Here is a 72089-nt window from a genome sequence, read left to right as displayed (position 1 = left end):
CTTTTCACATATTGCTCTTTGCTTAGTTACTTTGTCGTTGCCACTGTTACAATTACTACAAAACTACTACCGTTACTTTTGCCACTGTTACCGTTACTTCCATACTACTTTGCTACTAAATACTTTGCTGCAGATACTAAGTTATCCAGGTGTGGTTGAATTGACAACTCAACTGCTAATACTTGAGAATATTCTTTGGCTCCCCTTGTGTCGAATCAATAAATTTGGGTTGAATACTCTACCCTCGAAAACTGTTGTGATCCCCTATACTTGTGGGTTATCACCTCCTCTGTTTGATGGCCCATGGAGATGCTTCCTTCTGGCCTAGCACGGTTACGAACATATTTCTTTAAGACTCCCATGAACCTCTCAAAGGGGAACATATTGTGTAGAAATACAGGACCCGGAATGGCAATCTCGTGGACTAGATGAACTAGGACGTGTGTCATGATATTGAAGAAGGATGGTGGGAACACCAACTCGAAACTGACAAGACATTGCACCAAATCATTCCATAAGCTTGGTAGGATTTCTGGATCGATTACCTTCTCAAAGATTGCAATGAGGAATGCACATAGCTTCACAATGGCTAATCGAACGTTTTTCGGTAGAAGCCCCCTCAATGGAATTGGAAGCAATTGTGTCATAATCACGTGGCAGTCATGAGACTTTAGGTTCTGGAACTTTTTCTCTGGGATATTTATTATTTCCTTTATATTGGACTAGAAGCCAGACGGGTCCTTCATACTGAGCAGGCATCAAAAGAAGATTTCCTTGTCTTCTTTGGTAACAGCATAGCTGGCAGGACCTTGATACTACTTTGGATGTATGTCGTCTTTTTCGTGCACACGTTGCTGGTCCTCCCGTGCCTCCGGTGTATATTTTATCTTCCCATACATGCCCAAGAAGCCTAGCAGGTTCACACAAAGATTCTTCCTCACGTGCATCATGTCAATTGCAGAGTGGAGCTCTAGGTGTTTCCAATATGGTAGGTCCCAAAATATAGATTTCTTCTTCCACATGGGTGTGCGTCATTCAGAGCAGATTGTCCGCCAAGACCCTTTCCAAAGATTACTTGTAAATCCTTGACCATATCATGTATGTCATCACCAGTACGGTGAACTAGCTTCTTCCGGTGATCTGCCCCACCTTTGAAATGCTTGCCTTTCTTTCTTAAGGCATGCTTGGTCGGAAGATATCGATGATGTCCCAAGTACACATTCTTCTAGCATTTGTGCAAATATATACTGTCACTCTCATTTATATAGTATGTGCATGCGTGGTATCCCTTGCTTGACTGTCCTGAAAGGTTACTAAGAGCAGGCCAATCATTGATGGTGATAGCAACGCATGTAGGTCAAATTCCCATTGTTTGTGCTCATCCCAGACATGTACACCTTTTCCATTCCATAGTTGTAAAAGTTCTTCAACTAATGGCCTTAGGTACACATCAGTGTTGTTGTTGGGTTGCTTAGGGCCTTGGATGAGCACTGGCATCATAATGAACTTCCGCTTCATGCACAACCAAGGAGGAAGGTTATAGATACATAGAGTCACGGGCCAGGTGCTATGATTGCTGCTCTGCTCCCCAAAAGGATTAATGCCATCTGCACTTAAACCAAACCATACGTTCATTGTGTCACCTACAAAGTCCCCCACTTTCTCTCAATTTTTCTCCACTGTGACCCATCAACGGTTGCTCTCAACTTCCTGTCTTTCTTACGGTCTTCCTTGTGCCATCACATCAACTTGGCATGCTCTTTGTTTCTGAACAAATGTTTCAATCGTGGTATTATAGGAGCATACCGCATCACCTTGGTAGGAACCCTCTTCCTAGGGTGCTCGCCCTCAACATCACCAGGGTCATCCCACTTGATCTTAACCCACAATGCACCGCATACCGGGCATGCATTCAAATTCTTGTACTCCTCACTTCAGTAGAGGATGCAATCATTAGGGCATGCATGTATCTTCTGCACCTCTAATCCTAGAGGTAAGAAAACCTTCTTTGCTTTATATGTACTTTCAGGCAATTTGTTATCCTTTGGAAGCTTCTTCTTCATTATTTTTAGTAGCTTCCCAAATCCCTTGTCAGATAAACCATTCCCTGCCTTCCATTGCAGCAATCCAGTGTGGTACCGAGCTTTGTGTTGCCATCTTTGCATTTTGGGTACAACCCTTTTTTGTGATCCTCTAACATGCGATCAAACTTCAACTTTTCCCTTTTACTTTCACATTCTCTCTGTGCATCAACAATGACCCGGCGAGGATCATCATCGGGCACATCGTCTGGTGCCTCTTGATCTTCAGCTTTCCCCATTGCAATATCACGGTATTCTGGAAACATAGGATAGTTGTCATCATCCTCTTATTCTTTCTTGTTTTCCATCATAACCCCTCTTTCTCCGTGTTTAGTCCAAACATTATAGTGTGGCATGAAACCCTTCTCAAGCAGGTGGATGTGAAGGGTTTTCAAGGAAGTGTGATTGTCGGCATTCTGGGAACGGGTGTCCCCAGACGCGCCTACCTGCGGCCTGCGGCGTGGCTCAAGGGGTGGCCCAGTATGACCCATGCATCTTCATCAACTGAAGCTCAAGACCCTTGCGAGGGGCCAAGCCTCATGGGGAGGACGATGCAAGGCTTCCTCAGGAACGGCCTCACCAGGCAGGCTCGCGGGGAGGCGGAGAGATCAAGGCAGGGGTACCTCGCGAGGTGCCCATGACGCAAGCCATGACGATCGAGACTAGGCGGGCGCCAGGCGGGCATCGGCCTGTGCAGTGTCCTTGTTTCCTCTTTGGTGCAAAGGGGACAAGCGCGGGCGCGGAGTACTGTTGATCAAGCAAAGGTTACCATTTTGGTGCAACGAGACCAAGACCAGTAGAGCGGCAGGATGGAGGTCACCGTGGAGCCCAAGACGGCGTCATCGCCAGGGCCTTTGGCAGTCGAAGACCAACTTTAGTCAGGATAACTTGTACTAGATGTTCCCCTTCAAAATGGTCATTGTTGGCGCCCTTCTCGCTCAATATTTGGGAAGAGGACCAGGGCCTCTATATATAGAGATAGCCACCACAGTAGAAGGCATCTGGATCTCACCTAGAGCCAACAAGGACGGAGCAATTCCTCTCCAAGCACACCACCACAAGAACATCCCTCCCGAGGCTGTTCTTCCTCTGTACTATTCATCATCAGCCCCAGAGGCAATCCACCACACCACACACTAGATTAGGGTATTACACCACAACGGTGGCCCGATTCAGTATAAACCTTGTGTCCCTCGTGTTGTTCATCGTGTAGCTTAGATTCTCAGTGAGACGTTGGGACGTGGAACGCTAGGGGGAAGATCTTCGCACGCACCCCAGAGTTCGAACCTTAAGGGTTTTGCCGGAACCCGATATCCGACATTTGGCACCCCAGGTAGGGGTGCGCTGGAGCTCTCCCTTCCATCAACCCGCTCTCCATCGACAACCTGCTTCGCCCTCATGGCGGACAACACGCCGCCCACTCCGGCTGCCGACGCCAGCACTAGGGCCAGGAGGCTGCGAGCCTTGGCCGCCGCCTTGCGACAGGTGCTGTGGCCGAACAAGTTCAAGCCAGAGATGCCACCACGCTACAACGGTGCGACGGATCCACTAGCTTTCCTGCTGGCGTATGAGGAGTCCGTCCTCAAGGCCAGGGGCGACGATAGGGTCATGGCTAACTGGCTACCCATGGCCCTCACCGGCATTCCGTGCATGTGGGTGCTCCACCTGCCAACGGCTTCGGTGGCCTCCTGGGAGGAGCTACGCAGCCTCTTCCTCACCCATTATGCTGCACCGGCGCCCCCGATCATCGCAGCTCTCCTGGGCGGCTCGCAAGCGCCACCCTCGAGCCGCCACATCAAGCCGTTCGTCTGCTAGATCGGCGCCTCCCTCATGCACCGTGAAGCCCCTCCGGGTTGGGTGGCACCCAAGGCCGACTTGACCTTCAGCTTGGACGATTACCCCGCCAACACCGCCTGCTCGGGTGCGCTCCCGATGCTGTGCACTCCCACCATCTGCCAGTTGGCTGTCACCAGGACCCTCATCGATGGCGGTGCCAGCCTCAACATGCTCTCGGTGAAGGCCTTCAGCCTCCTCCACGTGCCCCTGGAGCGACTCCGACCCAGCAAGTCCTTCTCGGGCGTCGGAGGCAGTTCCACCAGCTCCTTGGGGCAGATCCGCCTCCCGGTGACCTTTGGCACCCACGACAACTTCCGCACGGAGCTGGTCGACTTCGACATCGCCCCCATCGGCCTCCCATACAACGCCATCCTCGGCTACCCTGCCTTGGCCCAGTTCATGGCAGCGACTCACCCGGCCTACAACCTCATGAAGATGCCCGGGAGCAGTGACGTCCTCACTGTGGCTGGAGATACAAAGGATGCTCTGCAGACGCTCAAGCTCGCCGTCAAGGCGGCCTTAGTGGTGCAGCCCACCGGTGCTAACGCCCTCAATGCCAAGAGGGTTGTGCCAACCAAGAAGAAGCAGTTGTTCACCCAAGACAAGGCAGAGACTAAGCAGGTACCAGTCGATGAGGAGGATCCTCTGGCGCCACCTTCACCATAGGCACCAATCTCAACCCCGAGCAAGAGGAGGTTCTATTGAAATTCTTGCGCGCGAACAAGGAGGTGTTTGCGTGGGAGCCCAAGCAGCTAGCGGGGGTCCCAAGGCAGGTGATCGAGCACCACCTGAATGTGTGCCCCAATGTGCGCCCCGTGAAGGAAAAAGCAAGGCGGCAGTCCACCGAGAAGCAGGCCTTCATCGTCCAAGAAACCCACAAGCTAGAAGCTACAGGAGTCATTCGCGAGGTTCGCTATCCGGAATGGCCGACCAACCCTGTTGTTGTGCTGAAGAAGGGAGGAAAGGAGCGCATGTGCGTCGACTTCACCAACCTCAACAAGGCCTGCCCCCAAGATCCGCTCCTGCTCCCCCGCATCGACCAAATCGTCGACTCCACCACTGAGTGCGACCTGTTGTGCTTCCTAGATGCCTTCTCGGGCTATCACCAGATCAAGATGGCAGTAGAAGATATGGAGAAAACGGCTTTCCTGACCCCGTGCGGGGTGTACTGCTACACCTGCATGCCGTTTGGATTGTGCAACGCAGGCGCAACCTTTCAGCGACTGATGCATATCGCCTTGGGCCGGCAGCTCGAGAGAAACGTTGAAGCCTACGTCGATGACATCGTGGTGAAATCTCGGGAGGCCCAGACCCTGATACAGGAGCTGGAAGAAACCTTCGCGAGCCTTCGTGAAGTGGACCTGCGGCTCAACCCGGAGAAGTGCGTGTTCGGTGTTCCTTCTCGCAAGCTTCTGGGCTTCCTCGTGTCCCACAAAGGTATCGAGGCTAACCCAAAGAAGGTCAAGGCAATCGAAGACATGAGTCCGCCGCAAACCCTCAGGGAAATGCAGAAGCTCAACGGGCGAGTAACCGCGTTAGGACACTTCATCTCCAAGCTGGGGGAACGAGCCCTGCCCTTCTTCAAGCTTATGAAGAAGAAGGGTCTGTTCGAATGGACTCAAGAGGCTGATGAAGCGTTCCAAGATCTCAAGAAGTACCTGACCAGCCCTCCGGTGATGGTGGCTCCATGCCCTCAGGAGCCCTTGGTGCTCTACCTCGCCGCCACACCCTACTCCGCCAGCGCAGCTCTGGTGGCAGTTCGGGAGGAGCGCCGGGTGAAGGCCGCATCTGCCACAACCCTGACCGCGGCAGCTCAAGGCCAGGAAGGCCTCGCGAGGGCCACGACCTCGGCTGATGGGGATCAGCCTCAACAGGAAGGCGCCTCCGGGGCTAAGGGGACTTCACCAAGCAGTCAGGAGCCGGGGGCTCAAATTCCTCAGGAGGCGCTCGACTTTCCGGAGGGTGCGGGCTCCGTCGACACGCCCACTCTCGTCGAGCATCCCGTGTATTTCATCAGCACGGTGCTGTGGAATGCAAGGGCACGGTACCCCATGCCCCAAAAGCTGTTGCTCGTGCTATTTATGGCCTCTCGGAAGCTGCAGCACTACTTCAAGGTCACCCCATCAAGGTTGTCTCATCCTACCCATTGGAGAGGGTGCTTAGGAGTCCTAACTCCGCTGGAAGGGTCGCTGAATGGAACATCGAGCTGCAAGCATTTCAGTTAGAATTCAGCACGACCAGAGTCGTCAAAGGAGACGCACTTGCAGATTTTGTGGCAGAATGGACACAGGCACCAGGGCTCGAAGCAGGAGAAGATCGGTCGCTTTCCCCGGGAAGCGAGGCACCAGACGACTGGATTATGGACTTCGATGGAGCATTCTCGCGACATGGCGCAGGGGCAGGCGCAGTGCTTATATCCCCTACTCAGGACAAGCTCTAGTACGCCGTGCAGCTCTCTTTCTAGCAGGGCGAAAAGGTCTCCAACAACATGGCAGAATACGAGGGCCTCATAGCAGGATTAAAGGCAGCGGCCGCACTGGGGGTGAAGCTCCTCATCATCAATGGTGACTCACAGCTCCTCGTCAACTTCTCCAACAAAGTATACGGGCCCAAGGATGAGCACATGGAGGCGTATCTTGCAGAAGTGCGCAAGATGGAAAAGCAGTTTTTGGGGCTGGAGCTGCAGCATGTGCCTCGCGACACCAATCAGGAGGCTGATGACATCGCCAAGAGGGCATCAAGGCAGGTACCTCAGGAGCCTGGCGTTTTTGAGGAACGACTCTTCAAGCCCTCAGCAGCACCATCACTATCAAGCACAACGCAACCTCGGGAAGAGCTCCCTCAACCTCCTACCTTAGGAGCCCCGGACTGTGGCCTGACCTTAGGAGCGCGCTTGCTCCTGGCACTGGAGCCTCAGGAAGGATGCTGGACTGCGGATCTCAAGGATTACTTGATGTAAGGGACTCTACCAGAGAAAGAAGAGGACGCGGAACGCATGGCCCAGCAGGCCGCGACCTACTGCATCCAAGATGGGGAGCTCTAACGGAAGCGGCCCAACGGTGTTTCCCTGCGTTGCATCTCTAGGGAACAGGGGAAGGAGTTGCTGGCAGACATTCACGGTGGAGACTGTGGGCACCACTCGTCATCACGGACCCTCGTCGGCAAGGCGTTTCGCAGAAGGTTCTATTGGCCTACATCACTCAACGACACAATCGAGCTGGTGAAGGCTTGCGATGCCTGTCAATTCCATGCCAAGCAGATTCATCAGCCAGCTCAGGGCATGCAGACCATTCCACTCTCGTGGTCGTTCGCGGTTTGGGGGCTGGACATTTTGGGCCCGTTTCCCCGGGCGTGAAAGTGCAACTATCCCTAGGTGGTTTTGGTAATTCCTAACAACATATATCTCATTGAGCTAATGCTACTTCAAGATAAATATTTCAGGAAAGCTCAATGATTGGCATGGCATGGATGAGAAAAGTGGATCCCTCAAAATACTAAGGACAAAAGGATTGGCTCAAGCTCAAAGCACAAGACTCTACATTTTCTATTTTAGTGATCCAAGATCACATTGAGTCTATTGGAAAAGCCAATACTATCAAGGAGGGATGAGGTGTTGCTTAATGGATTTCTTGCTCAAAATGCTTAGTGATATGCTCCAAAACCCTCAAGTAATTTCTCATATCCACATATGACCTAAACCAAAAGTCTAACTCGGCCCCACCGATTCTTCCTATCCGGCGCCATCGAGTTCAAATGTCATAGCCACTGCCACAAACCCTAGGCAAATCGGTCTCACCGATAGGGATCTCGGTCTCATCGAGATGAGGTTGTAATCTCTCTGTTTCCATTCGTAACGTTTCGGTCTTACCGAGACGAGCGAATCGGTCCCACCGAGATTACAATGCAAACTCTTTGTTTCCTTTTTGTAATGTTTTGGTCTTACCGAGATGAGCGAATCGGTCCCATCGAGTTTGCCTGACCAACCCTCTGTGTGTCCATTACCAAAATCGGTCTCACCGAGTTTGTGTAATCGGTCCCACCGAGATTACGTTATGCCCTAAACCTAATCATATCGGTCCTACCGAGTTGCATGTCAGTCCCACCGAAAATCCTAACGGTCACATTATTTGCTAAATCGGTCTCACCAAGTTTTTCAATTCGGTCCCACCGAGATTGGTAAGTTGTGTGTAACGGTTAGATTTTGTGTGGAGGCTATATATACCCCTTCACCCACTCTTCATTCATAGAGAGATCCATCATAACATGCCTACACTTCCAACATTCATTTTCTGAGAGAGAACCACGTACACTTGTGTTGAGACAAAGATATTCCATTCCTACCATATGAATCTTGATCTCTAGCCTTCCCCAAGTTGCTTTCCACTCAAATCTTCTTTCCACCAAATCCAAATCCAAATCCTGTGAGAGAGAGTCGAGTGTTTGGGAGACTATCATTTGAAGCACAAGAGCAAGGAGTTCATCATTGACACACCATTTGTTACTTCTTGGAGAGTGGTGTCTCCTAGATTGGCTAGGTGTCACTTGGGAGCCTCCGACAAGATTGTGGAGTTGAACCAAGGAGTTTTTAAGGGCAAGGAGATCGCCTACTTCATGAAGATCTACCCCTAGTGAGGCAAGTCCTTCATGGGCGACGGCCATGGTGGGATAGACAAGGTTGCTTCTTCGTGGACCCTTCGTGGGTGGAGCCCTCCATGGACTCGCGCAGCCGTTACCCTTCGTGGGTTGAAGTCTCCATCAACGTGGATGTACGATAGCACCACCTATCAGAACCACGACAAAAACATCTGTGTCTCCTATTGCGTTTGTACTCTCCAAACCCTTCCCTTTACATTCTTGCAAATTGCATGCTATACTTTCCACTGCTCATATACTCTTTGCATGCTTGCTTGAATTGTGTTAAGAATGCTTGAACCGTGCTAAGTTGCTAAAATCTGCCAAGAACTAAAATTGGGAAAAGGATAGATTTTTATTTGGTTAAGTAGTCTAATCACCCCCCCCTCTAGACATACTTTCGATCCTACAAGTGGTATCAGAGCTTCGGTCTCCATTTGCTTTGATCTCCATAGCTTTTGGTGGTCATAGCCTTGGTTTCACAACCTAGGAGAGTATGGCATCTAGCGAGGGAAATTACCACCGTAGAGGTCCTTACTTTGATGGTACTAATTTTGCCATTTGGAAGCATAAGATGAAAATGCATATTCTTGGACATAACCACGCCGTTTGGGCTATTGTGTGTATTGGCTTGCAAGGTGAATTCTTTGATGGGAGAGAACCGAACTGTGAAGCTACCGCGCAAGAGTTGAAGATGCTGCAATACAACGCTCAAGCTTTTGATATCCTCTTCAACGGATTGTGCCCTGAAGAATTCAACAAAATCAGTCGTCTTGAGAATGCAAAGGAAATTTGGGATACTTTGATTGATATGCATGAAGGTAACGACTCCGTCAAGGAATCCAAGTTGGATGTGCTTCAAAGTCAACTTGACAAGTTCAAAATGAAGGATGGTGAAGGTGTCGCTGAAATGTACACTAGGTTTGCTCTTATCACAAATGAGATTGCCGGCTTAGGAAGTGAAGAGATGACTGACAAATTCATCATGAAGAAGATCCTAAGAGCTTTGGACGGAAAATATGATACCGTGTGCACATTGATCCAAATGATGCCAAATTACAAAGATCTCAAGCCAACGAAAGTCATTGGAAGAATTGTTGCTCATGAGATGTCACTCAAGGATAAGGAGGAGCTCCACAGCAAGTCAAGTGGTGCTTACAAAGCCTCATGTGAAGCTCCCACATCATCAAGTGAGAAACAAACCTTCAATGAAGAATTGAGCCTAATGGTGAAGAACTTCAACAAGTTCTACAAGAGTAGAAGCAAGGAAAGAAGTTCCAAGTCAAGGTCCTACAATGAAAAAAGATCTTCTAGTCATGAGCGTCATTTCTACAATTGTGGAAGACCCGGACACTATTCCAATGAGTGTATGGCACCCTACAAAAGAAGAGAAGATTCCGCAAAAAGAAGAAGTAGAAGAGAAGAATCACCATCAAGAGAGAGAAGGAGTAGAGATGATCGTTATGAACGAAGAACATCCCGGAGAGGCAAGGATTCAGAAAGGAAGGACAAGTCATCAAGCTGCAAAAAAAACGAAGACATCAAGCTCATGTTGGTGAATGGGTATCCGGCTCCGACTCCGACAATCACTCCGAGAGAAGCTATCACTCCGACTCCGAATATACTCAAGACAAAGGTGTTGCCGGTCTAGCACTTGTGTCAACCAACTCCTACGACATATTTGATTCACCAAATGAAGGACTTGGAAGATGCATCATGGCTAAAGGCCCAAAGGTATCACACCCCGAGTATGTTGATTTCAATAGTGATGAAGATGACTTGTTAGGTGATGATGATTTACATGTTGACAACTCTAGTGATGAATACTATGATGAAACGTCAATTAATCATGCTAATCAAGATAAAACGAATGACATCGATAAGGAGAAGATTGAGCACCTAACTAAAGAACTAAACACTCTTAAGTTAGCTCATGAAACTATCTTAGAAGATCATCGAGAACTTTCAAGGACTCATGAGAAGTTACGTTTTGAAAAGCTCAACCTTGAGCAAGAGCATGGGTTCTTAAAGGCAATCAATGATGATCTTCGTAAGAAAAGTTCTTCTTACATTGCCAAGCGTTTACTCTTATCCACTTACATGCCTCAAGTCAAGTCTAGTAACAAGAACAAGAAAGATTCTTCCTCTAGTAGTAACAATAATCATGCTAAATCCAATGTTGTTGCTTCTAGTAGTTCTCTTGATTCCACTAATGATTCTCTTAGCCAAGTTACACTTGAGCAAGAAAATAGCCTATTGAAGGGAATTATAGAGAAAGGTGTTTACAAGAGCCTTGCCGGGAGTAAGCAATTCGAGGAAATTGTACGCAAGCAAGGAAGACACCGGAAGAACCAAGGTGTTAGTTTTGAACGAAAGTTCAATGCCAATGGAGTTGAGTGGGAAGAAGATCAATACCCCAAGATGAAGTTTGTTCCTCAACAAGATAAGTATGATCCTACTTCTTTCAAAGGGACACAAGCTCAAGATGATCTTCCACCACAAGACCACAAGCAAAAAGGCAAGGACAAGCTTCAAGAGGAGATTGATGCATTTGAAGAAGCTCCTAAGGCCTTGGTCAAGTGGGTTCCCAAGACTACGTCAAGTTCTGTTGGGGAACGCAGTAATTTCAAAAAAAATCCTACGTACACGCAAGATCATGGTGATGGCATAGCAACGAGAGGGGAGAGTGTTGTCCACGTACCCTCGTAGACCGTAAGCGGAAGCGTTATGACAACGCGGTTGATGTAGTCGTACGTCTTCACGATCTGACCGATCCAAGTACCGAACGTACGGCACCTCCGAGTTCAGCACACATTCAGCTTGATGACGATCCCCGGGCTCCGATCCAGCAAAGCTTCGGGGATGAGTTCCGTCAGCACGACGGCGTGGTGACGATGATGATGCTCTACCGGCGCAGGGCTTCGCCTAAACTCCGCGACGATATGACCGAGGTGGAATATGGTGGAGGGGGGCACCGCACACGGCTAAGGAACGATCCGTAGATCAACTTGTGTGTCATGGGGTGTCCCCCTGCCCCCGTATATAAAGGAGGGAGGGGGGAGGTGCTGCCGGCCTAGGAGGGGGCGCGCCAAGGGGAGTCCTACTCCCACCGGGAGTAGGACTCCCTCCTTCCTTGTTGGAGTAGGAGAAGTGGAAAGAGGGGGAGAGGGAAAATGAAAAGGGGCCTGCCCCCCTTGTCCAATTCGGACCAGAGGGGGGGGCGCAGGCCTCTTTCCTTTTGGCCTCTCTCCTCTATTCCCGTATAGCCCAATAAAGCCCATATACTCCCCGGCGAATTCCCGTAACTCTCCGGTACTTCGAAAAATACCCGAATCACTCGGAACCTTTCCGAGCTCCAAATATAGTCGTCCAATATATCGATCTTTACGTCTCGACCATTTCGAGACTCCTCGTCATGTCCCTGATCTCATCCGGGACTCCGAACTCCTTCGGTACATCAAAACTCATAAACTCATAATATAACTGTCATCGTAACGTTAAGCATGCGGACCCTACGGGTTCGAGATCTATGTAGACATGACCTAGAACTATTATCGGTCAATAACTAATAGCGGAACCTGGATGCCCATATTGGTTCCTACATATTCTACGAAGATCTTTATCGGTCAAACCGCATAACAACATACGTTGTTCCCTTTGTCATCGGTATGTTACTTGCCCGAGATTTGATCGTCGGTATCCAATACCTAGTTCAATCTCGTTACCGGCAAGTCTCTTTACTCGTTACGTAATGCATCATCCCGCAACTAACTCATTAGTCACATTGCTTGCAAGGCTTATAGTGATGTGCATTACTGAGAGGGCCCAGAGATACCTCTCCGACAATCGGAGTGACAAAACCTAATCTCGAAATACGCCAACTCAACAAGTACCTTCGGAGACACCTGTAGTACTCCTTTATAATCACCTAGTTACGTTGTGATGTTTGGTAGTACCCAAAGTGTTCCTCCGGTAAACGGGAGTTGCATAATCTCATAGTTACAGGAACATGTATAAGTCATGAAGAAAGCAATAGCAACATACTAAACGATCAAGTGCTAGGCTAACGGAATGGGTCATGTCATTCACATTATTCTCCTAATGATGTGATCCCATTAATCAAATGACAACACATGTCTATGGTTAGGAAACATAACCATCTTTGATTAATGAGCTAGTCAAGTAGAGGCATACTAGTGACTATATGTTTGTCTATGTATTCACACATGTATCATGTTTCCGGTTAATACAATTCTAGCATGAATAATAAACATTTATCATGAAATAAGGAAATAAATAATAACTTTATTATTGCCTCTAGGGCATATTTCCTTCAGTCTCCCACTTGCACTAGAGTCAATAATCTAGTTCACATCGCTATGTGATTTAACACCAATATTCACATCTGCATGTGATTAATACCCATAGTTCACATCATCATGTGATCAACACCCAAAGGGTTTACTAGAGTCAATAATCTAGTTCACATCGCTATGTGATTAACACCCAAAAGAGTACTAAGGTATGATCATGTTTTGCTCGTGAGAGAAGCTTAGTCAACGGGTCTGTCATATTCAGAGCCGTATGTATTTCGCAAATATTCTATGTCCACAATGCTCTGCATGGAGCTACTCTAGCTAATTGCTCCCACTTTCAATATGTATCTAGATTGAGACTTATAGTCATCTGGATTGGTGTAAAAGCTTGCATCGTTGTAACTTTAACGACGGGCTCTTTTATCACCTCCATAATCGAGAAACATCTCCTTAGTCCTCACTAAGGATATTCTTGACCCATGTCCAGTGATCTACTTATTAGATCAAAATTGTATTCCTTTGCCAAACACAGAGCAAGGTATACAATAGGTCTGGTTCACAGCATAGCATACTTTATAGAACCTATGACTGAGGCATAGGGAATGACTTTTCATTCTCTTTCTATTTTCTGCAATGGTCGGGTCTTGAGTCTTACTCAACTTCACACCTTGTAACACAGGCAAGAACTCCTTCTTTGGCTGTTCCATTTTGAACTATTTCAAAAATTTATGAAGGTATGTACTCATTGAAAAATATCAAGCATGTTGATCTATCTATATAGATCTTGATGCTCAATGTGTAAGCAACTTCACCGAGGTCTTGCTTTGAAAAACTCTTATTCAAGTATCCTTTCATGCTATCCAGAATTTCCATATCATTTCCAATTAACAATATGTCATCCACATATAATATTAGAAATGCTACAGAGCTCCCACTCACTTTCTTGTAAATACAGGCTTTTTCAAAAAGTCTATATAAAACCATATGCTTTGATCAACTCATCAAAGCATATATTCCAACTCCGAGATGCTTGCACCAGTCCATAGATGGATCGCTAGAGCTTGCACAATTTGTTAGCACCTTTAGGATTGACAAAACCTTCTGGTTGCATCATATACAACTCTTCTTTAAGAAAACCATTAAGGAATGCAGTTTTGTTTATCCATTTGCCAGATTTCATAAAATGCGGCAATTGCTAACATGATTCAGACAGACTTAAGCATAGATACGAGTGAAAAACACTCATCGTAGTCAACACCTTGAACTTGTTGAAAACCTTTTGCGACAATTCTAGCTCTGTAGATAGTAACACTATCAGCGTCCGTCTTCCTCTTGAAGATCCATTTAATCTCAATGTCTCGCCGATCATTGGGCAAGTCAATCAAAGTCCATACTTTGTTTTCATACATGGATCTTATCTCAGATCTCATGGCCTCAAGCCATTTTGCGGAATCTGGGCTCACCATCGCTTCTTCATAGTTCGTAGGTTCGTCATGGTCTAGTAACATAACTTCCAGAACAGGATTACCGTACCACTCTGGTGCGGATCTTACTCTGTAAGACCTACGAGATTCTGTAGTAACTTAATCTGAAGTTTCATGATCATCATCATTAACTTCCTCACTAATTGGTGTAGTAGTCATAAGAACAGATTTCTGTGATGAACTACTCTCAAATGAGGGAGCAGGTACAGTTACCTCATCAAGTTCTACTTTCCTCCCACTCACTTCTTTCAAGAGAAACTCCTTCTCTAGAAAGGATCCATTCTTAGCAACGAATGTTTTGCCTTCGGATCTGTGATAGAAGGTGTACCCAACAGTTTTCTTTGGGTATTCTATGAAGACGCACTTCTCCGATTTGGGTTCGAGCTTATCAGGTTGAAAACCTTTTTCATATAAGCATCGCAACTCCAAACTTTAAGAAACGATAGCTTAGGTTTACTGCTAAACCATAGTTCATACGGTGTCGTCTCAACGGATCTAGATGGTGCCCTTTTTAAACGTGAATGCAGTTGTCTCTAATGCACAACCCCAAAACGATAGTGGTAAAACCGATAAGAGACATCATAGATCACACCATATCCAATAAAGTGCGGTTACGACGTTCGGACACACCATAACGTTGTGGTGTTCCAGGTGGCGTGAGCTGTGAAACTATTCCACATTGTTTTAATTGAAGACCAAACTCGTAACTCAAATATTCGTCTCCGCGATCAGATCGTAGAAACTTTATTTTCTTGTTACGATGATTTTTCCACTTCACTCTGAAATTCTTTGAACTTTTCAATTATTTCAGACTTATGTTTCATCAAGTAGATATACCCATATCTGCTCAAATCATTTTCTGAAGGTCAGAAGATAACGATGCTTGCCACGAGCATCAACACTCATTGGATCGCATACATCGGTATGTATTATTTCCAATAAGTCAGTAGCTCGTTCCATTGTTCCAGAGAACGGAGTTTTAGTCATCTTGCCCAATAGGCACGGTTCGCAAGCATCAAATGATTCATAACCAAGTGATTCCAAAAATGCATCTTTATGGAGTTTCTTCATGCGCTTTACACCGATATGACCCAAACGGCAGTGCCACAAATAAGTTGCACTATCATTATTAACTTTGCATCTTTTGGCATCAATATTATGAATATGTGTATCACTACGATCGAGATCCAATAAACTAATTTCATTGGGTGCATGACCATCGAAGGTTTTATTCATGTAAACAGAACAACAATTATTCTCTGACTTTAAATGAATAACCGTATTGCAATAAACATGATCAAATCATATTTATGCTCAACACAAACGCCAAATAACATTTATTTAGGTTTAACACTAATCCCGAAAGTATAGGGAGTGTGCGATGATGATCGTATCAATCTTGGAACCACTTCCAACACACATCGTCACTTCACCCTCAACTAGTTTCTGTTTATTCTGTAACTCATGTTTCGAGTTACTAATCTTAGCAACCGAACAAGTATCAAATACTCAGGGGCTACTATAAACACTAGCAAGGCACACATCAATAATCTGTATATCAAATATACCCTTGTTCACTTTGCCATCCTTCTTATCCACCAAATATTCAGGGTATTTTTGCTTCCAGTGACCATTTCCTTTGCAGTAGAAGCACTCAGTTTCAGGTTTTGGTCCAGCTTTGGGCTTCTTCGTGGGAGTGACAACTTGCTTGTCATTCTAGTTGAAGTTCCCTTCCTTTGCCCTTTACTTGAACTAGTGATCTTGTCAACCATCAACACTTGATGCTCTTTCTTGATTTCTACCTTCGTCGATTTCAACATCACGAAGAGCTCGGGAATCGTTTTCATCATCCCTTGCATACTATAGTTCATCACAAAGTTCTACTAACTTGGTGATGGTGACTAGAGAATTCTGTCAATCACTATCTTATCTGGAAGATTAACTTCCATTTGATTCAAGCGATTGTAGTACCCAGACAATCTGAGCACGTGCTCACTAGTTGAGCGATTCTCCTCCATCTTTTAGCCATAGAACTTGTTGGAGACTTCATATCTCTCAACTCGGGTATTTGCTTGAAATATTAACTTCAACTCTTGGAACATCTCATATGGTCCATGATGTTCAAAACGTCTTTGAAATCCCGATTCTAAGCCGTTAAGCATGGTGCACTAAACTATCAAGTAGTCATCATATTGAGCTAGCCAAACGTTCATAACGTCTGCATCTGCTCCTTCAATAGGTCTGTCACCTAGCGGTGCATTAAGGACATAATTCTTCTGTGCAGCAATGAGGATAAACCTCAGATCATGGATCCAATCCGCATCATTGCTACTAACTTCTTTTCAACTTAGTTTTTTCTCTAGGAACACATATAAAAACATAGGGAAGCAAAAACATAGGGAAGCAACAACGTGAGCTATTGATCTACAACATAATTTGCAAAATACTACCAGGACTAAGTTCATGATAAATTTAAGTTCAATTAATCATATTACTTAAGAACTCCCACTTAGACAGACATCTCTCTAGTCATCTAAGTGATCACGTGATCCAAATCAACTAAAAAATAACCGATCATCACGTGAGATGGAGTAGTTTTCAATGGTGAACATCACTATGTTGATCATATCAACTATATGATTCACACTTGACCTTTCGGTCTCCGTGCTCCGAGGCCATATCTGCATATGCTAGGCTCGTCAAGTTTAACCTGAGTATTCCGAGTGTGCAAAACTGGCTTGCACCCATTGTAGATGGACGTAGAGCTTATCACACCCGATCATCACGTGGTGTCTGGGCACGACGAACTTTGGCAACGGTGCATACTCAGGGAGAACACTTCTTGATAATTAGTGAGAGATCATCTTAAAATGCTACCGTCAATCAAAGCAAGATAAGATGCATATAGGATAAACATCACATACAATCAATATAAGTGATATGATATGGCCATATCATCTTGTGCCTGTGATCTCCATCTCCGAAGCACCGTCGTGATCACCATCGTCACCGACGCGACACCTTGATCTCCATCGTAGCATCGTTGTCGTTACGCCATCTATTGCTTCTACGACTATCGCTACCGCTTAGTGATAAAGTAAAGCAATTACAGGGCGTTTGCATTTCATACAATAAAGCGACAACCATATGGCTCCTGCCAGTTGCCGATAACTTCGGTTAGAAAACATGATCATCTCATACAATAAAATATAGCATCACGTCTTGACCATATCATATCACAACATGCCCTGCAAAAACAAGTTAGACGTCCTCTACTTTGTTGTTGCAAATTTTACGTGGCTGCTACGGGCTTAGCAAGAACCGTTCTTACCTACGCATCAAAACCACAATGATAGTTCGTCAAGTTAGTGTTGTTTTAACCTTCGCAAGGACCGGGCGTAGCCACACTCGATTCAGCTAAAGTGAGAGAGACAGACACCCGCCAGCCACCTTTAAGCACAAGTGCTCGCAACGGTGAAACTAGTCTCGCGTAAGCGTACGCGTAATGTCGGTCCGGGCCGCTTCATCTCACAATACCGCCGAACCAAAGTATGACATGCTGGTAAGCAGTATGACTTGTACCGCCCACAACTCACTTGTGTTCTACTCGTGCATATAACATCAACGCATAAAACCAGGCTCGGATGCCACTGTTGGGGAAAGCAGTAATTTCAAAAAATTTCCTACGTACACGCAAGATCATGGTGATGGCATAGCAACGAGAGGGGACAGTGTTGTCCACGTACCCTCGTAGACCGTAAGCGGAAGCGTTATGACGACGCGGTTGATGTAGTCGTACGTCTTCACGATCCGACCGATCCAGGTACCGAACGTACGGCACCTCCGAGTTCAGCACACGTTCAGCTCGATGACGATCCCCGGGCTCCGATCCAGCAAAGCTTCGGGGATGAGTTCCGTCAGCACGACGGCGTGGTGATGATGATGATGCTCTACCGGCGCAGGGCTTCGCCTAAACTCCGCGACGATATGACCGAGGTGGAAAATGGTGGAGGGGGGCACCGCACACAGCTAAGGAACGATCCGTAGATCAACTTGTGTGTCATGGGGTGCCCCCCTGCCCCCGTATATAAAGGAGGGAGGGGGGAGGTGCGGCAGGCCTAGGAGGGGGCGCGCCAAGGGGAGTCCTACTCCCACCGGGAGTAGGACTCCCTCCTTCCTTGTTGGAGTAGGAGAAATGGAAAGAGGGGGAGAGGGAAAAGGAAAAGGGGGCTGCCCCCCTTGTCCAATCCGGACCAGAGGGGGGGCGCAGGCCTCTTTCCTTTTGGCCTCTCTCCTCTATTCCCTAGCCCAATAAGGCCCATATACTCCCCGGCGAATTCCCGTAACTCTCCGGTACTCCGAAAAATACCCGAATCACTCGGAACCTTTCCGAACTCCGAATATAGTCGTCCAATATATCGATCTTTACGTCTCGACCATTTTGAGAATCCTCGTCATGTCCCTGATCTCATCCGGGACTCCGAACTCCTTCGGTACATCAAAACTCATAAACTCATAATATAACTGTCATCGTAATGTTAAGCGTGCGGACCCTACGGGTTCGAGAACTATGTAGACATGACCTAGAACTATTCTCGGTCAATAACCAGTAGCGGAACCTAGATGCCCATATTGGTTCCTACATATTCTATGAAGATCTTTATCGGTCAAACCGCATAACAACATACGTTGTTCCCTTTGTCATCGGTATGTTACTTGCCCGAGATTGATCATCAGTATCCAATACCTAGTTCAATCTCGTTACCGGCAAGTCTCTTTACTCGTTACGTAATGCATCATCCCGCAACTAACTCATTAGTCACATTGCTTGCAAGGCTTATAGTGATGTGCATTACCGAGAGGGCCCAGAGATACCTCTCCGACAATCGGAGTGACAAAACCTAATCTCGAAATACGCCAACTCAACAAGTACCTTCGGAGACACCTGTAGTACTCCTTTATAATCACCCAGTTATGTTGTGACATTTGGTAGTACCCAAAGTGTTCCTCCGGTAAACGGGAGTTGCATAATCTCATAGTTACAGGAACATGTATAAGTCATGAAGAAAGCAATAGCAACATACTAAACGATCAAGTGCTAGGCTAACGGAATGGGTCATGTCAATCACATTATTCTCCTAATGATGTGATCCCATTAATCAAATGACAACACATGTCTATGGTTAGGAAACATAACCATCTTTGATTAATGAGCTAGTCAAGTAGAGGCATACTAGTGACTATATGTTTGTCTATGTATTCACACATGTATCATGTTTCCGGTTAATACAATTCTAGCATGAATAATAAACATTTATCATGAAATAAGGGAATAAATAATAACTTTATTATTTCCTCTAGGGCATATTTCCTTCAAGTTCTACTTCATCGAGTACAACTACAACTCCAAGGATTCCCATCAAGATGATGTGGATCCCGAAGAAGAAGAACTAGAGAGATTTTGAGGGTGACTCCGCCAACGTACTTCACTCTTATCATTTTGGCAAGAACAAGTGCAATCAACTTCCACATCATGCACTAGTTCAAGGAGTCACAAACCCTCTTGTTTGTAAGACAAGGGAGAAGGTAACTTAATGCTTTCATGGACATCATCTTGTGTGTGTATCACTCTATGTGTATGGATATCCTTGTTTATTCCTTGTGGGACTAACCCATGTAGGTATTGAAAGTGCAACTCACTCCAATGAATTGCTCCAAGTGATCTACATCAACATTGAGCATCCACATCTTCAACACCTACATGAAGTCATCATCGACAAAACCCAAGGTTAGTTCATCCCTCTTAGGGGGGATCTCACATCTAGGGGGAGCTTTACTCTAAGAATTGAGCTAAAGCAACTCTAATGGTGTGAACACAACAATGCTTTATGTAAAAGTGGTAACCCCACTTGTGCTTAAACGATGAGTATGACCTATGATCAAATATTCACATTTGACTCCTAAGTCAATATACTCATATATAGATGACCTAGTCATCACCAATTGCTTGATAGATGCTAGAATGGTTGTGCATGCTTTGCCACATATTTCATTTGTCATTTTATTGTGTGAGCATGTTGGTTGCATATTTTACTCATTCGAGGACATCCACTTGTAGTTATGATTGTTTGGTTTATTTTCTTTTGCCAAGTGGATGGACAAGAATGCCTAAGAACCTTCTCTAGCTATCTATGCTTTTCTGGTCTCAAACTCTATTCATGCTACATCACAAAGTTTGATCAAGTCAGATTCGAGCCATTCTGTGTGAGGAGCACTCGGAGTCCCCGATTTGTCATAGATTTAAACTTCCAAAACCTCTTTGTGCATTTCGGTCTGACCGATCCATCCATCTCGGTCACACCGAGATCACTAAGTTTTCAATCTCGGTGCAACCGATTTGAACTTTTCGGTCACACCGAGTTGCAGTAACTGCTTGCAGTTATGCATCTCGGTGCCACCGAGTTGTTCCACTCGGTCACACCGACAGGGTCAGGCTATATATACCTCCGGGACAAAATTTGGAATTTTTTCTGAACCTCTTCGCCCGCGCACTACCTGCTCTGCCTCCTTGGGTCTCCGGATCGTCCTCCTCGTTGCCAGCGACCTCCCACCGCTGGTCTTCGTTGCCGTCAACGAGATTCAATTCCGCCATTGCTGCCGTAGCAAATCCATCACCGAACTAGGGTATGGATTTGAAACCTTGTGCTATTCCTCACTCCGATTCCTAGCACATTTCATTGCCATGTATCTTGCCAAGATTGAGATCTTCCTATCCAGTGAAAACACTCCATAGATTAGTTTTGGATTGAAAATTTAGGGTTAGGTTTCCGCCGAACTCATCTCGGACCGACCGAGTTGTAGAAATCGGTCCCACCGATTTGGCTCAGGCCAGTGCACATGTGATTCTCGATCTGACCGAGAATTACAAATCGGTATGACTAAGTTTAGGACTTTGTGAAACCCTAGCACTCTTGGTGCCACCGAACTGTGACCCGGTCTGACCGAGTTCACTAGTTTAGGTTCCAAAAGTTGCTTCGGTATCACCGAGTTTACAAATTGGTAACTCCAAAATGCTTTCTGTGGGAAACTAAAACTAAGTTTTTGACTCAATTCTTTTGCAAAAACCTCTGTACTTTGTGATGCTCATCTACTCTACCTCATATATATCTATTCACAAGTTCTGCTTTCAGAGTTTGCACCATGTCAGATTAGAGTGACAGTCAAACAAGTCTGAGGAGCAGGTTCAGATGAGTGAGGGCACTAGTCCCTCTAGCAGATATGATGATGGCAGCAGGAGCACACCCAGCAACTTGCCAAAGGAAGCCACCAGAACCAGAAAGAAAAAGACCTCAGATTTTGAGGATGAGGACTATGTGGCTGTTGAGGATGAGGCCACCTCAAAGAAGAAAGTTCTGAAGAAGGAATATGGCACAACTGCTACTAGTAAGCCAAAGATGCAGAAGAAGGCACCTGCAAGGAGAATTCCAACTTCCAAACCTAGGAAGGTTGCTACTGGTGAAACTATGAAGTTCACCATTGAGTCTGAAGATGAAGCTGCTGGCCAAGAAAAGAATAAGAAGACTGTCAGAACCACCACTTCCAAAGTACTTGGCAAGCCCTCTATGAGGAGAGACTCTGAAGATGAAGAGGAAGAGGTTGCTGCACCAACACCTAAATCTCAAAAGTTGATGGGAGATGCTATAAGGTTACGGGTTGCTCCATCTAAGCCCAAAGATGCTCCCAAAGCTGCTGCTCCAAAACTCAAGTCTGCACCCAAGAGGAACACCAGGAGTATTCCAGCTGCAGAGAAGAACAAGGCCCCAGTGCCTGAAGCTGCTGAAGAAGAAGATGAAGACTCACTTGTCTTAAGAAAGCAGAAGCCCAAGATCCCAGATCATAATGATGTTCACCCAGTTGCAGAAGACATGAAGCTAAGAAAGGATGCATGTCTGAGATAGTCGAGATTGACTGACCCCTATGCTGTCAGGAGAAGGACTGTTGTGGACTACAGGTTCCATACTAAGGAACAACAAGATTTCTATAAGACAGTGCTGCTTGACAAGAAGCCCATAGTTTGTGACATGAGATGGGTTGACTGGGAGTACATCAGGAAGAATGAAGATCACTATCCTAGAGTTTATGACAGTTTCAAGTCTTGTGGAGTAGTAGACTTTGTTGGGCAGAAGCTCACAAAGTGGAATGATGAGCTCATTATGCAGTTCTACTCCACAGCTCATTTCTACCCAGATGGGAGGATAGTCTGGATGTATGAGGGTACCAGGTACCATTCAACAGTTGAGGAATGGTCTGAATTGATCAATGCTCCAAAGGAGAATGAGGATGACTTGGATGTCTATGCCAAGAAGAAGAAAGATCACAACTCCATGGCTCATATGTACAAAGAGATCCCAGATGCTGCACTTGAGACACACAAGTTTGGATCTGTACACTATCTGTTGTCAAGACTGCCTACTATCAACTGGATTTGAAGGCATACTTTGCTGCCCAAGTCAGGTGAGCCTACTATCCCTTGATGCCCTGGCCGTCCCAGATGTCGACATGCGACCCTCCGAAGCGCTGCTATTGCCGCAACTCACTGCCGACATGCTCCCCGCCATCCCCTCGCCCCTCCGTCGTGTCCACGAGCTCCGCGCCGTCGCCTGCTACCTTTCCATTGAGCCACGCAACGCGGGAAGCCCTGGAGAGCTGCCATCACCGTCGTCTTCACCTCCGGCCGGCGGAGATCGCCTTCACTGCCCCGTCGACCTCAGCGCGTCCTCGAGCCCGCTAAGCTGCCCTTCTGAACCACCATGAGCTCCTGCACATTTTGCCCCTAACCCCGTGGCTTGCCGCTCGCCATAGCAGTCGTTTCATAGATGGTCGTAGCACCTCACCGCCGTTCATGTCGCCGTCGTCGTTCTAGCCACCACAGCTCGCAACCGCGCGCGTCACCGTGCTTGTGGTGACGCCAGGAGGCCGTAGAGGCCCTCTGCAGCTATTGCCGTGCACCGCAGCACCCTGCGCGTGCCTGGCCAAACTCCGGCCGCCACCTCGAGCTTGTTTCCGGCGAGCTCAAGCCACCTCTACCCCTCATGCTTGCTCCAACCGACGCAGACGAGCCCCGGCTCCTCGCACGTGGTCTCCGTTGCCGAATGGTTGCCGGAGGGCGTTTTCCGAGCCCCTCCGCCGTGTCCGGCCTTGCCTGCGGCTAAACGCCGGTGGGTTTAACCGGTTTGACCCACTAACTGACTCATCTAGAGTCACTGACATGTGGGCCCTGCCCCAACTAATTTGTAGTTAGGTTAGTGTTACTGTTAATTAACCTTGTTAATTAACTGTGACACTAATGTGTGGACCCCACACGTAAGGTTTGACCTGGTAAAATCCGTTGACCTGATGACGTAGGCATGACACAGTGCTGACACAGTTAATTCTTTTTCTGGTTTTAAAATAAAATCAGGAAAATCCATAAAATGTTATAAACTTCAAAAAATCATATAAATTCAACCGTAGCTCGGATTGACATAATTTATATATGAAAAATTATCAACAAAATTCAATCTATCCATATGTACTAGATTCATGCATGAAAAACCAACTTATAACTACTGTATATGTGAAAGCACATAAATGGGAGTGCGGCGAATCTGCACCCGGGTTCAGCTGCACCCCCGCTCACAGAAAATATCAAAACAAATACAAAAAAATCAAAAAAATCGAAAAAAAAAAATTGTGTGATAGATAATTAGATGAGTGATGTTCGTTGCAAAAATCAACTCGTTTGGACATTTGAGCAAGTCTGTGCAAAAAAGACAAAACCGGGGTCTCTAAAAAAGTTTACTGTTCATGAACTGTTTTGACCCGATTTGTCTTTTTTGCCGAGACCTACTCAAATGTCCAAATGAGTTGATTTTTGCAAAGGACCTCACGCATCTAATTATCTACCACAAAAAATGGAATTTTTTGAATTTTTCTAGTATTTGTTTTGAATTTTTTGCTGACCGGGAGCAGCTGAGCCCGGGCTCCAGGATGAATTATCGCATAAATGGCATTTATAAGAGCTTATTTTGGAGTTGCATTTGAATCCTTGGTTCAAATGGACTTCATGCTAATGAATACTAGTTGCATTAGCTAAAACAACATCATATCTACATGCCATGTTCATGCATCATATTGTTGCATATGCTTGTGTATTGATTGTCGACACCGTTCCTTCTCGATAGGTCCTGCTCCGGAGAGTGCTCCATAGTACCTGTCTGTGGAGCAGTGTCCCCCCCCCTCCGTTGATCTACCAGGCAAGCAAACCCCCTTGTTCATTCTCATACAATCCCACTCTCTCACTCCTGCTCTCTGTTATTGGATTAGGACAACAACGATTCAACTTCAACTTTATGCTGCGGTAGATGAAGCCATTCCTCTGCATGACCTGTCATTGCCACAGTAAATAGTTGAAAACCCACTAGCATGTGTAGGAGTTGATTGAAGCCATGTTGTGTTCCTACTATGCCATGCCTGCTATTGCTTGGAGTGTGTCAGGTCTGATTCATTGGGAATGAATTGGAGTGCAATGCTCTATGTTCTGATGCTGAGAGTTAAGTGTGTGAACACGATTTGGTAAAGGTAGCGGTGAGAGGCCATGTAGGAGTACATGGTGGGTTGTCTCACTGGAACCGTCCTTAAGCACTGAGTTCTGTGTATGTTGTCCAATGACTAGCTACTACCACACATTGGGCTCCGGGCACTCCAAGCCCTCTCGACTTATTAACCGACTTGATCTCTGTCCAGGAGTCGCAACTAGTTTCTGGTGTTTGTAGGCAGTGTTATTCTTCTACCAAGTGGCACCCGGCAGGGTGGGCTTGGAACAGACTAGGCACATGTGGCACGGTGTACTAAGTGGCACCCGGTTTGTGGGCTTGGGAACCCTGCTCACATCATTTGGGGTCGTGATGGAAACCTCGGCCGGACTCCCTTGCGGATAGAACCCAATAGGCGATAAACCTGGACTAGAGTCTTGTGTGGTTAGTCAGGTCATGGCCGACACCCCCTCCAGGCTTCCACTTGAAGGTTGCCAAGATACATGACGTGTACATGGCGGTAAGTGGCGAGAGCGTGTGTGAAGAAGTACACCCTGCAAGGTTAACATGAAATATTTGAATAGTCGGGCCGTAGATACGGACTTCTTGGATGCTTACGTGGTACATAGACAACTTGAAGTGGATACTCTAAAATGCTCTCAAGACAAGTGTGAGTGCTATGGATGGGCTTCTCGTAGGGTGACGGAGATGAATCCATAGTAGTGTATTGTGTGGTGATTAGTGGACTCGTGTGCGCTATATCACCTCAAAGAAGTTACTCGTAGTCGTAGAACAGGATAGCCACTGAGTCAAAACTGGCTTGCTGCAACTAAATGTCACATCCCTAGCTTCTGGTAATGCACTGGGCTAGACCTCATGTGAGCATCATGTTTAAATTCAAATGAAATTGAATTGAGGAATTTTCAAAGCCTCAGAAGACCTCTAAAAATAACCAACATTTAAATTTCATCAAATGAGTCCAAGAAAATGTTCCTGTTATTCCATGGAAATATTGGTGAGAGGTAAAATTTAAACCAATATTTTTGGAGTCACAGAGATATTTATTTTAGCCATTTGAATTAATCCAATAACTATTTGCTTTGGATTTATATTTAATATATATTAAATATGACTCCAAATAATTCTGGAAGTTTGTGAGTGGCTTGGTATATATTTTAGTAAGCCACATAATAAACTACAGAATTTATTAAAATGGTTTAGTATTTTACTAAACTAAAACAAAACAGAACAAAATAGAAAACAATAAATAAAAACAGAAATAGAAAAGAGAAACAAAATAGAAAAAAAGGGGAGAGAGGCTTACCTGGGCCACTTACCTGCCTGGCCCAGCTTCTCCCGCGGCCCAGCGCGGCCCAGCCCACCTCCTTCCCCCCCCTTGTCCTCTTCTTCCTCAGCCAGTAGGCAGAGGCGAGGCGTGGCGCGCGCCCGAAGAGCGCCGGCCACCTCCTGCTTCGCCGTGGCAGCCTCCCCGACTCCCTCGCGACGCCACGGAGACGCCCTCGCCCCCTGCACCTCCCCTCTCTCCCCCTGGACCCCATTCCCTCCTCTGTTTCCCTCTCGCGCACACCACCGAGCGGAACTCGCCGCCATCGTCGCCGTACCCATGGCCACCGGCCACCCCTAGCCTCACCGATGCCCCAGGAAGCTCCGCGGGTCCTCCCTCTACCTCCTCAACGAGCCACGAGGCCCCGGACGTGCCGCATCGCCGCCATCGACGTCGTCTTCTACCTCGGACCCGCCGGCCATCTTCGTCAAATTCGCCGGCTCCGGACCATCCCCGGCCTCGTCTCCGCCTCGAATGGATCCGCTGTGAGCCTCCGCTGCCTCTCCTGTGCTCGCCCCCTCCGTTCTCACCCCCTAGCCCCATCTCCCACCGCGGCCGAGAGCTTCTCGCCGCCGGCCATGGCGTGGCCGTGGCCACAGCCACCGCAGCTCGTTCCCGAGCCCACCATCGTGATCAGCACGATCGCATGAAACCGTAGACACCCACAACGCCTCCTCCCGTGCTCTGCAACGCCACCCCGAGATTGCCCGAGCTCCGGCAGCCGCAAAAGAGCTCGCCGCCGGCAGCTCCGGCCACCCCAGCTCCTCCCACTTGCACTACCAGACGCGCGCGACCCCCAGCTACGCGTAGGACCAATCCGCCATCCAAATGGTCGCCTGTGGGCGAAACCCGACGCGCTCCGCCGCCACTGACCTCGCCGGCGACGAGCCGTCGGCCTAACCCCGGTCTAGTTAACCACTAATGACCCAGCTAACCTCCCCAGAGCCACTGACGTATGGGCCCCACGCCTTAGTTAATATTTATTATTTTTCTTTTAAGTGTTAAACTAACCTCCACGGGCCCACAGGTCAGTTTGACCTGGCCACGTCACACGTTGACTGGCCCCACATGACAGAGTTGACTTGATGACGTGGCCTTTGACCCGGCCCCACCTGCCATTGACACTAACTAGCCCTGTGTCACTGACGTGTGGCCCCCACACGTCAGGTTTGACCAGCAGCAGCGTCTGTTGACCTGCTGACGTCATAGTGACGCAATGCTGACGCAATAAGTATTTTCTGGATTTAAAAAAAAAATCAGGAAATTCCAGAAAATGCCTAAAACTTCTAAAATTCATAGAAATTCAACCGTAACTCCAAATTAAATAATTTATATATGAAAAATTATCAGAAAAATTCAAGGAATCCATCTGTACCATTTTCATGCATGTTAGAACAACTTATCACTACTGTTTAGAGCAAATGAAGTGAATGACATTTAAATAACCACATATGGAGTTTGAATTTGAATCTTGGATTCAAACCAACTTCATTTAATCTGGTTTTAGGTGCATTAGCCCAAAACACATTCATATTGCCATGTCATAGCATGCATCATATTGTGCATTGCATTGATCGTGTCTTTTCTGTATTTGCCGGTAATTGTCCCCTCTCGATAGACGTGATACCGATGATGTGATCGATGACACCGATGAAGAGCTATGCTATCTTCAGAAGTGCCAGGCAAGCAAAACCCCCTTGTTCATTCCGATACAATCCCACTCTCTCGCTCCTGCTCTCTTTTACTGCATTAGGACAACAACGATTCAACTGTTACTTGCTGCGGTAGCTGAACCCCTTTATCCTTTGCATGACCTGTCATTGCCACAGTAAATAGATGAAACCCACTAGCATGAGTAGGAGTTGTTTGAGCCCTGATGTGCCTACTCAATTATGTTTGTTGTCATGCCTGCTACTGCTTAGAGTTGAGTCAGGTCTGATTCGTCGGGGATGAATCAGAGGCGTGTGAACATGTCCTACTGTGTGTGAGCTAAGTGCGTGAACACGATTTGGTAAAGGTAGCGGTGAGAGGCCATGTAGGAGTACATGGTGGGTTGTCTCATTGCAGCCGTCCTCAGGAACTGAGTTCTGTGTTTGTGATCCATGATTCAGCTACTACCACGCATTGGGCCCGAAACCAATGGACCCTCTCGGCTTCTTGATCACCCTTGTCCTCTGTCCAGGAGTTGCAAGTAGTTTCTGGTGTTTGTAGTATGCTGGAGGCCGTGCGCAGCGCTGACCGTAGGGGTGGGCTGTGATGCGGTAGGCACGTGGCCGGGTAAACCGGGCGCCCGTTTGGTGTCACGGAACCCTGTTCACATCGTTTGGGGCTGTGAGCGAAACTCCGGCCGGATCTCCTCATGGATGGAACCCGAATAGGCGATAAACCTGGACTAGAGACTTGAGTGTTTAGGCAGGCCGTGGCCGACACCCATGTTGGGCTTCCGCTTGAAGGTTGCCGAGTACATGTCGTGTAAACGGCGGTAAGTGGTGAGAGCGTGTGTGAAGAACTACACCCCTGCAGGGTTAATATGATCTATTCGAATAGCCGTGTCCGCGGAAAAGGACTTCTGGGTTGCTTATATCAGTTCATAGACAAGTGAAAGTGGATACTCTAAAATACGCAAGATAAGCGTGAGTGCTATGGATGGCGTTCTCGTAGGGGGACGGGAGCGGATCCATAGTGGTGTATTGATATGGTGAATATGTGGACTCGTGTGCGCCACCTCAAAAGAGTCGCTTGCAGTCGTAGTTTAGGATAGCCACCGAGTCAAAGCTGGCTTGCTGCAGTTAAACCCCACCATCCCCTTGTTGAAAATGATGCATATGTAGTTAGTTCTGATGTAAGTCTTGCTGGGTACATTTGTACTCACGTTTGCCTATTTTATGTTTTTGCAGAGAGACTTCGGTCTCACTAGTAGTTCCGCTTGGACTTCGACGTTTAGCTTGATACCTCAGCTACGATCTTGTGCCCTCGGCAGGATCTGATAGATAGTCAGGCTTCTCAGCCTTTTTCATTTATAGATGTCTGTACTCAGACATGATAGCTTCCGCTTGTGCTTTGACTTGTATGCTCTGATTGTTGGGTCATGAGACCCATGTTTGTAATATCTCGCTCCTCGGAGCCTATTGAATAATTACTTGAGTCGTAGAGACATGTTGTGATGCCATGTTGTATTTGCACATATCGAGAATATTGTGTGTATGTTATTGAAATGCTTGGTATGTGTGGGATCTGACCATCTAGTTGTTTATCTTTAGTAGCCTCTCTTACCGGGAAATGTCTCCTAGTGTTTCCACTGAGCCATGGTAGCTTTCTACTGCTCCAGAACACTTAGGCTGGCCGGCATGTGTCCTTCTTCGTTCCTGTGTCTGTCCCTTCGGGGAAATGTCACGCGATGAATACCGGAGTCCTGTTAGCCCGCTACAGCCCGGTTCACCGGAGTCCTGCTAGCCCAGTGCTACAGCCTGGATTCACTCGCTGATGACCGACACGTTCGATGCTGGGTCATGGATGCCTGTCCCTGTAAGTTTGTGCCACTTTGGGTTTACGACTAGCCATGTCAGCCCGGGCTCCTTATCATATGGATGCTAGCGACACTGTCATATACGTGTGCCAAAAGGCGCAAACGGTCCCGGGTAAAGGTAAGGCGACACCCGTGGGAATACCGTGCGTGAGGCCGCAAAGTGATATGAAGTGTTACATGCTAGATCTATGTGGCATTGAGTCGGGGTCCTGACAGCGTTGGTATCAGAGCTTGACTGCCTGTAGGATTACCAAGCCAAACTGGTCGAAGTTGAGTCTAGAAATTCTTTAGTTATATAAGGGAATTGATTGTGGGATGGAACGTAAGGCTCTTTTTACTCCTTATACCTCATGGCCTTCTGATCTGAGTCATCATCTTCTCTTCTACGGGGATTAAGAACTAGGCTATCTCTTCTTTCTATTAGGATCACGTGTTACTAATCAGTGGACTTATAAGATTGTTGGATTCAAGCTTGAGTTCAGTTTCTACTACTTCCGTATGTTAATTGTTGATCTCGAAACCTTGATATCGTGCTTCTGAGTGGTTATGCCACCATTTTTGTGAATGTCTCAAATCTTTTCTGAGCATTTACAGCCGTTATGCTGTCCGAGTCATCCCAGGTTTCTAAGTAGTCTGATGCATTTGCAAATCCTTTTCCTCTGGTTTCAATGTCTTTTAGGCCAGGTTAATCACCCAAATTGTTGAGTTGAGGTAAGTTATTGCCTTGACATATAGGTTGGAGCTATTATTATGACCCTAGGTGTCTTAGGGGATCATCTAGTAATTTAGCCATGATTTGTGTCCCAGTGTGATGATTCTGGCTTTTATTCTCGAAAGCATCCCGTGATGCCATTTAGTTAGTAGGTATTCTACTCCTGGGTTCTTGAACCCGAGATTCACCCTACTTACTTCATGTCGATAGTGTTTGCTAGTTCCTTTAGGATATTAGTAACTTTGCGATAGTCCTCGAAGTTCGTGGTACTTCCTTCTTCCAAATACTATGAACTACTTATGGCAGAAGTTCCTCGTTGAACTGAAATATCACAACAGGATTATTCTTGAGGAGTTCTCCATTCATAAATCGTGACTCTGCCAGTTCTACCTTTCTGCATGGGTTATCCGGGAGAAATATGTTGAACTTGGTTCGACATACTAATCTATGCATCCACAACTCAGAAAATTATATGTTCCTTTGAGTTGTTCTCTTTAGTTGCATTCTGACCCTCGTCTATCAATTGATAGTCAAGAGTATGCGTGCGTTCGTTTATCGATGCCTATTACTCTTGTGGTCCGTCAAGCCATTCTATCGCAGAATGACTAGGAGAAACAAACTCCAGTACCTCTTCCATATCCAGGATTGGGTCAAAGAAGTTGTGCTCCGCAGATCAAATTGCTAATCCAGCTTTTGTTCTGTTCTACCTTGGAGTATTACCATCTTTATATCGGGATTGTTATAGGAATTGCACACCATCCTATGAACTCTTGGTACAGTGATACTTCTCACCATCATTAGTCATTCCTCGGCCCTCGTGTTGATGCAACCGGAATATCGACAAATGAATTGTGATGTGTGAAATCAATACTCCCAGCAACCTCGTTGCTTGGTAGTTAAAGGGTAATAATTTCATTCTTAGCGTGTTGGTTTTTGAATCATCCTTCTAAGATTGATCGTGCTACCTTGTCCATCTTCCTGGTGCACACTTCGATTGATGAGTTAGACTTTTGTCAAGTCCTCACTTATTTGATCATATCGTCTCGCCCTCAAAAGCGAGATTGTTCTCGAGCTTAGTAACATATCGGTGGTTCGTGATTTTCCGAATATCTTCTCGAAAGTATCACCAGGCTGTCACCTGACTGTTATGTTGAGCTCGTGATCAAGTTGGTTTCTTGTGAACCACTTTCTCTCCAAGAATCGGTGTTAGATATCCCTGAGCTAGTTGGTTAAGCTAAACGACAACTTGGAGGGTTGGAAGATAAACGCTTGCCTGACTTAGTTCGTTCCAAAGGGATATTCTTGTGTAGTGTGTGTTGAAGAAAGATGATATCTTCATCGATTGGTCCCTGTGATCAGTTGCTGGACCTATCGTCTTATCAATCCTTTGATTTGAGTATGGGCTATCATCCAATCAGACCAGAACCAACGATATTCGTAATGTTGTCTTACTCGTGGTTGATCCCTCGAGCATACACCATTATATCTTTTGGGTCTGACCAATACTATCACTTGTTCACTTAACTATGGAATTCCTTTTAAAAAGGAAACCCAGATGAATTGTTGTTGTGCCCATTGACAACATCCTTGTCTTCCCCATAATTTTGCTGAACATTAAGCTAGTGTTGGAAACTTTTGAAAGCATTTGTTCATGCTAGCTCATGAAGCATATGTTCGGATGTAAGAAGTGACTTCCTCTAGTTCATGTGCATTTGATGCAAGTTGCCGCCGTGGACCCGAGAAAGTCAATGTTGTTTTCTTTGGAATCATTCCAAATCAGTCATGCACACGTGCGAAGTATTCTGTAGTCTGGAGGCTTGCAACCTTCATTCTATATGTGTCCCTAGCACACTAAGCCACTGATTGATTTGTTCAAGGAGAAGAAGTTCCTTCTTAAGAGTATACCTTATGCAAGGATTTTGATATCCTCGTTGATGGTTCCCCACCTAAACTCGGTAGTGTTTTATTATAAGACTACTACATGGCCATGCTTGTCTAGGACAGCGTGTTCACATGTTTGTAGCAGAACCAGCTCATGTTTTGGAGCTTGCTATCGTAGTTCATTTCCTGAGAATCTCGCAACGTCATCTCGTCGATTTGTGTTGCAAACTTTCATTTTTCCTCCCAGACTCGATGAGTCTGTAATATCCTGACACCAACCAGATCTGAGTCTCAGGCAGATATGATGGTTGGAACATTTCCCAAGAACTATAATATTGGTCCCTCGATAACCGGTAAAGTGGATGTCGTGGCCAACACACCCAGCCGGAAGACCTGTTACTATAATATCTTGATTGATGAAGTTGGCCACCTCCCCATAGGGATTTCGTAGGGTTTACTCCCTAGTTGCCCCTATGGATTTTGTGTTCCCGAAGTCCGACCTTTACTTGATGTTCTAGATACCAGATCATTTCTATGAATGGGTTACACTAGCACATCAAGGAGAACATTAGAAGCGGAGTGCTAAATGTCTCTCGGTCGATCATCCAGATTTTGTTTCCTTGGCCTCGCTAAGGTGAAATCTGAGAAGGTGTTATCTTCCTTTGCATCTGCATCATCCATCATTAGCCATCATGGTAGTATGTTGTGTTGTCAGCACCCTTGACACGGATGTTGATAAAACCTTGATGATTATGGAAATGCTCAAGTTCTTGAGAGCACGCACAAGCTCTAGGTGTTATCATCGACACTAATCGGGATGCTCTCAGTTTCCTCGGCAATGCTATGATCTTTTCAAACAGCGAATTCACTCCCTATTGTTGGGTTCTTCCCCAGTTACCAGAATCATTCTCAGCATTTGCATTTTGCTCCCAGCTTGCACCACCAATGTGCCATTCTACCATGGGTCTCTTTCATTTCCGGTGATAAGCAAATTCATCCATTACGTTGTTTTCAACAAGGTAATCCACATCATCCAAGTCCGAGTATGCCATTCTACCGACCCCCTCCAAACGATCGCTCGAGAATTGTCTTAGGCTGGTTTAAAGAGTTTCAATGATCTCTGAATCAAAAGTAATTCTTTTTGCCACTTAAGGGGATATCTCTACGAGTCACCTTCCCTAAGGTGTATCGTTGTGGTATCATGGCAACTTAACTCCTCGCTACGTTGACGATCGTTTACCACCTTCTTAAGTGTGGAATTATTGTCCACCTAGTGAACCTTCGTCATCCGTTTCTTCCACCCCTCTTGATGTGTATCTCGTGTCTCAACCCGAGAGATGGTTCTATGTCTCATTCCGGGAGTTAATCCTGAGTTGTTCGACCTTCGAGAAGAACCATTCTTTTAGGATTTTTTTTTCTTTCCTCTTCTTGTCATGATTAGCTGGAGTTCTCAGAGCAAGACGACAAGACAAAGATGGTGTTCAAATCAACGTTCATTTGAAGTGCAACCGGGATCGTGAAGATTATACTAGTTTGCGCTTCCCCTTCAGCCTACCCTACGCTTGAATCTCGAGACGAGATTCTTGTTTAGTGGGGGTGAGTTGTCACATCCCCAGCTTCTGGTAATGCACTGGGCTAGACCTCATGTGAGCATCATGTTTAAATTCAAATGAAATTGAATTGAGGAATTTTCAAAGCCTCAGAAGACCTCTAAAAATAACCAACATTTAAATTTCATCAAATGAGTCCAAGAAAATGTTCCTGTTATTCCATGGAAATATTGGTGAGAGGTAAAATTTAAACCAATATTTTTGGAGTCACAGAGATATTTATTTTGGCCATTTGAATTAATCCAATAACTATTTGCTTTGGATTATTTAATATATATTAAATATGACTCCAAATAATTCTGGAAGTTTGTGAGTGGCTTGGTATATATTGTAGTAAGCCACATAATAAACTACAGAATTTATTAAAATGGTTTAGTATTTTACTAAACTAAAACAAAACAGAACAAAATAGAAAACAATAAATAAAAACAGAAATAGAAAAGAGAAACAAAATAGAAAAAAAGGGGAGAGAGGCTTACCTGGGCCACTTACCTGCCTGGCCCAGCTTCTCCCGCGGCCCAGCGCGGCCCAGCCCACCTCCTCCCCCCCCCCTTGTCCTCTTCTTCCTCTGCCAGTAGGCAGAGGCGAGGCGTGGCGCGCGCCCGAAGAGCGCCGGCCACCTCCTGCTTCGCCGTGGCAGCCTCCCCGACTCCCTCGCGACGCCACGGAGACGCCCTCGCCCCCTGCACCTCCCCTCTCTCCCCTGGACCCCATTCCCTCCTCTGTTTCCCTCTCGCGCACACCACCGAGCGGAACTCGCCACCATCGTCGCCGTACCCATGGCCACCGGCCACCCCTAGCCTCACCGACGCCCCAGGAAGCTCCGCGGGTCCTTCCTCTACCTCGTCAACGAGCCACGAGGCCCCGGACGTGCCGCATCGCCGCCATCGACGTCGTCTTCTACCTCGGACACGCCGACCATCTTCGTCAAATTCGCCGGCTCCGGACCATCCCCGGCCTCGTCTCCGCCTCGAATGGATCCGCTGTGAGCCTCCGCTGCCTCTCCTGTGCTCGCCCCCTCCGTTCTCGCCCCCTAGCCCCATCTCCCACCGCGGCCGAGAGCTTCTCGCCGCCGGCCATGGCGTGGCCGTGGCCACAGCCACCGCAGCTCGTTCCCGAGCCCACCATCGTGATCAGCACGATCGCATGAAACCGTAGACACCCACAACGCCTCCTCCCGTGCTCTGCAACGCCACCCCAAGGTTGCCCGAGCTCCAGCAGCCGCAAAAGAGCTCGACGCCGGCAGCTCCGGCCACCCCAGCTCCTCCCACTTGCACTACCAGACGCGCGCGACCCCCAGCTACGCGTAGGACCAATCCGCCGTCCAAATGGTCGCCTGTGGGCGAAACCCGACGCGCTCCGCCACCACTGACCTCGCCGGCGACGAGCCGTCGGCCTAACCCCGGTCTAGTTAACCACTAATGACCCAGCTAACCTCCCCAGAGCCACTGACGTATGGGCCCCACGCCTTAGTTAATATTTATTATTTTTCTGTTAAGTGTTAAACTAACCCCCACGGGCCCACAGGTCAGTTTGACCTGGCCACGTCACACGTTGACTGGCCCCACATGACAGAGTTGACTTGATGACGTGGCCTTTGACCCGGCCCCACCTGCCATTGACACTAACTAGCCCTGTGTCACTGACGTGTGGCCCCCACACGTCAGGTTTGACCAGCAGCAGCGTCTGTTGACCTGCTGACGTCATAGTGACGCAATGCTGACGCAATAAGTATTTTCTGGATTTAAAAAAAATAATTAGGAAATTCCAGAAAATGCCTAAAACTTCTAAAATTCATAGAAATTCAACCGTAACTCCAAATTAAATAATTTATATATGAAAAATTATCAGGAAAATTCAAGGAATCCATCTGTACCATTTTCATGCATGTTAGAACAACTTATCACTACTGTTTAGAGCAAATGAAGTGAATGACATTTAAATAACCACATATGGAGTTTGAATTTGAATCTTGGATTCAAACCAACTTCATTTAATCTGGTTTTAGGTGCATTAGCCCAAAACACATTCATATTGCCATGTCATAGCATGCATCATATTGTGCATTGCATTGATCGTGTCTTTTCTGTATTTGCCGGTAATTGTCCCCTCTCGATAGACGTGATACCGATGATGTGATCGATGACACCGATGAAGAGCTATGCTATCTTCAGAAGTGCCAGGCAAGCAAAACCCCCTTGTTCATTCCGATACAATCCCACTCTCTCACTCCTGCTCTCTTTTACTGCATTAGGACAACAACGATTCAACTGTTACTTGCTGCGGTAGCTGAACCCCTTTATCCTTTGCATGACCTGTCATTGCCACAGTAAATAGATGAAACCCACTAGCATGAGTAGGAGTTGTTTGAGCCCTGATGTGCCTACTCAATTATGTTTGTTGTCATGCCTGCTACTGCTTAGAGTTGAGTCAGGTCTGATTCGTCGGGGATGAATCAGAGGCGTGTGAACATGTCCTACTGTGTGTGAGCTAAGTGTGTGAACACGATTTGGTAAAGGTAGCGGTGACAGGCCATGTAGGAGTACATGGTGGGTTGTCTCATTGCAGCCGTCCTCAGGAACTGAGTTCTGTGTTTGTGATCCATGATTCAGCTACTACCACGCATTGGGCCCGAAACCAATGGACCCTCTCGGCTTCTTGATCACCCTTGTCCTCTGTCCAGGAGTTGCAAGTAGTTTCTAGTGTTTGTAGTATGCTGGAGGCCGTGCGCAGCGCTGACCGTAGGGGTGGGCTGTGATGCGGTAGGCACGTGGCCGGGTAAACCGGGCGCCCGTTTGGTGTCACGGAACCCTGTTCACATCGTTTGGGGCTGTCAGCGAAACTCCGGCCGGATCTCCTCATGGATGGAACCCGAATAGGCGATAAACCTGGACTAGAGACTTGAGTGTTTAGGCAGGCCGTGGCCGACACCCACGTTGGGCTTCCGCTTGAAGGTTGCCGAGTACATGTCGTGTAAACGGCGGTAAGTGGTGAGAGCGTGTGTGAAGAAGTACACCCCTACAGGGTTAATATGATCTATTCGAATAGCCGTGTCCGCGGAAAAGGACTTCTGGGTTGCTTATATCAGTTCATAGACAAGTGAAAGTGGATACTCTAAAATACGCAAGATAAGCGTGAGTGCTATGGATGGCGTTCTCGTAGGGGGACGGGAGCGGATCCATAGTGGTGTATTGATATGGTGAATATGTGGACTCGTGTGCGCCACCTCAAAAGAGTCGCTTGCAGTCGTAGTTTAGGATAGCCACCGAGTCAAAGCTGGCTTGCTGCAGTTAAACCCCACCATCCCCTTGTTGAAAATGATGCATATGTAGTTAGTTCTGATGTAAGTCTTGCTGGGTACATTTGTACTCACGTTTGCCTATTTTATGTTTTTGCAGAGAGACTTCGGTCTCACTAGTAGTTCCGCTTGGACTTCGACGTTTAGCTTGATACCTCAGCTACGATCTTGTGCCCTCGGCAGGATCTGATAGATAGTCAGGCTTCTCAGCCTTTTTCATTTATAGATGTCTGTACTCAGACATGATAGCTTCCGCTTGTGCTTTGACTTGTATGCTCTGATTGTTGGGTCATGAGACCCATGTTTGTAATATCTCGCTCCTCGGAGCCTATTGAATAATTACTTGAGTCGTAGAGACATGTTGTGATGCCATGTTGTATTTGCACATATCGAGCATATTGTGTGTATGTTATTGAAATGCTTGGTATGTGTGGGATCTGACCATCTAGTTGTTTATCTTTAGTAGCCTCTCTTACCGGGAAATGTCTCCTAGTGTTTCCACTGAGCCATGGTAGCTTGCTACTGCTCCGGAACACTTAGGCTGGCCGGCATGTGTCCTTCTTCGTTCCTGTGTCTGTCCCTTCGGGGAAATGTCACGCGATGAATACCGGAGTCCTGTTAGCCCGCTACAGCCCGGTTCACCGGAGTCCTGCTAGCCCAGTGCTACAGCCTGGATTCACTCGCTGATGACCGACACGTTCGATGCTGGGTCATGGATGCCTGTCCCTGTAAGTTTGTGCCACTTTGGATTTACGACTAGCCATGTCAGCCCGGGCTCCTTATCATATGGATGCTAGCGACACTGTCATATACGTGTGCCAAAAGGCGCAAACGGTCCCGGGTAACGGTAAGGCGACACCCGTGGGAATACCGTGCGTGAGGCCGCAAAGTGATATGAAGTGTTACATGCTAGATCTATGTGGCATTGAGTCGGGTATGGTGAATATGTGGACTCGTGTGCGCCACCTCAAAAGAGTCGCTTGCAGTCGTAGTTTAGGATAGCCACCGAGTCAAAGCTGGCTTGCTGCAGTTAAACCCCACCATCCCCTTTGTTGATAATGATGCATATGTAGATAGTTCTGATGTAAGTCTTGCTGGGTACATTTGTACTCACGTTTGCCTATTTTATGTTTTTGCAGAGAGACTTCGGTCTCACTAGTAGTTTCGCGTGGACTTCGACGTTTAGCTTGTTACCTCAGCTACGATCTTGTGCCCTCGGCAGGATCTGATAGATAGTCAGGCTTCTCAGCCTTTTTCATTTATAGATGTCTGTACTCAGACATGATAGCTTCCGCTTGTGCTTTGACTTGTATGCTCTGATTGTTGGGTCGTGAGACCCATGTTTGTAATGTCTCGCTCCTCGGAGCCTAATGAATAATTACTTGAGTCGTAGAGACATGTTGTGATGCCATGTTGTATTTGCACATATCGAGCATATTGTGTGTATGTTATTGAAATGCTTGGTATGTGTGGGATCTGACCATCTAGTTGTTTATCTTTAGTAGCCTCTCTTACCGGGAAATGTCTCCTAGTGTTTCCACTGAGCCATGGTAGCTTGCTACTGCTCCGGAACACTTAGGCTGGCCGGCATGTGTCCTTCTTCGTTCCTGTGTCTGTCCCTTCGGGGAAATGTCACGTGATGAATACCGGAGTCCTGTTAGCCCGCTACAGCCCGGTTCACCGGAGTCCTGCTAGCCCAGTGCTACAGCCTGGATTCACTCGCTGATGACCGACACGTTCGATGCTGGGTCATGGATGCCTGTCCCTGTAAGTTTGTGCCACTTTGGGTTTACGACTAGCCATGTCAGCCCGGGCTCCTTATCATATGGATGCTAGCGACACTGTCATATACGTGTGCCAAAAGGCGCAAACGGTCCCGGGTAAAGGTAAGGCGACACCCGTGGGAATACCGTGCGTGAGGCCGCAAAGTGATATGAAGTGTTACATGCTAGATCTATGTGGCATTGAGTCGGGGTCCTGACAGCGTTGGTATCAGAGCTTGACTGCCTGTAGGATTACCAAGCCAAACTGGTAGAAAGTTGAGTCTAGAAATTCTTTAGTTATATAAGGGAATTGATTGTGGGATGGAACGTAAGGCTCTTTTTACTCCTTATACCTCATGGCCTTCTGATCTGAGTCATCATCTTCTCTTCTACGGGGATTAAGAACTAGGCTATCTCTTCTTTCTATTAGGATCACGTGTTACTAATCAGTGGACTTATAAGATTGTTGGATTCAAGCTTGAGTTCAGTTGCTACTACTTCCGTATGTTAATTGTTGATCTCAAAACCTTGATATCGTGCTTCTGAGTGGTTATGCCACCATTTTTGTGAATGTCTCAAATCTTTTCTGAGCATTTACAGCCGTTATGCTGTCCGAGTCATCCCAGGTTTCTAAGTAGTCTGATGCATTTGCAAATCCTTTTCCTCTGGTTTCAATGTCTTTTATATGCGAATTGTGATAGAATCAAAAGCAAATTAGTGGATATGAGGATGGATCTGATTGCTGGCAAGTTAGGAGGAGATCTAGAATCTAAGGCAAGAGAGATCAGGGACCAGGAGGATAAGGATCTGTCAGACAAAGGAAAGGAAATATATCACCGATTGCCAAGCATAGGAATCAGAGTTGGAGCGGAAAATTATATCCTGCCCGGCAATGAGCATCAGTCATCAACAGGGGATAGGAACTCTGATAGTATAAATCTTCCGTGCTCCGCAGAGGCGTTCCACGCACACCACCCGCAGCAAAACATTGAAAAGAGTGTACCCTCCATGGCTGAGTAGAACAACCGCATGGACAAGGCACCAATGGACCCTAGTGGATAGGTAGCTGCCATGGGTGACTCGGAGTTTGGATCGAGGCCGCTAGCCCATGGTAGCTCCTCAAGGGACAGGGGTGACATGTTCCACACTCCGATCGGCCAAGGAGTGCTGGTGTCCCAGGGAGTAAGGTATGTTGAGAGCGAGCATGTCATAGCTCGTGTGTTCCTGATGAACATGGATGTGCAGAGGCCAAATGTGGTGGAGCTGAACCTGGCAAGGCAGAGAGCAGCCATGCGATCAAGGTGGATTGTTGTTGGCCTGTTCTTCTCGGTGCAGATCTTCAGCATCAGCGGGCTCTTCCAAGAGCTCAAGAGCAAGTGGGGGCTGAGGGGGCGCCTTAGCTACACTCCACTCAAGAACAACTGTTTCACCTTCGAGTTTGAGCACGAAGGGAACCTCGGGTTCATCCTCAACAATGGGCCATGGACCCATAAAGGAGATGCCTTCCTCATAGTGGTGGTGGACGGGAGCGTGAGGCAGTCGATGTGGAGGTGGCCCACATTCCAATGTGGGCACGCATCTATTACGCCCCTCTGATCATGCTCTTCGAATCGGTGGCCAGAGCCCTTGGCACCAAGCTTGTGAGGTGCTGGAGGTGGATGCAGACAATGAAGGCAGAATTTGGGGCAATTACATGCGAGTTCGCGTAAACCATGATGTGGATGAGCCCATTACAAACAAGTTAGAGTCTTATGATAATGCCGAGGGAAAGATGTATAAGCTGAATGTAAAATATGAGAGGCTCCCTAGGTTTTGTAGTGTCTGTGGCCATCTAGGCCATGGGCAGCGCGATTGTAAGCTATCGGAGGATCTCCAAGAGATGAGATACTCGGCAGCATTGCGCGCTTCTCCTTTTAAAAGAAGTAGTATGAGAGGAGGGGTCATCGTCCCGGAAGCAAGCAGTGCAGGCTGTTTCCTCCTGTTCGAGCCAGAGAATATGGGTGCAGTAAAGATGATCCAGTAGAAGAAGGATATGAAGAGGTATGTCAGGGTCCCAGAGAAGGTGTTGACTGACCCCTTGGTTCAGGCTGCTATTGCGGCAGTTAGCAGGATCAAGCTGGACTCCGGCAGTGGTGAGGATGGTAGCTCGAGCGGCGCAGCCAGCGGCACTCAGAACCAGGATAAGGCTGGCTAGGATGAGGTGGTGGATGGTTCAGCTGACAAAGGGGTGAGCAACAACAACTTTAATCCTCCCATGCATTCTGCTCATGTCTATGATGTAACTAACAGAGGTTGTGTGGAGACAGACTCGACTTTTCCACCAGGTTTTGTTCCTCACCATTGCCATGGACCGATGTAGCTTGTGGAAGCTGTAAAGGGGAGCCACGCAAATGGGGGGTCATATTAGCTCCCAGAGACATGGCATTGGATGACATGGAGGAAAAGAAAACACAGAGAAGGAAAAGCTTCTGGAATATAGAAAGAAAGAGGACCCAACAAACAATCTAGTGGTGAACAGAAAAATTAAGAAGAAGCAGAATGGAACCGCATCAGTCCTAGGGAAAAGAGGCCCGGTTGCATCTCCTGGAATGGACAATCCTGAAGATAGTAAGGGGGACAGCTCAAGTGAGCAATGTAAGAAAAAGAAAGCTCCTGAGGAGGAGGAGGGAAAGAGCATGGAGGAAAAAGAGGGTGGAATGGCAGCAACCAAGCCCAAGGCTCTCGGTCAACTGACGGGTGCTGAGGACAGCACCCGTCAGGAGCCATGACGCTCATCAGTTGGAACTGCCAGGGGATTGGCCAACCCCGGACAGTTCGAGAGCTTGTGGAGCTTGTCCGCATTCACAATCCCAAACTAGTGTTCTTGTCCGAGACTCGGAAAAGCTCTGAGTTCTTGAATAATCTGAGATGCGGCTAGGTCTCCGTCATTGTATCGTGCAAGTTGGCTCTGAGAAGGGTGTCGGCATGGCTTTCTTCTATGATGAAAGTGTCAAAACTAATAAAATCATTGTTGGCCCGAGGAACATAGATGTGTTGATCCGCTTGTGTCCTAATGGTGTGCAATGGAGGGGTACTTTCATCTATGGGGAACCGAGAGCTCGTGAGAGACATCATATGTGGGAGCTCTTGAGAAGAATTAGATGCAATGCATCCGAACGATGGCTCATGATAGGTGATTTCAATGAAACTATGTGTCAAAGCGAGCACTTCTCGCGAGCTAGGAGATCTGAATCAAATATGGCAGAGTTTAGGAGGGTGCTAACAGATTGCAACTTGCATGATCTGGGGTATAAGGGCACGACTTGGACGTACGATAATAAGCATAAGGGCGTAAACAATGTGAGGGCATGTTTGGACAGAGCGGTGGCTTCTCTTGAGTGGAGCAGGGTGTTTGGAGAGGCATCGGTCCAGCATATCTGCTCATCCAGATCTGATCATTCACCACTTTTGTTGCGCCTCGGCAAGAGACAGGAGTGGAGGCCAGTAAAGAAAACTTTCAGGTATGAGGAAATGTGGGACAGAAATGACACCTTATCGGTTGTGATCAGTGGCGCTTGGAGAGAGCGGGACATGGAAGCGAGCCTCAAAGGGGTAGCCAGCAAACTAATGACTATACAGGATGTGCTGAGTCGATGGGCCCAGAGAGAGTTTGATTCGGTTCAGAATAGCATTCGATCTCTTCGAGGGAGCCTTCAGAAATTGTGCATGCTTCCCCCATCCCTAGGAACATATTCAAGAATAAAGAAGATTGCAACAGACCTCGATGAATGGCTACTACAGGAGGAGCAAATGTGGAAGTAGAGATAAAGGATAAAGTGGCTGCGGGAAGGAGACAAGAACACAGACTTTTTCCACAGGAAAGCTACATGGAGGAGAAATAAAAACAAAATAGTCAAACTGAAGAGAGAGGACGGGTCATGGGCTGATAACAGAGAGCAGATTCATAAATAAATCAATGATTATTTCAAGGGTTTATACAAGAGGGACAACAATGTGGATCCTCAACCACTGTTAGACTTGCTCCCTAACAAGGTTGAGAGCTACATGAACGATGCTTTGATCAAGCCATTTACAGAGAAGGAGGTCAGTGACGCACTCTTCCAAATTGGCCCACTAAAGGCGTCGGGACCGGATGGCTTCCCAGCACAGTTCTTCCAAAGGAATTCGGTAGTTCTCAAAGAGGAGATTATTCAAGGTGTCATCATTTTCTTTGCAAAGGTTGAGATGCCGGAAGGTGTAAATGTGACCACGATTGTTCTGATCCCGAAGACAAATGATCCATGGTGTATCAAAGATTACCGCCCAATTAGCCTATGCAATGTCTTGTACAAAATCATTTCTAAGGTGTTGTTTAATAGGCTGCGGCCTTTCCTTGATGAACTTATTTCTGAGACTCAGAGCGATTTCATCCCAGTAAGAATGATCACAGATAACGCAATCATTGCATTCGAATGTTTCCACAAGATCCAGAACAGCAAAAACAAAAGGGGCTCCCACTACGCATACAAGCTCGACCTTGCAAAAGCATATGATCGTGTTGACTGGGACTTCTTGGAAAAAGTGGGATTTTGACGAAAAATGGATCAAGTGGGTGATGGTGTGTGTCAGATCAGTAAAATTTTTAGTCAGGTGCAACGGAGAGATGTTGGATCTGTTTATCCCAACCAGAGGTTTAAGACAATGTGACCCCCTAACACAATACCTATTTTTGTTTGTGGCGGACGGTTTAGTGTCCCTTCTAAAGAATGAGTTAGAATTGGGAAGCATTATGCCCATCAAGATTGCTCGTGGAAGCCCGGGGATATCAAACCTACTGTTCGCCGATCATAGTCTCCTTTTTTAAAAGCTTTGGTTGAACAGGCGTGGAAAGTGAGAGAGGTGTTGGACTCCTATCAAAGCGCTACAGGCCAACTGCTCAGTCGTGCCAAATGCACACTACTACTACCAGAAACAATCCTAACCCACGTAAGAGAGAGCATCAAGGAGACACCGGAGGTTGAGGCAATATGCTTTAAGAGTAAGTACCTAGGGCTCCCCACCCTCGAAGGCAGAATGAAGAATGATAAATTCCAGCCTATCATAGAGAGGTTTGGAAAAGGATGCAATGGCTGGAGCGAAAGATTCATGTCGAGGGCGGCCAAGGAGGTGATGTTAAAGCCGTGGCACAAGCTCCTCCCACTTTTATCATGGGAGTGTTCAAACTTAACTAGAGTTTCTGTGACAAGTATGAAAACCTTATAAGGGACTTCTGGTGGGGGGATAATGAGGACAAGAGGAAAGTACACTGGATATCATGGGAGAATATGACAAAGCCTAAGAGAGTAGGAGGCATAGGATTCCGTGATATGCACCTCTTCAATCAAGCCTTACTAGCCAAGAAAGGGTGGAGACTAATCCAAAACCCAAATAGCCTTTGTGAGAGGGTCCTCAAATCAAAATATTTTCCTAATGGGAACATCCTTGATACTGTCTTTGCTTCGGATGTCTCTCCGTCTTGGAGAGGTATTGAGTTTGGGCTGGAATTACTTAAGAAGGGTCTTATTTGGCGAGTTGGAAATGGTAGGAACATACAAATAACAAGGGACCAATGGATACTAAGGAAGGAAGGATCGAAAGCAGCCTCTTTTGTGACAAGAACAAGACTCAGATGGGTCAACTAGCTCATTGATGAAGAGACCAAAGAATGGAAATATGAAGTGGTGAATCAGATTTTTCATGACTTTGATGTGGTGGATATCTGTAGGATGAGGATTCCAAGAGCTGAAGTAGAGGATACTGTGGCTTGGCATTATGAGAAAAATGGGATATTCTCGGTGAAAAGTGCATACAAACTTGCAGATTCTTTGAAGAGAAATACCATTGCCGAGGCATCCACTTCAGGGTGAGATCTGGAGGATCGCGAAATTTGGGATGCTACCTGGAAAGCGAAGATACCAAACAAGGTGAAAATCTTTGGTTGGAGAGTTGCTACAAAAACCCTTGCCACAAAATAAAATGCTTGCAGGAGAACTATGGACAATGATAGTGTTTGTGACATATGCGGCATGGCTCCAGAGGATATTCCATGATGTCATTGCGTGTACCAGGAGCAAAGCACTTAGACATGAAATGAGGAGGCATTGGGAGCTGCCAAGGGAAGTTGACATTAGGGATACAGGGCCAGATTGGCTACAGCTCCTCCTTCTCGCAAACCCCGAGGCAGTCAGAAGGAATATCCTTCTACTGCTATGGCAGGCTTGGAATCTGAGAAAGAACATTGTCCATGGAGACGGGAAGGAAAGGGTTGCGGGAGCCGTGCTTGCTCTAATCAGGCTGCACGAGGATCTGGCAGTAGCGAAAAGTGGTCAATTGGATGAAAAGAACATAAACAAATTGTCGGTCTTTCCGACGATGCCCCAGAATTCTGCTCATTAAACACCTAATCATTGGAATGCCCCCCCTCCGGGTGTAGCTAAGTTAAATACGAACGCATCCTTCCTTGCCGACACAGGTGAGGCATGGGGCTCTGGAGCAATCCAAATTGTCCCTACAAAAATTTACAGAATAAAATAAGTTTATTTAGTATTTTTACTAAATCAGAAACAAATGTCAGAAAAATAGAAAAGAAAACAAAAAGGGAAAGAAACTTACCTGTGCAGCCCGGTACTGTGTAGCCTGGCCTGTCCCAGCAGGCCGGCCAAGCCAGCTGGCCATACAAGTCGTCCACCTCCCCGCGCCAAAAGGACGTCAGGCACGCGCTCGCGTGCACGGCCACGCGTCTGACCGCACCTCCTACCTGCCTGGCCTCTCCCTCGACGCCCTGGCCAGCCCGGATGTTGACAGCGACCCTCCCCAGGCCTCTCTCACTCTCTCCTGTCCTCCTCCCCGCCTCTGTCGCCCTCTCCCACGACAGCCGAAGCGCTGCCGCCGTCGTAGCACACTGCCGACGTGCTCCCCGCCGTCCCCTCGCCCCTCCGTTGTGTCCACGAGCTCCGCGTTGTCGCCTGCTACCTCCCCGTCAAGCCACACGACGCGGGAAGCCTTGGAGAGCCACCATCACCGTCGTCTTCACCTCCTTCCGCTGGAGATCGCCTTCGCTGCCCCGTCGACCTCAGCGCATCCCCGAGCCCGCTAAGCTGCCCTTCTAAACCACCATGAGCTCATGCATGTTTTGCCCCTAACCCTGTGGCTTGCCACTCGCCGTAGTCGTCGTTTTTAGATTGTTGTAGCACCTCGCCGCCGTTCATGTCACCGTCGTTGCTCTAGCCACCACAGCTCGCAACCGCGCGCGTCACCGTGCTTCTGGTGACGCCAGGAGGCCGTAGAGGCCCTCAGCAGCTCTTGTCGTGCACTGCAGCACCCCGCACGCGCCTGGCCGAACTCTGGCCACCGCCTCGAGCTCGTTTCCGGCGAGCTAAGGCCACCTCTGCCCCTCCTGCTTGCTCCAACTGACGCGGACGAGCCCCAGCTCCTCGCCCGTGGTCTCCGCCGCAGGAATGGTCGTCGGAGGGCGTTTTCTGAGCCCCTCTGCTGCGTTCGACCTCACCGGTGGCTAAATGCCGGCGAGTTTGACCGGTTTGACCCACTAACTGACTCAGCTGGAGTCACTGACATGTGGGCCCTGCCCCAGCTAATTTGTAGTTAGGTTAGTGTTAGTGTTAATTAACCCTGTTAATTAACTGTGACACTGACATGTGGACCCCACATGCCAGCTTTGACCTGGTCAGCTCCGTTGACCTGCTGACGCAGGCATGACGCAGTTCTGACGCTGTTAATTCTTTTTCTAGTTTTAAAATAAAATCAGGAAAATCCAGAAAATGTTATAAACTTCAAAAAATCATACAAATTCAACCGTAGCTCAGATTGAAGTAATTTATACATGAAAAATTATCAGAAAAATTCAGTCTATCCATCTGTACTAGTTTCATGAATGAAAAACCAACTTATATCTACTCTATAAGTGAAAGCTCATAAATGGCATTTATAAGAGCTTATTTTGGAGTTGCATTTGAATCCTTGGTTCAAATGGATTTCATGCTAATGAATACTAGTTGCATTAGCTCAAACAACATCATATCTACATGCCATGTTCATGCATCATATTGTTGCATATGCTTGTGTATTGATTGTCGACACTGTTCCTTCTTGATAGGTCCTGCTCCGGAGAGTGCTCTAGAGTACCTGTCTGTGGAGCAGTGCCCCCCTATTGATCTACCAGGCAAGAAAACCCCCTTGTTCATTCCGATACAATCCCACTCTCTCGCTCCTACTCTCTGTTATTGCATTAGGACAACAACGATTCAACTGCTACTTTATGCTGCGATAGCTGAACCCATTACTCTGCATGACCTGTCATTGCCACAGTAAATAGTTGAAAACGCACTAGCATGTGTAGGAGTTGATTGAAGCCATGTTGTGTTCCTACCATGCCATGCCTGCTATTTCTCTGAGTGTGTCAGGTCTGCTTCATTGGGAATGAATTGAGTGCAGTGCTCTATGTTCTGATGCTGAGAGTTAAGTGTGTGAACACGATTTGGTAAAGGTAGCGGTGAGAGGCCATGTATGAGTACATGGTGGTTTGTCTCACTGGAACCGTCCTTAAGCACTGAGTTCTGTGTATGTTGTCCAATGACTTGCTACTACCACACATTGGGCTCCGGGCACTCCAAGCCCTCTCGACTTATTAACCGACTTCATCTCTGTCCAGGAGTCGCAACTAGTTTCTGGTGTTTGTAGGTAGTGTTATTCTTCTACCAAGTGGCACCTGGCAGGGTGGGCTTGGGACAAACTAGGCACACGTGGCATGGTGTACTAAGTGTCACCCAGTTGGTGGGCTTGGGAACCCTGCTCACATTGTTTGGGGCCATGATGGAAACCTCGGTCGGACTCCCTTGCGGATAGAACTCTAATAGGCGATAAACCTGGATTAGAGTCTTGTGTGGTTAGTCAGGTCGTGGCCGACACCCCCGCCAGGCTTCCGCTTGAAGGTTTCCGAGATACATGACGTGTACATGGCGGTAAGTGGCAAGAGCGTGTGTGAAGAAGTACACCCCTGCAGGGTTAACATGATCTATTCGAATAGCCGGGTCCGCGGATATGGACTTCTTGGATGCTTACGTGGTACATAGACAACTTGAAGTGGATACTCTAAAATGCTCAAGACAAGTGTGAGTGCTATGGATGGCCTTCTCGTAGGGAGACGGGGATGAATCCATAGTAGTGTATTGTGTGGTGATTAGTGGACTCGTGTGTGATATCTCACCTCAAAGAAGCTACTCTTAGTCATAGAACATGATATCCACTGAGTCAAAGCTGGCTTGCTGCAACTAAACCGCACATTACCTTCTTGATACAAATGCATGTATGATAGGATCTGATGTAAGTCTTGCTGAGTATCTTTCTACTCACGTTGCTTAATTTATGTTTTTGCAGCGGAGACTTCGGTCTTACTAGTTTCCGTGGACTTCGACAAGTAGCTTGTACCTCAGCTATGATCTTGATCGGATGTTGTATATAGACAGGCTCTTCAGCCTTTTACATTTGTAGATGTCTATACTCAGTCATGTAATGCTTTCGGTTGTTGCTTGTATGCTCTGAATGTTGGGTCATGTGACCCCTATTTGTAATAAATGCAATGATGGCTCTTCTGAGCCTTTATCTATATGAATTGTTGAGTTATGTTGTGATGACATGTTGTACAGCACATACTTGCATGTTATGCGTACGTGTAATGTGTATTGCTATGTGTGGGATCCGATGATCTATTTGTTTATTCTTGGTAGCCTTTCTTATGGGAAAATGTCTCCTAGTGCTTCCACTGAACCATGGTAGCTCGCTACTGCTCCGGAACACTTAGGCTGTCCGGCATGTGTCCTTCTTCGTTTATGTGTCCGTCCTTTCGGGAAAATGTCACGCGTTGTTCACTTAAGTCCTTGTAGCTTGCTACGACTTGGGTTCATAGGTTGGTGATCGACACGTTCGTTGTTGGGTCATGTATGTTTGTTCCTGTAAGTTTGTGCCACCTTGGTTTTACGACTAGCCATGTTGGCCTGGGTTCTCTGTCATATGGATGCTAGCGACACAATCATATACGTGAGCCAAAAGGCACAAACGGTCTCAGGCCAGGTAAGGTGGCACCCGTGAGAATACCGTGCGTGAGGCCGCAAAGTGATATGATGTGTTACATGCTAGATCGGTGTGACTTAGGATTGGGGTCCCGACAGCTTTGGTATCAGAGCCTGACTGCCTGTAGGATTACTAAGCCAAACTGGTCGAAGTTGAGTCTAGAATTTTTTTAGTTATATAAGGGAATTGATTGTGGGAGGGAACGTAAGGCTCTTTTTACTCCTCATACCTCATGGCCTTCTGATCTGAGTCATCCTATCTTTCCTACGGGTTTAAGGAACTAGGCTTTCTCTTTCGTCTATCCGGATCACGTGTTACTACTCCGTAGTCCTTTAGGATTGGTTGCTCAGAGTCATATCCCAGTTTTTGAGAACTTCCGGTGTAGCCGTTTAGTATTATCTCAGAACCTTGAGTGGTGATGTTGAGTTGTTGTACTATTCCATTTTAGCAGGATGTCTCATTCTAAGCATTTTACTGTTGTTATGCTGTCGGAATTGTCTTAGGAGTTCGAGAGTTACTAATTCCCTTGTCCTATGTTCTGCAACCTTTAGCTGATGTTGATTCCATCCTTGGTATCATTTCTCAAGATGTCATCAGTTAAGTGAAGTTCTGTTGCTCGTAGCCAGAACCACGGAGATGGTAGGGATGAGGATCCTCCCGACCAGCCTTCATTGGCAGAGTTCATGTTAGAGATGGAGAGGAACAAGCGTGAGTCTAACCACTTGTTGGCACGTATCGAGGAGAACACCGCACATCAGTTCAAGGAGTTTGCGACCATCCATGACTTCATCAGCTTGCACCCACCCACCTATCATCATTCCATTGAGCCACTCGATGCAGATGACTGGCTCCGTAGCATCACTCATAAGTTACATTCCGTGAACGTAGCTGAAGATGACAAGGTCACCTATGCCACATACCACCTGGAAGGTCCTGCTAGTCTTTGGTCGCAGAACTACAGGGCTATGCTTCCGGCTGGCCAGATACCCACCTGGAGAGATTTCACTAAGGCTTTTTGCGAGCATCACATTCCTCAGGCCCTCACCAATCGCAATAGAGAAGAGTTATGTAGTTTCACCCAGAGTAATATGGTTGTTGATGCTTATAGTAGAGAGTTTGAGAACCTCGCTCGCTATGCTGCAGAAGAGGTGTCCATGGAAGCCAAGAAGCGGGCTAGGTTCCGGAAGGGTCTCAACCCCAAGTTGCATCATGATCTCCACCTGCATCATTACATTCCAAGCTCTTGTGAACAAGGCCATTAATGCAGAGACAGCCCATCTCACTTACGAGGAGTCTCGTAAACACACCCGTGATTTGGGATCTTCCTCCGGCTCCAGCTCTCAGAAGCGCCGGATTTGGGTTATGAACTTCGCTCTTCCTTCCGGTTATTCACTGAGGCCATCCTACGTGGCGCCTCACCCAGCTCAGTCATATGCTCCACCCAGGCCTACTGGTAGACCGCTTGTCGATGCGAGTCCATGTCCAACTTCAGGGACTTGCTTCATATGCGGAAAGCCTGGACACTATGCACATGACTGCTCTCAGGCCAGTTATGCTCCACCCCAGCCCGAGAAGTCTGTTGGCTGTGTTAAGCCATCAAGAAAGATGATCAGTGCCAAGCCATCTCACACTGAATGTGGACGTGTGCATCATGTCTCAGCCAAAAACGCTCATGATGATCTGGATGTCGTTCTTGGTACACTCCTTGTCAATTGTCATCCATCATCACTTATGTTCGATACTGGAGCATCTCACTCCTTCATTTCTGAAAGCTATGCTAGCTTGCACAACATGTCATTTTGTGATATGCCCTCTCCGCTAGTCATTCAAACTCCTGGATCCAAATGGGAAACTTCTAGTGTAAGCCATGGTAACGAAATCCTTGTTGACAGACTTGTATTCCTTGCATCACTTATAGCCCTCAAGTCTACAGATATTAAAATCATCTTGCGTATGGACTGGATGAAAGCTCATTATGCCAAGATTGATTGTTACACCAGGTCTGTTCAGCTTACACACCCATCTGGCAAAATAGTCACTGTCTCCACTAGAGTTGCAAAGCGCCAGCTCTATTCTCTTAATGCCGGCCCTCTCCCAGACCTTGAAGATATCTCGGTTGTCCGTGATTTTCTGGATGTCTTTCCAGAGGAACTGCCAGGTGTTCCACCTGACAGAGATATAGAGTTCATCATACATCTTATCCCAGGAACTGCTCCAATCTCTAGGAGACCTTACAAAATGGCACCCTTAGAACTAGCCGAGCTTAAGAAACAACTTGATGAGTCCTTGCAAAAGGGTTTCATCTGTCCTAGTTCTTCTCCTTGGACTTGCCCCGTCCTCTTCGTCAAGAAGAAAGATGGTACAGACCGGATGGTTGTAGATTATTGTCCCGTTAATTTGGTCATTGTCGAGGAATTGTCACGGCAGATGTCCTTAGTGTCAGACTTGGTCGCGAGGCCAATGCATCTTTGTGGTAGCTTGAGAGGGGTTGAGCGGAATCGAGAGACGCAGCACAAGACAGGGATTTAGACAGCTTCGGGCCCTGGGAAACATCATCCGGTAAAAACCCTACATGCTGTTTGAGGCTAGGTCTCATTATCATCACGAGGGAGTCGCCGTAAACCGGCTCTCCTCTTTGTGTCTAGTCCTAAGATTGTTTCTTCTTGCTTGTAGCTTGTCCCTTGTCCCTCTTTGGGGAGCCCTACCCCTCCTTATATATGTTGAAGAGGCGGGTTACATGTAGAGTCCAACTCGGACTTAAGACTTAACTATTCTAACTTATCGTCATGGGCTTCTTAACATCTTGGGCTTCATAACGTCTTGGGCTTCATAACCCCCGGCAACCCAGTTTTCACTGTTTGCCGGTTTAACATTGTCTGCCGGTTTAACATTGTCTGTCGGTTTAACATTGTCTGTCGGTTTACCACCAGCCGGTTTACCGTCTGTTTTAGCCATCTGTCTTGACTCTCTGCCGGTTTACCACCAGCCGGTTTACCAGGCCCCGGCCGGGTTATGACTCCGGCCGGGTCATACGGCGGGGTATATCCCCGACATTAGCCCCCAGTTTAATTTGGATTTATCCATGTTAAACTGACTCTGATCATCCTTAAGTCCTTGTCGCTTCCTTTTTCTAGAAAATCCGGGTCAATAGGCCAGCTTCATGAACAATTTGCTGACATTGGTTTATCACAGAGAAATATTTTGAAGAATAACTCCTTTGACTCAGCTCCCAATGCTTAACAAAAATATTGGTCTTTGAAATACTCATCTGACCTTCAGCCGGTTTAAGAATGTAGGACTTTGCCGGTTTACAAATATTGATGGCACCGGATCATAACTGTTTGTTAACATCAGCTTTTGAAAATATACCGCTTATATGCCTATCACTTGTAGCCCTCAAATCTTAAGAAGGTAACGTAGTAACAGCTTAAGATTTGCTTCAATATGAATGTCACAAGCTTGAAAAAAATCCAGGTTTGTTCATCTCAATCACTAGTCAGAATTGAGTATTCCACATATGTAGCCCCCAATTGCCAGGTTGTCATGCTTGCAGCAACCTGGGACTTGTAATTGCCTGATGCTTATAAAAACTTCAACCAGTGTAGCCCCCAAGGGCCAGGTCATTATGCAATAATGAGCAGGGACTTTGTAAATATAATCATGTAAACTTGAACAATAACTTGTAGCCCCCAAGGGCCGGCTTAGTAAGATAATACTAAACCGGAACTTGATATATACTTGAATGTTTGACAGGAGCAACTGGTAGCCCTCAAGGACCGGCTCATTATGATGTGATGAATCGGGTCTTCAATAGGACTAATAAAATTGACTTTGCATTAGCCCCCAAGTGTCATGGTGCATGCTTGCAGCGACATGAGACTTGCATATTTGATATAATCTTAAGTTGAATAATGTAGCCCCCAAGTGCCGGGTTGTAAGCCTGCAGCAACTCGGGACTATTCCTTCAAAATAAAAATCATATCTATTGATAATATGATAGCCACTGCGCAAAAGCGACTTTGGAAGCCTTAATCATAATACTGGTTATTGATAACCATAATAAAAATCCAGCCATGTTGGCTATTTGAATAATATACCCAATGATTTATAAGCGCATGATTCCAATGGCGCAATCCAAATATATATTGGCGACTTATAGTCGAAACCAAACCGGACTGATAGTCTCCGGATTATGATTTAATCGTGTTCCGTCAATCTGTAACTGACAGTTGAACCGGATTTAATAATGTTGGTTGGAAACGCAACAGAAAAAAAATTTATCAAAAGAAAAAACAGAAGCAAAGGCAAAGATAAAACCATTGCAAATGAGGCTTTGAGCCGATCAAGTGGCATTACCATGGTCGGACAAGACCATGCCCCCAAAAAGGTGTAGCTATGGTTCGAGTCAGCCAGGTCCCCAAATGATGCATTGGCATTACGCCGATCAAGAGGTGTAGCGATGGTTCGGGTTCGACCAAAGCCCCCAAGTGATGCTGTGGCACTAGGCCGATCAAGAGGCGTGACTATGGTTCAGACGTGACCACAAGTCCCCAAGTGATCTAGTGGCTTTCGCCAATCAAAAGGTGTTGCATTGGTTCGGATACGACCAAGCCCCCAAGTGATATTATGGCATTGCGCCGATCAAGAGGTGTAGCTATGGTTCGGATACGACCAAGCCCCCAAGTGATCAATAATATGATAAGCCAATAAGGCATGATACCCATGTTTGAACCGCGCATCATGGCAGCAGGTCCTCTTTGGCACCCTTTAACTTTTTGCAAGAGATAAATCCTTCTTGAACCGGACATTAAACCGGATATTGAGAGCTTCAAAGCTTTGTGGGAGACTTCTTTCCCTTGAACCGGATTTTAAACCAGAATCTTTTTTAAGCCGGAAATTTTTGACGGCCTTTAAATTTGCACCAATATGGCGGTTTAGGGTCCTGCATTAGACAACTTTGCAGGCCAAAGTAATTGCTCTGTTAAAGAAAACAATATAAAATATACTGGATGGATTTCACCTGATATGTCAGACCGGTAATTATCCACCGCCGAGTTGATGACCACTTCAATAAAATTGAGATCAATCTCAGGTGAGTCATCCGCAGGCGCATTATATCTTCCGGGCAAGTGAATTAGCCGCTCGTGTTGATATAGAGTAGGCCGCAGAAGGCGGCAGCTTGCACGCTCATTTAAACAATGAAACATGGCCGGATGCTGGCGCACAATAATATTGGCGCGAGTTCCGTACCCGATGATTGCCTTCGCAGTAAACAATCTCCCTGCGTAAAATATATACACCAAAGTAATTGTTCTTTGACAATAATAATATGAGTTAATAAAATTAACTTAGATGGATATAACCTGAAGTTTGCAGACGGCAAACAGCTTTGGATGATGAATGATCCGTTCATCGCAACCGCGGTGGTGGCTTAAAACACTGCCGGTCGATTCAGATGGACCCTCTGGGTCATGTTTGCCCTTTTTTTACCACAATTTGATGGTCAAACCGGGCATTTTCCTCCTGAATTCGCAAGTGCAGCAGCAGAGACATGGCCGTCGCCAGCAAAAAGGCAGCAGCGAGCCAGCACCCTCTTGCAAGAAAAAGTGGGCCGGGTCGTGGCCACAACAGCCTTGTCGCGGGAATGATTCGGCGAGGCCGCTTCAGTGGTGACCCGGCGGTGAATTGGTCGCGGGCGCGGCAAGGCCAGCAGGTGGCTGGGCCGAGGTGGAGGGACTCCGGCAGTTTGGCCACAGAGGGCGTGGTTTACCATGGAAGTGGCGACTCGAGGCCAGCCGGCGCTGCAGATATGGCCGGTTTGACCCGAACCAGTGGTGACTCGGGGGTGAGCTGCTTGGACGTGAGGACGGCGTTTTGGCGCGAGTTGCACGGACGGAGCATGCAGTGGCATGAACCAGAAGAGGATCGGCCGCAACAGGGCGGAAACAAAGCCGACCCCGGAGGCAACCCAGACACAGCAGAAACGGTGAGAATCCGGACAGCTGTAGTTTACCCGCGGTGGGTTATGGCAGGGGAGGATGTGACACCACAGTGAAGGTGAACCACAGTGGCGGGACACCGAGGCTGCGGGAGCAGATGTGTGGCCGCTCAATGCGGCAGTGCCGGTTCTTCAGCAGCACAGGAGGTCGAGGAAGACCCGGCGCGTCCGAAGAAGTAGTGGCTTAAGCAGAAGGCTCGGAGGAGGAATCCCGAAACCGCCGTGGCGCCGGGTCGCAGAAGCGGGTCAACGCGAGGCCATGGAGGGGCGGCTATCGATGCCTCAAGGCCGGTTCAGCAGAAGCAGATTACGGCAGTGTAGCATCGTGCAGCGGTGAACCAGACTAGGTCATGAACGGCCGAAAATGGGCTGATTGCAGTTGGAGACGGAGCCGGCAAGGAGCCTGCGCAGAACCGACGGCACAACGGCGGAGGTGAGGCGGGACACAGTCGCGGCGGCGCGGGGCGTTGAGTTGGCCGTAGTGAAAGAGGGTTGCAGGGGCGACCGGTCCGAAGGCGATGGGAGCTGGCTGTGGCAGTAACTCGACCCTGTCAGATGGTAGCGGCTCGGAGCTCGTCGCGAAGGCACGGAGGCATGGCAGCAGAAAAAACCGGTGGCGCAGGTCGGCTGCTGCCAAGTACCGGCTCATGGTCATGGCACGACGACTTGGAGGTAAGGCCGCTCCGACGAGGGCGGTTCGCATTGCGACGAGGGCGCTCCGGCGAGTCGTTTGAAGCGCGTCCGCCACAGCGGCGGGTTGGAGAGGCGCTGCCGCGGGTTGGTGACAACGACCCAGAGGCGAGGCACTACTGAACCGACGGCGGTTCAGAACAGAGGCACGGCGACTTTGAAGAGGCAACTTGTCTTTTAGAGAAATATTCAGAAAATGTCACCCTGAACTGTCCATAATCCAGTGTCGTTTTGACGTGTTTTTTGCAGCGACCGGATGCTTATGACTATTGGTTGCAGACAAGGCTAGCTTCTGTTTTACAAGAATCCTCAGCAAACCCCACGAACTCGACATCAAGCCAACAAACACCACTCAGACTGCCTATTTCAAACCAGTAGTTGATCCAATCCCTTCCCACTAAATTATGTCTTCCAACCAGTTTCCTTAGTCTCCGCGGTTGCCGGACTGCGAATGCTTGATGTTGTTGCTCTGAAGATTCCGGTTCAAGTCGAGGGCGCACGGACCCTGGCAAAGAACGATAGCGGTTCGGTGCAGAAGCGTTCTGTTGACTTCGTCGTGGCAGAAGAAGCTTGGCGTCAAGCCGGTTTAGGACCATAAGAGCGAATTTCACATGGTGCAACCGAGCGCCGCAGATGGAAGAAGGGCCGACTTGCGGTGGTTGTGTGAGCGGCGTCTCGAGGCCGCAGTGGAAGTCCAGCGTCTTGGTAAGGTGGGCCACCCAGCGATGCTGACTCAGACAGCCGTGGGGGCGGTGGTGAGGCCGGGTCGACTTGATCCGGTGGCGGTTCAACACTGGGACTGCTGTTCCATGGAGGCGGAGGCGACTCAGGCGTGGGAGACCCGGCAGGGCGCCGCGGTGACGCGGAGCAGCAAATTCCTGAAACGCCGGCGGTTTTGCGGGGTTGCGTCGGTTTAGGTAAGGATCACAGCCGGGTTGCACGGGATAGTGGAGACGACAGTGGCCGGATCGAGGCGACCCTGACCAGCAGAAGCACGCGACTCACGTAGCAAGGCCAGTGGCTACAACCTGGTCGACCACCGAGGCGGATGTGCCTTTGACGGCAACTCAAACTGATGGCGGGTCGACGTAGGCAACTTGAAGCGGGGATGAATCTCTGGTGACTTGAGCGAAAGTGAGCCGTGGTCCGGGCGCAGCTTAGTGGAAACGATGTTGGCCAGCGAGGGTGGGTCAAAACTTGAGCGGCGACTCTTTGGCGGGAGGCCAGTAACCCGGAGTAAGCAGAAGCAACGCCCGGCAACCAATCCAACCACTCCTCGAGGGCGAGTCAAAATGGAGCGGTGACTCATCGGTGGGGTACCAGCGATCCGGGGCGAGGCCGCAAACGTCAAGGTCGAACCGCGGCCACTGCTGACCCGGCACAGCCGGCCTGAGGTGCGGAGACGGCCCAGGCCGAGGCGGAGATACCAGGCACGGGCAGGTGCAGCCGCCGCGATGCGACCGTCCGTGCTCGAGGGCGGAGCGAAGCAGAGCCGGCACACGCTGTGAGGTGGCCGGGCCCGGTGAGGGAGATGCGAGCCGGTGATGCGAAGGCAATTCGGCGGAGGCGACCCGGCGGAGGTAATCCGGCGGAGGCAATCCGGCGGAGGTAATCCGTGCGCGTTGAGGGAGATGACGACCGGGCGGCCGAGTCACACGTTGGGTGGCGGTAGTGACGAGGATGCGACGGCGGCTACCGGCCCGGACGATGGGAGGCCGTGGCAGCAATCCAGCAGGTTGGAGAAGCACCGGTCCGACAGGGGCCGTGGCCGTACGGCAGTTGAGGCATGCCTGTTGATGGCGGTTCGGCGACAGAAACAGAGGCGAGACCGAGTTACCTCATCCACTTGCGGGTCGTGGGCTGCTCCCACCTTTTTTTTTAGCACGTGATGACTTGGTAGAACATAATACTCCCATATAATCGACTGTATAGGACTAGTCCTCCGATCCTTAGCAGAAACCACGTGGCTTTAAACCTGTAACCCGGCAGCAGAATCTTCCCGTGACTCGGCGGTTTAGACAGCAGATTTTTTTTTGTTGGTCTCCAACTGGACTCGGCGGATCAGACAACAATTTTACAGACTTGATGCAGATCCTTCCAAACCGGCTCATCTTCATCCGGTAACTGCAAACTTCTCGATCCTTGGAAGAAATCCCTCCAAGAACTTTACACCACGGTGCGCAGGCCCCACGGTGGGCGCCAACTGTCGAGGAATTGTCACGGCAGATGTCCTTAGTGTCAGACTTGGTCGCGAGGCCAACGCATCTTTGTGGTAGCTTGAGAGAGGTTGAGCGGAATCGAGAGGCGCAGCACAAGACAGGGATTTAGACAGCTTCGGGCCCCGGGAAACATCATCCGGTAAAAACCCTACATGCTGTTTGAGGCTAGGTCTCATTATCATCACGAGGGAGTCGCCGTAAACCGGCTCTCCTCTTTGTGTCTAGTCCTAAGATTGTTTCTTCTTGATTGTAGCTTGTCCCTTGTCCCTCTTTGGGGAGCCCTACCCCTCCTTATATATGTTGAAGAGGTGGGTTACATGTAGAGTCCAACTCGGACTTAAGACTTAACTATTCTAACTTATCGTCATGGGCTTCTTAACATCTTGGGCTTCATAACGTCTTGGGCTTCATAACCCCTGGCAACCCAGTTATCACTGTTTGCCGGTTTAACATTGTCTGCCGGTTTAACATTGTCTGCCGGTTTAACATTGTCTGCCGGTTTAACATTGTCTGCCGGTTTACCACCAGCCGGTTTACCATCTGTTTTAGCCATCTGTCTTGACTCTCTGCCGGTTTACCACCAGCCGGTTTACCAGGCCCCGGCCGGGTTATGACTCCGGCCGGGTCATACGGCGGGGTATATCCCCGACAGTCATGGTAAAGAACAAATATCCGCTCCCCAGGACCAACGACCTGTATGATCAGCTCGCTGGATCCTCATTCTTCTCTAAGATGGATTTGAGGTTAGGCTACCACCAAATCAAGATCACAAATGGGGACATTCCCAAGATGGCTTTTGTTACTTGTTATGGTAAGTACGAGTACACTGTCATGTCCTTCGGTCTAACCAACACTCCAGCTACATTCTCTCGCTTGATGAACTCGATCTTCATGGAGTACTTAGACAAGTTCGTCATGGTTTACCTCGATGATATTCTTATTTACTCGAAGAACGAGGAAGAGCATGTCGAACATCTTAGACTTGTGTTAGAAAAACTTACAGAGCACCGCCTTTATGCCAAGTTCTTCAAGTGTGAATTTTGGTTGCCAAAAGTGACCTATCTAGGCCACCTAATCTCTGGTAAGGGCATTGTTGTCAATCCCGAGAGAGTTTAGGCCGTTCTCGATTGGACTCCACCTGAAACAGTTAAACAAGTTAGGAGTTTCCTTGGTCTAGCCAGTTATTGTCGCCTCTTTGTTGAAAACTTCTCCAAAGTGGCCAAACCCCTCACGGAACTTCTCAAGAAAGATAAAAAGTTTGAGTGGTGCCCACAGTGTGAGTACAGTTTTCAGGAACTGAAAAGACGCCTGACTTCTGCTCCCATACTTGTGCCACCGGATTTCACGAAGGACTTTGTTATCTACTGTGACGCCTCACGACAGGGACTAGGTTGCATTCTTATACAGGATCATAATGTGATTGCATATGCATCTCGACAATTGCATCCACATGAGGAGAATTATCCTACACATGATCTAGAGCTTGCAGCCGTAGTCTATGCACTTAAGACCTGGCGACATTATCTTCTTGGTAAATATTGCGAGATCTACACCGATCACCAGAGTCTCAAGTATATCTTCACCTAACCATATTTGAACCTTAGGCAAAGACGTTGGTTGGAAGTGATCTCAGATTATGATCTAGGGATTACTTACACCCCACGCAAAGCCAATGTCATGGCTGATGCGCTAAGTCATAAGTCCTATTGCAACAAATCTCATGTTGCAGCAGGGCCAACCACTTCTCCATGAGGAATTCTATAAGATTAATCTTCACATTGCTCCTCACGGATTCCTTTCTACCTTGGTGGTGAAACCTGATCTTGAGGATCGGATTATCTCTGCTCAAAAGCAGGACACGGAAATTTCCCGAATCAAGAGAAACATTAAGAAGGGAGTTGGTGGATGTTTCTCTATGGATGATCGAGGTGTTGTTTTCTTTGAGAATCGCTTGGTGGTTCCCAAGAATCAACATCTGCGACAATTGATTCTTAAGGAGGCGCATGAATCTCCTCTCACGATTCATCCCAGTAGTACTAAGATGTATCAGGACCTACGCCAGAGTTTCTGGTGGACTAGGATGAAGAGAGAAAATGCTCGGTTCATTGCTAACTATGACGTTTGTCGTTGCGTTAAGGCAGAGCATCAGAGACCTGCTGGCAGCCTTCAGCCTTTAGCTATTCCTGAGTGGAAATGGGATAAAGTTGGTATGGACTTCATCACCGCCTTTCCTAGGACTAAGAGAGGGAATAATGCTATCTTCGTAGTCATTGATCGTCTCTCCAAAGTGGCGCACTTCCTACATGTTCGACAGAGTATCACTGCTAGTCAGCTCGCTGACTTATATATTTCTCAAATAGTGTCACTTCATGGTGTTCCACTAGAGATCAAATCAAACCATGGCAGTCTTTTCACTTCTCATTTCTGGGAGAGCTTCCAAACTGCCATGGGAACCCATCTTTCCTTCAGTACCGCTTTCCACCCTCAGTCGAGTGGTCAGGTGGAAAGGATCAACCAAATTCTTGAAGACATGCTTAGAGCTTGCGTTATCTCATTCAGTATGGATTGGGAGAAATGTCTTCCTTTTGCTGAGTTTGCTTATAACAATAGCCATCAATCCAGTCTCAAGAAAGCTCCTTTTGAGATTCTCTATGGACGAAGATGTAGAACACCTTTAAACTGGTCAGAAACCGGTGAAAGACAATTCTTTGGACCGGACATGATCCAGGAGGCAGAAGAGCAAGTTCGCATCATCTGTGAGAATTTGAAAATAGCCCAGTCCCGTCAAAAGAGTTAGTATGACCGTCATCATAAGGATATGACTTATGAAGTTAGCGAAAAAGCTTATCTTCGGATTACTCCTTTGAAGGGTATCCATCAGTTCGGTATCAAGGGAAAATTGGCTCCTCGTTACATTTGTCCTTTTCCCATTCTCGCTAAATGAGCAGAGGTTGCCTACCAGTTGGAACTACCCCACATCTTTCCAGAGTTCATGATGTCTTCCACATCTCTCAACTCAGGCGTTGCTTCTCGGATCCCATCCGTGGAGTGGACCACGAAATGCTTGATCTCCAAGATAACCTCACATATCGAGGGTACCCAGTTCACATTCTTGATCAAGCAGAGCGTGTCACCCAACGTCAGAACATCAAGTTTCTCAAGGTTTGGTGGTCCCATCATTTCGAGAGAGAAGCTACTTGGGAACGAGAAGATCGTCTTCGACTGGAGTACCCCACTTTCTTTTCGTCGACTCCTGAATCTAGGGACGAGATTCTTTCAAGTGGGGGCGAGTTGTCACATCCCTAGTTCTGGTATGACCTAGACTAGCTAGTCATGTGTGCATCATGTTTAAATTCCATTTAATATTGAATTGGGGATTTGTGAAACCCTTAGAAATCATTTCTGGAAATGACCCAGATAAAAATTGCTCCAAAAAGGTCCAAGAAAATGTTCATGTCTCTCTCTAAAAATATTGGTCAGAGGTAAAATTCAAACCAATATTTTTAGGAGCTAATGAATATTTATTTTGGGAAATTGGAATTAATCCAGTAATTATTTGCATTGGATAAATATATTGATATATGTAAAATATTGTCCAATAATACTGAATTTTGGTGAGGGGCTTTGGAGCAATCCAAATTGTCCCTACAAAAATTTACAGAATAAAGTAAGATGATTTAGAATTTTTACTAAATCAGAAACAAATGTCAGAAAAATAGAAAATAAAACAAAAAGGGAAAGAAACTTACCTGTGTAGCCCGGTACTATGCAGCCTGACCTGGCCTAGCGGCCCAGCAGGCCGGCCCAGCCAGTTGGACGTGCCAGTCATCCCCCTCCCCGGGCCAGAAGCACGCTGGGCACGCGCTCGCGCGCGTGGCCACGCGTCCAGCCGCGCCTCCTGCCTGCCTGACCTCTCCCTTGATGCCCTGGCCATCCCGGATGTCGACATGCGACCCTCCCAGGCCTCTCTCACTCTCTCCTATCCTCCTCCCCGCCTCTTTTGCCCTCTCCCGCGCCAGCCGAAGCGCTGCCATCGCCGCAGCTCACCACTGACGCGCTCCTAGCCGTCCCCTCGCCCCTCCGTCGTGTCCATGAGCTCCGCGCCGTCGCCTGCTACCTTTCCGTTGAGCCACACAACGCGGGAATCCCTGGAGAGCCGCCATCGCCGTCGTTTTCACCTCCGTCCGCTGGAGATCGCCTTCACTGCCCCGTCGACCTCAGCACATCACCGAGCCCACTAAGCTGCCCTTCCGAACCACCGTGAGCTCCTGCACGTTTTGCCCCTAACCCCGTGGCTTGCCGCTCGCCGTAGCCATCATTTCGTAGATGGCCGTACCACCTCGTCACCATTCATGTCGCCGCCGTCGCTCTAGCCACCGCAGCTCACAACCGCGCGCGTCACCGTGCTTGTGGTGACGCTAGGAGGCCGTAGAGGCCCTCCGCGGCTATTGTCGTGCACCGCAGCAACCCGCGTGCGCCTAGCCGAATTCCGGCCACCGCCTCGAGCTCTTTTCCGATGAGCTCAGGCCACCTTTGCCCCTCCTGTTTGCTCCAACCGACGCGGACGAGCCCCAGCTCCTCGCTCGTGGTCTCCGCTGCCCGAATGGTCGCCGGAGGGCATTTTCCGAGCCCCTCTGCCGCGTTTGGCCTCGCCGGCGGCTAAACGCCGACGGTTTGACCGGTTTGACCCACTAACTAACTCAGCTGGAGTCACTGACATGTGGGCTCTACCGCAGCTAATTTGTAGTTAGGTTAGTGTTAGTGTTAATTAACCTTGTTAATTAACTGTGGCATTGACATGTGGACCCCACACGTCAGGTTTGACCTAGTCAGCTCCGTTGACCTGCTAACGCAGGCATGACGCAGTGCTGACGCTGTTAATTCTTTTTCTGGTTTTAAATAAAATCAGGAAAAATCCAGAAAATGTTATAAACTTCAAAAAAAATCATATAAATTCAACCGTAGCTCAGATTGAAATAATTTATATATGAGAAATTATCAAAAAAAATCAATCTATCCATCTATACTAGTTTCATGCATGACAAACCAACTTATACCTACTGTATAAGTGAAAATACACAAATGGCATTATAAGAGCTTATTTTGGAGTTGCATTTGAATCCTAGATTCAAATGGACATGCTAATGAATACTAGTTGCATTAGCTCAAACAACATCATATATACATGCCATGTTCATGCACATATTGTTAATATGCTTGTGTATTGATTGTCGACACCATTCCTTCTTGATAGGTCCTGCTCCGGAGATTGCTCCAGAGTACCTATCTGTGGAGCAGTGCCCCCTGTTGATCTACCAGGAAAGAAAACCCCCTTGTCCATTCCGATACAATCCCACTCTCTCGCTCCTACTCTCTGTTATTGCATTAGGACAACAATGATTCAAGTGCTACTTTATGTTGCGGTAGCTGAACCCATTCCTCTGCATGACCTGTCATTGCCACAGTAAATAGTTAAAACCCCACTAGCATGTGTAGGAGTTGATTGAAGCCATGTTGTGTTCCTACCATGCCATGCCTGCTATTGCTTAGAGTGTGTCAGGTCTGATTCATTGGGAATGAATTGGAGTGCAGTGCTCCATGTTCTAGTGCTGAAAGTTAAGTGTGTGAACACGATTTGGTAAAGGTAGCGGTGAGAGGCCATGTAAGAGTACATGATGGGTTGTCTCACTGGAACCATCCTTAAGCACTGAGTTATGTGTATGTTGTCCAATGACTAGCTACTACCACACATTGGGCTCCGGGCACTCCAAGCACTCTCGACTTATTAACCAACTTGATCTCTATCCAGGAGTCGCAACTAGTTTCTGGTGTTTGTAGGCAGTGTTATTCTTCTACCAAGTGGCACCCGACAGGGTGAGCTTGGAAGAGACTAGGCACACGTGGCACGATGTACTAAGTGGCACCCAGTTGGTGGGCTTGGGAACCCTGCTCACATCGTTTGGGGCCGTGATGGAAACCTCGGCCAGACTCCCTTGTAGATAGAACCCGAAATGGCGATAAACCTGGACTAGAGTCTTGTGTGGTTAGTCAGGTCGTGGCCGACACCCTCACCAGGCTTCCGCTTGAAGGTTGCCGAGATACATGACGTGTACATGGCGGTAAGTGGCAAGAGCCTGTGTGAAAAAGTACACCCCTGCATGGTTAACATGATCTATTCAAATAGCCGGGTCCGCGGATATGGACTTCTTGGATGCTTATGTGGTACATAGACAACTTGAAGTGGATACTCTAAAATGGTCAAGACAAGTGTGAGTGCTATGGATGGCCTTATCGTAGGGAGACGGGGTGAACCCATAGTAGTGTATTGTGTGGTGATTAGTGGACTCGTGTGTGCTATCTCACCTCAAAGAAGTTACTCGTAGTCATTGAACATGATAGCCACTGAGTCAAAGATGGTTTGCTGCAACTAAACCCCACATTACCTTCTTGATACAAATGCATGTATGATAGGATCTGATGTAAGTCTTGCTGAGTATCTTTGTACTCATGTTGCTTCATTTTTTTTGCAGCGGAGACTTCGGTCTTACTAGTTTTCATGGACTTCGACAAGTAGCTTGTACCTCAGCTACGATCTTGATCGGATGTTGTAGATAGATAGGCTCTTCAGCCTTTTTCATTTGTAGATGTCTGTACTCAGACATGTAATGCTTCTGCTTATTGCTTTTATGCTCTTAATGTTGGGTCATGTGACCCCTGTTTGTAATAAATGCTGTGATGGCTCTTCTGAGCCTTTATCTATAGTTGAGTTATGTTGTGATGCCATGTTGTACAACACATACTTGCATGTTATGCGTACGTGTAATGTGTATTGCTATGTGTGGGATCCGGCAATCTAGTTGTTTATTCTTGGTAGCCTTTCTTATGGGGAAATGTCTCCTAGTGCTTCCACTGAGCCATGATAGCTCGCTACTGCTCTAGAACACTTAGGTTGTCCGGCATGTGTCCTTCTTCGTTCCTGTGTCTATCCCTTTGCGGAAATGTCACGTGTTGTTCCTTTAAGTCCTTGTAGCTTGCTATGACTTGGGTTCATATGTTGATGATCGACACGTTCGTTGCTGGGTCATGTATGCCTGTTCGTGTAAGTTTGTGCCACATTGGGTTTATGACTAGCCATGTCGGCCCGGGTTCTCTGTCATATCGATGGTAGAAACACAATCATATACGTGAGCCAAAAGGCACAAATGGTCCTGGGCCAGGTAAGGTGGCACCCATGGGAATACCGTGCGTGAGGCCGCAAAGTGATATGATGTGTTACATGCTAGATCGGTGTGACTTAGGATCGGGGTCCCGACAAGATCTGCTGGGATTACGGAAGGACTGGATCAAAATCAGAGAGGCGATGCGGAGATATGCAAAAAAGGAAAAAACCAACCCAGGGAGCAAGGAAGAAGATCTCAGGTAATCAGGAAAACCCTTTATATGCGAATTGTGATAGAATCAAAAGCAAATTAGCGGATATGACGATGGATCTGATTGCTGGCAAGTTAGGAGGAGATCTAGAATCTAAGGCAAGAGAGATCAGGGACCAGGAGGATAAGGATCTGTCAGACAAAGGAAAGGAAATATATCACCGATTGCCAAGCATAGGAATCAGAGTTGGAGCGGAAAATTATATCCTGCCCGGCAATGAGCATCAGTCATCAACAGGGGATAGGAACTCTGATAGTATAAATCTTCCGTGCTCCGCAGAGGCGTTCCACACACACCACCCGCAGCAAAACATTGAAAAGAGTGTACCCTCCATGGCTGAGTAGAACAACCGCATGGACAAGGCACCAATGGACCCTAGTGGATAGGTAGCTGCCATGGGTGACTCAGAGTTTGGATCGAGGCCGCTAGCCCATGGTAGCTCCTCAAGGGACAGGGGTGACATGTTCCACACTCCGATCGGCCAAGGAGTGCTGGTGTCCCAGGGAGTAAGGTATGTTGAGAGCGAGCATGTCATAGCTCGTGTGTTCCTGATGAACATGGATGTGCAGAGGCCAAATGTGGTGGAGCTGAACCTGGCAAGGCAGAGAGCAGCCATGCGATCAAGGTGGATTGTTGTTGGCCTGTTCTTCTCGGTGCAGATCTTCAGCATCAGCGGGCTCTTCCAAGAGCTCAAGAGCAAGTGGGGGCTGAGGGGGCGCCTTAGCTACACTCCACTCAAGAACAACTGTTTCACCTTCGAGTTTGAGCACGAAGGGAACCTCGGGTTCATCCTCAACAATGGGCCATGGACCCATAAAGGAGATGCCTTCCTCATGGTGGCGGTGGACGGGAGCGCGAGGCCAGTCGATGTGGAGGTGGCCCACATTCCAATGTGGGCACGCATCTATGACGCCCCTCTGATCATGCTCTTCGAATCAATGGCCAGAGCCCTTGGCGCCGAGCTTGGTGAGGTGCTGGAGGTGGATGCAGACAATGAAGACAGAATTTGGGGCAATTACATGCAAGTTCGCGTCAACCATGATGTGGATGAGCCCATTAGAAACAAGTTAGAGTCTTATGATAATGCTGAGGGAAAGATGTATAAGCTGAATGTAAAATATGAGAGGCTCCCTAGGTTTTGTAGTATTTGTGGCCATCTAGGCCATAGGTAGCACGGTTGTCAGCTACCGAAGGATCTCCAAGAGATGAGATACTCGGCAGCATTGCGCGCTTCTCCTTTTAAAAGAAGTAGTATGATAGGAGGGGTCATCGTCCCGGAAGCGAACAGTGCCCGTTGTTTCCTCCTGTTCGAGCCAGAGAATATGGGTGGATACAGCAGAAGAAGGATACAGAGAGGTATGGCAGGGTCCCAGAGATGGTGCTGGCTGACCCCTTGGTTCAGGTTGCTATTGCGGCAGTTAGCAGGATCAAGCTGGACTCTGGCAGCGGCGAGGATGGTAGCTCGGGCGGCGCAGCCAGCGGCACTCAGAACTAGGATAAGGCTGGCCAGGATGAGGTGGTGGATGGTTCAACTGACAAAGGGGCGAGCAATAGCAACTTTAATCCTCCCCCGCATTCTGCTCATGTCCGTGATGTAACTGACAGAGGGTGTGTGGATGCAGACTTGGCTTTTCCACCGGGTTTTGTTCCTCACCAGTGCCATGGACCGATTGCAACATGTGGAAGCTTTAAAGGGGAGCCACGCAAATGGGGGGTCATATTAGCTCCCGGAGACGGGGCAGTGGATGGACATGGAGGAAAATAAAACACAAAGAAGGAAAAGCTTCTGCGTTATAGAAAGAAAGAGGGCTCAGCAAACAATCTGGCGGTGAACAGAAAAATTAAGAAGAAGCAGAATGGAACTGCATCAGTCCTAGGGAAAAGAGGCCCGGTTGCATCACCTAGAACGGGCAATCCTGAAGATGGTAAGGGGGACAGCTCAAGTGAGCAATGTAAGAAAAAGAAAGCTTTTGAGGAGGAGGAGGCAAAGAGCATGGAGGAAAAATAGGGTGGAACGGCAGCAACCGAGCCCAGGGCTCTCGGTCAACTAACGGGTGCTAAGGATAGCACCCGTCAGGAGCCATGACGCTCATCAGTTGGAACTGTCGGGGGATTGGGCAACCCCAGAGTGTTCGAGAGCTTGTGGAGCTTGTCCGTATTCATAAGCCCAAACTAGTGTTCTTGTCTGAGACTCGGAAAAGCGATGAGTTTGTGAATAGTCTGAGATGCGGCTAGGTCTCCGTCATTGTATCATGCAAGCTGGCTCCGGGAAGGGTGCCGGCATGGCTTTGTTCTATGATGAAAGTGTGGAAATTAATAAAATCATTGTTGGCCCGAGGTACATAGATGTGTTGATCCGCTTGTGTCCTAATGGTGTGCAATGGAGGGGTACTTTCATCTATGGGGAACTGAGAGCTCATTAGAGACATCATATGTGGGAGCTCTTGAGAAGAATTAGATGCAATGCATCCAAATCCTAGCTCATGATAGGTGATTTCAACAAAACTATGTGGCAAAGCGAGCACTTCTCGCGTGCTAGGAGATCTGAATCAAATATGGCAGAGTTTAGGAGGGTTCTAACAGATTGCAACTTGCATGATCTGGGGTATAAGGGCACAACTTGGATGTACGATAATAAGCAAAAGGGCGCAAACAATGTGAGGGCACGTTTGGACAGAGCGGTGGCTTTTCCTTAGTGGAGCAGGGTGTTTGTAGAGGCATCGGTCCAGCATATCTGCTCATCCAGATCTGATCATTCACCACTTTTGTTGCGCCTCAGCAAGAGACGGGAGTGGAGGCCAGTAAAGAAAACTTTTAGGTGTGAGGAAATGTGGGAAAGAAATGACACCTTATTGGCTGTGATGAGTGGTGCTTGGAGAGGGGGGGGGACATGGAAGCGAGCCTCAAAGGGGTAGCCAACAAACTAATGACTATGCAGGATGTGCTGAGTCGATGGGCCCAGGGAGAGTTTGATTCGGTTCAGAATAGCATTCGATCTCTTCGAGGGAGCCTTCAGAAACTACGCCTGCTTCCCTCATCCCCAGGAACTGCTTCAGGAATAAAGAAGATTGAAACAGACCTTGATGAATGGCTACTACCGGAGGAGCTAATGTGGAACCAGAGATCAAGGATAAAGTGGCTGCAGGAAGGAGACAAGAACACAGACTTTTTCCACAGGAAAGCTACGTGGAGGAGTAAGAAAAACAAAATAGTCAAACTGAAGAGAGAGGTCGGGTCATGGGCTGATAACATAGAGCAGATTCATAAAGAAATCAATGATTATTTCAAGGGTTTATACGAGAGGGACAACAATGTGGATCCTCAATCGCTGTTAGACTTGCTCCCTAACAAGGTTGAGAGCTACATGAACAATGCTTTGATCAAGCCGTTTACAGAGAAGGAGGTCAGCGACGTACTCTTCCAGATTGGCCCACTAAAGGCATCGGGACGGGATGGCTTCCCAGCACAGTTCTTCCAAAGGAATTGGGCAGTTCTCAAAGAGGAGATTATTCAAGGTGTCATCAGCTTCTTTGCAAAGGTTGAGATGCTAGAAGGTGTAAATGTGACCATGATTGTTCTGATCCCGAAGACAAATGATCCATAGTGTATCAAAGATTACCGCCCAATTAGCCTATGCAATGTCTTGTACAAAATCATTTCTAAGGTGTTGGTTAATAGGCTACGGCCTTTCCTTGATGAACTTATTGCTAAGACTCGGAGTGCTTTCATCCCAGGAAGAATTATCACAGATAACGCAATCATTGCGTTCGAATGTTTCCACAAGATCCAGAACATCAAAAACAAAAGGGGCTCCCACTGTGCATACAAGCTCGACCTTGCTAAAGCATATGATCGTGTTGACCGGGACTTCTTGGAAGGGGCTCTAAGAAAGTGGGGTTTTGACGAAAAATGGATCAAGTGGGTGATGGTGTGTGTCAGATCAGTAAAATTTTCAGTCAGGTGCAACGGAGAGATGCTGGATCTGTTTATCCCAACCAGAGGTTTAAGACAAGCTGACCCCCTAACACAATACCTATTTTTGTTTGTGGCAGACGGTTTAGTGTCCCTTCTGAAGAATGAGTTAGAATTGGGAAGCATTACGCCCATCAAGATTGCTCGTGGAAGCCCGGGGATATCAAACCTGTTGTCCGCCGATGATAGTCTCCTTTTTTCAAAGCTTTGGCTGAACAGGCGTGGAAAGTGAGAGAGGTGTTGGACTCCTATCAAAGCGCTACGGACCAACTGCTCAGTCATGCCAAATGCACACTACTCCTACCAGAAACAATCCCAACCCACGTAAGAGAGAGCATCTAGGAGATGCCGGAGGTTGAGGCAAATGCTTTAAGAGTAAGTACCTAGGGCTCCCCACCCCCGAAGGCAGAATGAAGAATGATACATTCTAGCCTATCATAGAGAGGTTTGGAAAAAGATGCAATGGATGGAACGAAATATTCATGTCGGAGGCAGCCAAGGAGGTGAATGTTAAAGTTGTGGCAGAAGCTCTTCCTACTTTTATCATGGGAGTGTTCAGACTTAACTAGAGTTTCTGTGACAAGTATGAAAAACATATAAGGGACTTCTGGTGGGGGGATAAGGAGGACAAGAGGAAAGTACACTGGATATTGTGGGAGAATAGGACAAAGCCTAAGAGAGCTGGAGGCATAGGGTGTAGCAATATGCACCTCTTCAATCAAGCCTTACTGGCCAGGCAAAGGTGGAGACTAATTCAAAACCCAAATAGCCCTTGTGCGAGGGTCCTCAAATCAAAATATTTTCCTAACGGGAACATCCTTGATGCTGTCTTTGCTTCGGATGTCTCTCTGTCTTGGAGAGGTATTGAGTTTGGGCTGGAATTACTTAAGAAGGGTCTTATTTGGCGAGTTGGAAATGGTAGGAACATACAAATAACGAGGGACCAATGGATACTGACGAAGGAAGGATTGAAAGCAGCCTCTTTTGTGATAAGAACAAGACTCAGATGGGTCAATCAGCTCATTGATGAAGAGACCAAAGAATGGAAATCTGAAGTGGTGAATCAGATTTTTCCTGACTTTGATGCGGAGGATATCTATAGGATGAGGATTCCAAGAGCTGAAGTAGAGGATATTGTAGCTTGGCATTATGAGAAAAATGGGATATTCTCGGTGAAACGTGCATACAAACTTGCAGATTCTTTGAACATAAATACCATTGTCGAGGCATCCACTTAAGGGAGAGATCCAGAGGACCGCAGAATTTGGGATGCTATCTGGAAAGCGAAGATACCAAACAAGGTGAAAATCTTTGATTGGAGAGTTGCTACAAAAACCCTTGCCACAAAACAAAATGCTTGCAGGAGAACTATGGCCAATGATAGTGTTTGTGACATATGCGGCATGGCTCCAGAGGATGAATTCCATGCTGTCATTGCGTGTACCAGGAGCAAAGCACTTAGACATGAAATGAGGAGGCATTGGGAGCTGCCAAGGGAAGTTGACATTAGGCATACAGAGCCAGATTGGCTACAGCTCCTCCTTCTTGCAAACCCCGAGGCAGTAAGGAATATCCTTCTACTGCTATGGCAGGCTTGGAATCTGAGAACAACGTTGTCCATGGAGATAGGAAGGAAAGGGTTACGGGAGTCATGCTTGCTCTAATCAGGTTGAAGGAGGATCTGGCAGTAGCGGAAAGTGGTCAATTGGATGAAAAGAACATAAACAAATTGTCGGTCCTTCCGACGATGCCCAAGAATTCTGCTCAGCCAACACCTGGTCTTGGGATGCCCCCCCTCTGGGTGTAGCTAAGTTAAATACGGACGCATCCTTCCTCGCCGACAAATGTGAGGCATGGGGAGGAGCGGTAGCAAGAGACCGCCTAGGACGGGTTTTTATGTTAGTAGGAGGGAGACTGAACCAATGTATTTCGGCGGAGGAAGCCGAAGGTGCAGCAGCTATTCTGGGGCTCGGCGCCTTTGCTAGCAGGTACAATGGACGGCTAATCCTGGAGACTGACTGCAAGAGCCTGGGCCGTCAAATACAAGATGAGGGATAAGTCAAATCGGCATGCTACGCAGTTCTGGCAGATGCAAGACGCATTCTGTCCTCCTTTGCTAGCTGGGAAATAAGTATCATCGGCAGAAACAAAAACTCACTAGCACATGAGTTGGCTGCAACAGCGAGAAGGAACGGTGACTTCAGTCTGCTGGCGAACATCTCGAACGATGCGAATATTGTAATGCAGAAGGAAGTTGTAACAACTATGGCTTAGTGTCCATGATTTTCTCAAAAAAAACTCTATGAGGTATGCACATCAACCCTTTAGACACAGTTCGTCAATCTGTCATTACACATCCTGTGTTTGATTCATGCTGCACGAGACGAGGTCACGGTACCTGGTTCATACATCTATGTGGTTTCTAGTTCTCATATTTGAATATCGTAATCTAGTGCTATAGAGACATAGCATGTGAGTTTCTCGTTTATGAAAAGTAAGTGACAACTTACCCCCTGGTGTACCTTTCCGTCTAGCTAGGCCTTGCAAACTAACATAAATAATTTCATCTGCCAAGTACAGCCTCATTTCTTGCACGTAGATCAACTTTGGACTAAAT

Source organism: Triticum dicoccoides, chromosome 2B, assembly GCF_002162155.2.
Source record: "Triticum dicoccoides isolate Atlit2015 ecotype Zavitan chromosome 2B, WEW_v2.0, whole genome shotgun sequence".
NCBI classification, from domain to species: Eukaryota; Viridiplantae; Streptophyta; class Magnoliopsida; order Poales; family Poaceae; genus Triticum; species Triticum dicoccoides.
The sequence above is the reverse complement of the archived record's forward strand: the minus strand, read 5'-3'. Positions refer to the sequence as shown.